Here is a 72,089-nt window from a genome sequence, read left to right on the forward strand (position 1 = left end):
GGATACACCGGGTCCCGTCAGATCACCGAAGTTAAGCGCTGCCCGGCGTAGCCGGCAGTTGGATGGGTGACCATCCGGGCCGCCATTCGCTGTTGTTATTTTTCGGGGTGCACTCAGCCTCGTGATGCCAATTGAGAAGCTACTGGATCGAATAGTAGCGGCTCCTCTCAAAGAAAACCATCACAACGACTGGGAGAGCGGTGTGCTGACCCCACACCCCTCCTATCCGCATCCTCTGCTAAGAATGACACGGCGGTCGGATGGTCCCGATGGGCCACTTGTGGCCTGAAGACGGAGTGCTGAGTGCTTACCAAAATATAGAAATCGGTCAGCATCTTGTAGTACCTTTAGTTGCACTATAATTTCAGTAGCTTCATTTCCAATTTCTATGCACATCGTGTTTCCCTTATCACCATTTATTTTAAGCTCTACAGACCTGGCCACTCCATCCAGCTTGGTAGTCATTGGTTGTAAGGTTTGTGGTGTTTCTAGCAGAAGAACGACGCCGTCAGCAAAATCCAGAACCTGGGTTTATCATTCCAACGCGTTCCCATGCTGGAGTTATACATAATTTTTCTCACTCAGAAATCTATGAAAAAGAGAAAACTCATTCTTGTTTGACATCTAACAGAATTGTAAAGGAAGGAGTGTTCCATATTTTTTTCTTATACAAAAACTCGAGTGTAGATACAAACAACAATGAGATGGTCGGGAAGTCCATACAAACTTACAATATTCCACGTTGTGCTTGTAAATGGTCAAAATCTTTTTTAAAATCAACGAAGTTTACGTGCAGTAGGCAGTTGAATTCTATGCGTTTTCTAGAACGTGTTTCAGAAAAATATTTGTTCAGAGCAGGATATCCCACTTCGAAAGCCAGCCTTTTGTTCTCCTAATCGACAAACTGCTGCTTCTTGTTTCCTTTTTAGAAGAACGATGCGGGAGGCTTTCCTTGTCACCAAGAGAAACTTGCTACCTCTCCAATTTGTACACTCAGTTATATTTTCTTTCTTCACAGTTTAACAATGATACCATGCGTCCAGTCTTCTGGAATTTGTCTTTCTTGTCGACAGGTATTACACAGTTTAATAAGATGATATACGAAGTCTGGACCTCTATGTTTCAGAATTTCAGCTGAGACTTCATCCAAGCCGGCAGCTTTTTTAGATGTTTCAATTGCTGCACACAATCCTGTTTCTGTGACATCACCTGTTTTCAACATTATCTTTTGCATTTTTGTTTAATTTCCGAAGTTGTAAGCATTATGTGGGTTGGGCTAGCTTAATTTTTCGTTGATGTACTGAACACATCTGGCAGATTGTTCATTTTTTGTGGACAGAAGATTGGCATTTTTAACCTTTATGAGGACTTTTTAAAAATTAATTGCTCTTGTAAGCTCTCGAATGATACGGTATAATGTTCTGTTATTTCGATAGAGAGCAGTTTTGGAATTTCCAATTTCCTGTTCAAACCATTCTTTTTTTGTCGGCTGTAATGCAGCGATCTAACTTGGCTTATTTTCTTCTAGCTCCTTGAAACTCTTCAAGAACTTTAGCTTGTTCATGCAGTACGATTAGAATATCAGTAAACTGAGCACTAAGAAAATTTATGATAAGGTACAATTATGTGTAACGACAAAATTGAATTAACATCTTTATCACAGGGGAGAGTTGTCTATATTATACCATGTCTTAATTTGTACCATTAATACGAAATTCTGATCTCTTGTACCATCCGAGGTTTAGTGAGGCCAGAGTGAACTATGTACTTCTTGGAGCCATACTGTCAGCTATGAGCTCTGTGTGCTGAGAGACAGATCGTCTGAAGACAGTATTGATTTTGTTGTTTTCACCTAATGTCATGTGTGCTGGCTAAGAGAATTACTGTTATAAGGTCAGTGGTAACGTGATGTTTTATTTATGGGTGAATGGACGTGAAATACGTTATTTTTAGGCAGCCATGAATCTGTATTTATTATGTTCATTTGCAGGAAACTGACGAAGAAAAAGTGGGGACGTTGCCTTTAACGTACCGTTATAGGTTTACAATATTGTATCGGTGTTAGTAGGCTCTAAAAATGCATTTGGATTAATACTGTTACATATTTAGCAGTAAAATTGAAAATTTTCTAATGCGTTATTTATCCTAAGTTATTAGTTAAACATTATTTTGTATTACAGTATAGCAACAGGAAGATGTTATCAGAAATGAAGTACAGATAAATTTCATTTAGCTGTAACAGCATGTGCAAATGGTAGCCATAACAAAATGTATGTACCTAAGGCAAGAATTACCAAGGCATCATACCACTTTACCTATTTTTCTTAGCTACAGTTCACGATGTCTGCAGTACAAGTAAAAATAAAAACTAAAATGCAACTGGGACACAAAATTTCTTTGTCGCACTAAAGTGGTTTCCAACGAAGTTGAAAACGAATTAAAAGAGCATATTGTTATATCTGAAAAGAAGATTTTCAGTTTAAGTCTGTCGGACGTCAGAACACTTGTGATGACCACTGGAATCAATGCAGTGCTGCAATCTTCTTATCATGGATTGAGTGGTATCCTCAGCGTACGCATCCTACACGCCGTACATTTCAATAAGTGTATGATAAGTTGAGAACAACTTCATTTTTAACGCATCGGAAACATATCCGGCAAAAGAAAGTTACTAACGAGGAGACGGAAATTGGTACTCTTGCCACAGTGGTCCGAGATCCTTGTGCTAATTCGCGTTCGCGTCAAAGCGCAAGGGAATAGGGCATGAGCCAGAGTAGTGTTGTTCGTGTTCGGCATCGCCATAAATATCATCCTTACTATATCAATCTCCACCAAGAATTAACTGGTACGGATTGCATGCGTCGCATTGAATTCTGCCGATGGGCTCAACCTCAGATTCACATGGATGACACATTTATTAATTTGATTTTATTTACTGACGAGGCTACATTCACGAACCATGGAAATATTAATTTGCATAACATGAATTATTGGGAAACTGAAAACCCATGTTGGCTGCGGCAAGTTGCACACCATAAACCGTGGTCGGTGAATGTATGGTGTGGAATTCTGGGGGACAGAATGATAGGCCCCTATTTCATCGAAGGAAATCATAATGGTTTGAAGTACACCACATTCCTGCAAGAAACATTAGGTCCGTTATTGGAAGAAATACCTTTAGGAACATGTAACAGAATGTGGTATCAACACGATGGGTGTCCGGCACATTTTTCGCTGATGGCTAGAAATGAGTTGCGGAGGCAACCCCCAAATCGTTGGATTTGGCGCGGAGGAGATGGGCCGTGGCCGGGTCGTTCGCCGGACTTGACGCCTCTGGATTTTTTATTGTGGGGATTCGTAAAAGACATTGTTTATAAAGACGTTCCAACTACACATGAAGATATACGAGAGAGAATTGTCAGAGCATGTGCTTCGATAAGTGCTGATGTGATAAGGAATACCAATCAGTCCATGATAAGAAGATTGCAGCACTGCAATGATACCAATGGTCATCATTTCGAACACCTTCTTTAAATGGACGTTCATGTCACCTTTGTGACCTTCGTTGACCTTCAAAGACCTTACTGTTACAGATCACTGGATTCGTCTCGATAGCCGCTATCAGAAAATAAGTACCAAACTATAGCATCCTATTAAAAAAAAAAAACAATTTGACCTTCATATCTCTGAAACAACTCCATGTAGCAACAAAAACCAACGTCTAATTATGGCCCACATTGTCCAATGCAACTTCCGTCCCACAAACTTTTCAGCTCTTACCATACTTTCGGAGCTATTCTTGATAACAATAGTTAGTGACTCACACAGTACAGTCGAATACCTACCCAACGAGGCTGTGAACTTCGGAGCAGCTCGTGAAAAAAACTAACAGAAGTAATTGGGGAAAATCAAGAGTACAGTTCCTTCTCTGAGAAGAAAGTGTATTGGAGGTTCTGTGGTTCTTTCGTAAAACAGGAGGCGAGAGAGATCCAATGGAAAAGATGATGAAACACATAGCGTGGATCATGTAAATTATGCAGATTCGGCGGAAAGGGGGGTAAGGAATGAAAACGTTATATTGTAATGCCTGCAAACAGTAATATAAGAACAAAAGTGAGGAAGTTCCTTAAACTTAGGCGTGTACATAACTTTAAACTTAGAGGCATATTTTATAAGGATCGTGCAATTAATACAGCTACTGGTACAGATCAGGAAACCATATTTCTAATGTGTACCACAAGCAGATGCTTGGAAAATTAAGCGTGGTATGTTCATTTTTCTCAGGAGTTCAATTGTTTAAATCAGATACCAAGGACAAAACCCTGAAGTTGAGGACTGCTTTGTTTAAACAACCTATTGTTGAGACTGTAATAAACGAAATTTAGAAAGTGAAACAATGTAGGCAACGCGCCCCTACAATTTCAATACAACATTACTAAGATTTCCATCACTTTGAGTACGTTGCGCAAACATCTCGGAACTGTTTCTGAAATATGAAAAAGATTTAAAACATGGGCAGAAACGAGTTATAACTTCACTACCAGTTACCATGGCATGATACCACTGTGCATATTCTTCTTATCTGCAGTTTACATAGCCTGAAGTACAAATGACGTCGCCAAGCCTACATCAAAAGCGAGCTTTTCCCAATCTTTATTGCAAGTGAGTTCACCACGTCCCTCTTGGAAGCTTGAGCAAATCGTGGGCTAATGACATCTTTTGCTCGGCGAGCATTTCTTCAGAAGCATCATGCAACCACAGAGTGGTCATCCCCCCACGCTCCCTTCTTTTGATATTACTTCTCGGAATATCCTTATTCCTGTTTTCTTCTCTCCGAATTTGGCGTGCACTCTTGGATAGCCACTCTGGCAAACACTGTTAGATGTATTTGCTAGATGTTTGTGCCCACCGGTGCCAGTATTCAGGACTCCGAGAATATGTAACGTGGCTTTGACTAGTAAACGCCTCACTACCACGTATCTTGCGCCCTGCACAGAGCACAGAGAATCCCCCAACCCACAGAACTCGAGTTCCTAGAATTCTTAGTTTGGTTTAAATACCTACACTGGAGGATTGAATAGTTGCGTAGGACACGTACCGACAGCGTTTTCAAAAAAAAGTACACTGGTGCATTCAGTCTTGCGGTAAGAATGCGTGGACCGAGATCAGGCTCTTCCAAAGAAAGCACTGGCGCGCAAGAGCAACTGTCAGTTCGCCCGTAAGTAGGCGCAGGTAGTGTATGCTACCCGCCAAACGGTACTGTTGCATGAGTCCTGCGCCTGAGCGAGCCATTTGGGCGCTATTGCCCGCGAGCACTCGGGCAGCGGAATACTATTGTGCTGATTAAGGCTCGATTGATTAACTGCCTGTTCCTGCCCACCAGTGCCTGCGGAGACCCAGCTGCATGTGAACTGACACTCGAGCCGGAACAACCTGGATAACATGCTTCTAAACGATACCAAACCTAAAAAATCACATTAGGGGTGTATTTGTGTTAGACAAAACTGATAACTACTAAGATTGTACTTAAAAGGTGAACAACATTTAGTTTACAAAAAAAAATTATTCAAATGTCTCTAGCCACTATGGGACTTAACATCTGAGGTCATCAGTCCCCTAGACTTAGAATTACTTACACCTAACTAACCTAAGGACATCACACACACCCATGTTCGAGGCGGGATTCGAACTTGCGACCGTAGCAGCAGCGCAGTTCCGGACTGAAGCGCCTAGAACCGCTCGGCCACCGCGGCCGGCTACTTAGTTTACATTTGCATCTGCTATTCCGGGTCTCTTTCCTATGGGTCGTCAGGCGCATATTCTCTGGTATTTCGGCAGATACTGCAATTTCACTTTTGCAACGTGTACCTGCTGTCACCTCAAACAAATACTATTCACCACGTCTTTCATGCGTCGCCCAGCGTCGAGAAAAAGCGTCGGTTTGTTTCCCAATACAAGCAAAATGATTTTTAAAGTGGAATTTAGTGTGCCCATTCGACAGAGGGCTGCTAGATTAGTCTAGTGCGCTATGTATTAACAGGAAGAGTAAACAAGAAGCATAATAGCACTCCAGCAGTGACTGAGCAGCGCGCTTCCGCATGGCGGGTGCAGTCAGGACGGCGCTGTTGCTGCTAGAGTCCTCGTCATTCCTCGCGTTTTACTGTCCTTGTTAATACATACCGCACTAGGCCAATCTAGCAGCGCTCTGTCGAATGGGCAGACAAAATTCCACTTTAAAAATAATTTTGCTTGTAACCGAAAACAAACTGACTCTTTCAATCTGCGTTGGGCGTCGCATGAAAGACGTGATGAGCAGCATTTGTTTGGGCTGATTCCAGCAACACGTCGCAAAAACAAAGTTGCAAATTTTTGGCGAAATACCAGAGAAAATGCGTCTGACGACCCTTAGGAGAGATATGCTGTACATTCGATATTTGAATTATTCTCGCTACTTGTTGGGCAGAAAACACATGTTTATTTTAATAGAATGGTATAAAGTAATTAACCAAAAGCAATGTCTTTGTGCACCTACAACCTTACCCTACTTTTGGGCAATGTATGGAATCTTCGATATAGAAATTCAGGCTTTTTCGAGGTGATCCAGTTTTCGAGGTCGTAAAAATTTGTGTTGTTCAAACTTGGCGGTTGGGGTAACACATCGCGTCAAAGCCACTTCAAGATTTTCTTAACTCGGTTTGCAACATGTGGTTTGGCACTGTCATAAAGCAGAATGATTTCCTCATATGTCTCAGCATATTGCGGACGTTTTTCTTTACGTGCGCGATTCAGATTGAGTAATTGCGCTTCGTAGCACTCAGCATTCACCGTCCGACGCGATTGCAGCAACTCATGGTACACCACGAGTGTTCCATACGCTTCCACCACCAAACGATGTCTTTCCACAAATTTCTTGAGATGTAAGAACGAAGGGAATACTGCTTTGTAGGTGCAACACCTGCATGTGCAAGGAAGTAAATAAGAATGTTTATAGGTCTCGTGTCGCTATCCACTCGGCTGGCTTCACTGTTCACTATGATGGAAACAAGGTGAATGCCTCTGTACATCCCCCCTCCCTCCACGATCATGCTCATGAGATCTATTCAAGATTTATGGTGGTGGCAGCATAACAAACTGACCCAACAGTGTTTCTTGAGAACTTCAATGATATTATTCCAAAGACTGTCTTAAAGTTCCGTGCGCATTTCTACTGCCTCTCTCGTGATCGCCACGCTTGATGCAGTACCTACTATCGATCTTCGCACTACATCTCTACCGACCGGTGTACTGGCGACAGCTTACGCCAGCACATTCCTCCCCCCTGAAATGCCGCGCCGTTGCCGTGTAGGGAAGATGTGAACGCCAACGGGGAGGGAGCCAGGACGCTGGACGTAGAGATGGGCTGAGAGCCATGACTGTGGAGGACGGCGTACTCCCGACCGAACTCCACCATCTGGCTTGTGAGGAAAAAGGAATATCCTCCAGAAAACTGCTGCCAGAGCACATGTCTAGGCCTCAGGGCGTGTGCCGGGGCAATGAGGCCGGAGGCGACGACGAGTCCATGTCCATCGGGTAGGCAAGCTGGGACGGCGGGGGAGAGGGTGTATCGTCCATTCGTTCCTCCTAGTTCGCGAGTTCACCGCTAGAAGGCACCGTGATAGGTTCAGTCCATAGGAGCACAGCATCATGATTACGTCACGTGTTTTTCTCATCTGCATGTGTGCCCCAGCCTCCTCATCCCTCCGCCCCAGTGGTCTGGTGGACGGGGAATCGTGGGAAAAAGGAATCAGCCTGTTCTAGGCTGCTGGAGAGAGGAAGGAGTGTAATTTATTTATTTTTGCAACAATTTATTTAGTGACGGATTTCACATAGTTTATTTATTACGCTGGTACAAAACACCAACCCTGGTGTGCTTGAGATCATTATATACAGTTTGCAGACGTGGAAACTACTCGTAAATAATTCAATACACCGATGTACAGAGACGCAGACAACTCGTAAATAACCAAAAAAATCCAATACACCGATGTGCAGGGACGCAGACAACTCGTAAATAACCAAAAAATCCAGTACACAGAACACAGACATGCAAACTTCTCTTAGATCACCGAAATAATGCATGCAAACATGCTCACAATGCTTAAATACCCGAAAATAATGCAACGCACAAATACTCAGTTCACATAAAAAACGCCACGTATCAGCGATTTGAACCTTGATTCTATTGGATGGAGAGCCTAAGTGTACCGTCTAATACATGGAAACTGTGCAGATGCTGGAGAGAAAGATTAGCTTAGTGTACTTTATTTATTTTTGTCGGCAAAATGACTCAAATATCGATCCTAATTACGTAATTAATCACAATGGTCGGTCCTAATAACACAACTATTTGCACAGCGCTGCACAAGGATGGCCTAAACTCGCAATATAGCGCAAAAACTAACGATACCATATAACTGGTGTTCTCCTGTTGGGAAAAAAATCTCCCAATACCACTCTAAACCAGCGACAGAAACACTCAAACTCTACCCTACACCTACCAGCTAGGGGGAAAAAGGCTGGGGTGTAAGGTACAATCTTTATTCTTTTTTGTGGGAAATATGTTCAACTGACTAGATGCTGGTGTTGGACAGAGAGGAGTTTAGAAATAGTATATTACCTGCAAGCATATAGCATCTTTCGCTGTTTGACTTCAGAGTGCACTACACACGCCTACTAAAAATCACCCTACAGCCCAGCTAACACAAAAGCAGGTGTAGTTAACTAGGAAATAAACGGCGGCTTTTCCCAAATACATCTTGGTCATCTAAAGTATAGTGGTGCAGCCACCCCCCATGGCTAGGAAGCGCCACTATCACAGACTAGACAGGTCCCCAACGCCTCTCGTTCTGGGATGGAAAACACTTATCTTTCACGTCACGTAGGACACTCAGCAAGGACCGGAGGAGAGCCACAGTACTGTAGAGAACTCACCCATCGTTCTGCGAGGGATTACTTAACATCAACTCGACACTTATACTAAAGCAACTATTAACAAAGGGGGAAAAAATTCGTTGTTCTGTCAGGATGCATCGGTGACGTGGCATAGCGTGCAATCGACTTGTATACAACCACGTGTTCTGTATGTGATTTAGAGCACTCTCTACTTGCGATCATTAACGGTAAAGGACTTCCATCTGATGTGTGATGAAACGTGACACATTCCTCTAAATAAACTATGATTTATGCATTGTTCAAAAATGGTTCAAATGGCTCTGAGCACTATGGGACTTAACATCTATGGTCATCAGTCCCCTAGAACGTAGAACTACTTAAACCTAACTAACCTAAGGACATCACACACATCCATGCCCGAGGCAGGATTCGAACCTGCGACCGTAGCAGTCACGCGGCTCCGGACTGAGCGCCTAGAACCGCTAGACCACCGCGGCCGGCTTATGCAATGTACTCCATCCCCGTGTCACATCTTGGGTTTAAAATCGAGACTTCAGCTTCATAACTAAGATGATTCTAAGTTAGCGTTAGGTGTTTGTGAGGCACTACAATTCCAGTGTATACATTTGCCTGACAGATGTGCTGTTTACAGAGTTATTGGTGGAATGACTTGTAATTTCACATGCCAAATGCTACTGCTATCTGTCTATCTGTTTCCTTTTAAGAGCTATTCTCCGTTACTAACGATCACCTTATACAGGACTGATGCAGGCATAGTATAATTTGAGAACCATGATCGGATGTAAACAGTGGATGCAATACATCTCTGGAAAGCTATATTGTGCTCATATAACACAGAGCCGATGATTTAAGGAAGTAGTTTTTTCGTTTTATGGTTCGATAACATAGTCAATCGTAGGGAAACCGGGAAGAAGGATGTATGTCACGCACTTACCAATACCTTCTAGGTACTGATACTAGACTCTAGAACAATACTTTAAAATCGATAGCATGGTTGTTTTACGTAAAAATGCTTCGAACTCCATCTGCTTGGAGCTCCATCAGGCTTAAAAATCACCCATTTCTTGTTCTTTTCAACAGTCTGATATTACATCACAACACTTTCAAATTTGTTACTACACATCGATAAGGAGTGCTAACCTCCTCGACATGGCCACATCTCGAGAAATCTTGTGCACTTGGATGGATGAGGGCTCGGCAAGCTCCAGTCATTCACGAAATGTGGAATGTAGCGGTCTACTTCTGGTCGGTTGCAGATTAAATTGGTAACGGTGCTGCAGCGCGGGTTTGTCAATGACTGTGTAAGGGGGTCTTTCCGTCTCTAATTTTATCCAAAGACTGCAAGAATGCTCTGTGACTCCCATCAGCATAGAGATTGTTCGTAAATTAAGCGCTATGCTCGAGGTGTTAGAGACAGGTAGAGTGCTGTCTGGTATACTTTGATGATATATGTGTTCGAGAATTAACAATGAATGGATTTACTGCACAGTCATCTATCTACATTTGCAATGATACTGGCAAAGTGGAGAAGAGGTTGTTTAACTATGATACTGAAATTGCGAAACATGCTGTCGCATGATTAGTCTGTGTCGAAATTACTGTAAAACTGCCAAGCTATCAATTGTGATTGTTATTATTTCAGTGCATCGATGGTGTCTTGTCCATCCCATCCGTACACTGGCACGCTGTTGGTTACCACATAATGATTGACTGACAATGCTTGTTTGAGTTGGAGAAAGAGTTTGGTGGAGGGGCAACACCTTCTGGGGGTGGCTAGCACCAAAACAGTGATCCTGTACATGACTGCAATATGAGGAATCAGTCGAAATGGAATGCAGAGCCAAGAGTTATTCCGTCACTATGACATATGGGCTTAAATGTGGAGCACATCAGTCACCTTCGGACTGTAATTGGTTCAAAAATGGCTCTGAGCACTATGGGACTCAACTGCTGAGGTCATTAGTCCCCTAGAACTTAGAACTAGTTAAACCTAACTAACCTAAGGACATCACAAACATCCATGCCCGAGGCAGGATTCGAACCTGCGACCGTAGCGGTCTTGCGGTTCCAGACTGCAGCGCCTTTAACCGCACGGCCACTTCGGCTGGCGACTGTAACTGGGAAACTCTCCTCAACGCCTCAAAACTCTTCCAGTTTCCTTATGTTGCATTTGACTTTTATTTCAAATCATCCCGTGTGTGTGGTGTGTTATGGTAGCAGCAGTAACAACATGAGTTTACACTGTGCAAAGTCTAGTTTTCTGTGAGAGGCCATGGATCAGAATGTGTTAATGGTAGTTTAGAACCTGGCACAGACCTCGAAGTTGTGGCAGAAAAAACAAAATGTATGGCAGTGTACAAAGCGTGTTACAGCATAAAAAAACAATGTTTGAATCAAGGAGGCAGGGTCACAGGGAGTGTCTCTTGCGACTTACAATATAGTCCACGGGATACGATCATCTTCCTACAGTACAGTTAATGAAACTTTAAACTGGTCTGTGAGTTGATCAATACCTGTATATTTAATAGGATCGTCACATGTGCTCGATGCCAAAGCACATGCATGCGGCATTTGTTTTCGATGAATAGGAGGAGAGAGATGTGGTAAAAATCTCATCGAGTTCTCTATCGGATGAAGTTAGTGTAGGTTTTATAGTTCATAATTTTTCTCTGTTGGGTGGTACAGAATAAAAAAAGATAGCATCTTGGGGTGATAGATGTGAATGGGCCCTGAGAGACACGGGTCTGTAGAACTTGTATGAGTTTGGGGATGCACCACAGTTCAGTAGCAAAAATCCTCGTCCTTTTCCCAGTTCCCTCTCCATCGAATAGTCAAAATACAGTCCTGTCACAGTAACACAGTTTAGCCTGTTTCTACATGGGTTGCAGAAGGTGGTATATATAGTTTTTCCGACTTCTACTCAGTTCAGACTTAACTTGGAACGATCACATGTGTAAAGCTGCAGAAATGGCAGCAGTTGTAAAATTCAAAACGAGGTTGGAATTTTACAGTAGCAGATAGGTTCGGGAAAGGTGACTCATTTCGAGAGTGCCAGAAATATGATTCACTACCAGCTGTAATCATTAAAGGACTTCTCCATATGATCCAATGCAGATATGTTCTTGAATGGGGAGACTTGATCCAAATCCCAGACAGCATTTCTAGCAGATAGCGTAGCACTACAGATCTGAAAACCTAGTGTACATTTCTTACGACCTCAGTCAGCACACCATCTACTGTTTGTGATCCTTTTCAATCAACCATCGCCTGTAACACAGTCGATATATCACCGAACCTCTGACATGGGATCGAGACAGAATGTGTTACAAATACTGGAGAAATATCTAGCGTCGGCGGTGTGAAGGAGTTGCAAATACTGGTTTCATACCACATTCCTTAGCCAATTCACTTTCTAAATTGGCTAATTCTATTACAAGATTGCACCATCTGTGACGTGTAAGTGCACTGTTCGTCTGATGCTATATATTCCGGCGATCACCGTCTGTATTCAGTGTCACGGTATTTGTCTGGACAAAATACCACCTCATTCAGAGGTAATGTCGTACCTCGATTTATAAAACCAGTATAGCTTTTAACATCGATACTTGTATGCACCTGTAGAACCAAGACCGCTTGCGATGGTAATATGGTTGTGTTTTTTAACATCTGATGGTTTGTAAGACGTTTACACACCTCTTTCTAAGGCACGGTAGTACCACTCACAAGAGGAACTTATAAGACATGTCCAGCAATCGTTGATTTTCGGTCAGTATTATTTCATATCTCTGGCAATCAGTTATTGACGACGTATTATACTTAGTAGTAGGGGATGTGTAATAGGTTCGCCCTAAGCATCATGTTTATAAAGAATGTGTTTGTGTTCAAACATGTGCAAAGGAGATGACTCTGTCCAGTCGTAAGGAAGGTATGGATTTGACATGGAATACTGTGATAGCAAAGGGAAGAGTATGTCAAGTCATAAGAATGGTAGAGATATTTCTATTTCAGGGCCATCAGCAGGGTGTATTCCGGATACTTCACTCATTGTCGAATGTCATTCAACTGAAACCACAATCATAACATTTAATTGTAAGTATAGTGATCAAATAAATATGTGACCGATTTCGTACTATGATTCTGTCTATGCGTGGCCTGTGGCGCGAATGATTCACGTTTCCCGTTTCCGAACTAATACTTAGTATGTGTTGGACAGCTTTCGTGATCAAGTCGAAATTTGAGAAGATTAAATACAAATGTGAGTTTGCACTGGGCCATTATTGCCTCCCATGTAAATTGTTCCGTTAACTGCTTCTTCGCATTTCACGTGTGTATTTAGTTGAGAGAAGATCAATTGTGGTGTGTGCATCTAGCAGTGGAAGACACGTTTGCTGGTTCTCTAGGTATTATGGGGATGATTTGGAATCTGTTACATCAGTGACATCGGCATTCGCGAGTGTAAGTATCGGTTTCTTTTATTTCCTTTTTCGAGTTTCCACGTAAATGTCTTCACAGACGTGGTAAGTTTTTCAGTCGAACATAAAAAACTACACCGTCTCTGCTCATGAAACTAAATGACACTGGACTTTGTCTATTTTCGTGGAAGATGAGATTTATTGTCGTCGTGAATGTTTTTTCCCCTTTTGTTAATAGTTTCTTCATTATAGGAGTCGAGGTGATGTTACCTAATCCCTCGCAGAACGGCTGGTGAGTTCTCAACAATACTGTGGCTGTCATCCGGTTCCTGCTGGAGTGTCCTACATGACATTAAACAAAAGTGTTTTCCATACCAGAATGAGAGGCGTTTGGGACCTGTCTAGTCTGTGACAGCGGCTCCTCCTAGACATTAGGGGCGGCTGCACCACTATACATTAGACGACCAAGGTGGGGAAAGCTGCCTTTTATCTTCTAGTTAACTATACCTGCTTATGTGTTGGCGGAGTGCAACTGTATCAAGGCGGGCGGCAGCCAGCACGAGCCACAAGGCTGTCGGAGGAGTAGCTCCATCCCATAGGTTGATTTTCGGTAGTTTGTGATAGTACATGGAGGGGAACGCACAGGCAACTGCAGTCTTTTAGGACGTCGATTTTCCCCAGTACATGTGACGCATTATGACACGCTCAATACGAGTGCTGGTTTTTTTCGCGACGTTTTCGAAGTGTAATTATGACTGTGACGTATTTTTTCCATCAGCTGCGATAGCGTGTATTGATTTCGGTTAGCTGCGCTGTAGGGTGATTTTTAGTAGGCGTGTGTAGTGAACTCTGACAAATAGTTCAAATGGCTCTGAACACTATGGGACTTAACATCTGAGATCATCAGTCCCCTAGAACTTAGAACTGTTTAAACCTAACTAACCTAAGGACATCACACACATCCATGCCCGAGACAGGATTCGAACCTGCGACCGTAGCGGACGCGCGGTTTCAGACTGAAGCGCCTAAAACCGCTCGGTCACCACGGCCGGCCGAACTCTGACATTAAACATCGAAATACGCTATATGCTTGCAGGTTATACAGTTTTTTTAAAGTCCTCTCTGTCCAACACTAGCATCTAGTCAGTTGAACATATTTCCCACCAAAAAGAATAAGGATTGTACCTTACACATCCAGCCTCTTTCCCCCTAGCTTGTAGGTGTAGGGTAGAGTGTTTCAGGGTACTGTGTTTCTGTCGCTGGTTTCAAGTGGTATTGGGAGATTTTTTCCCCAGAAGGAGGACACCAGTTGTATGGTATCGTCAGTTTTTGCGGAGCATTGCCGTCCTTGTGAAACGTCTCCTTTGAACAATTCTACACGTGACTGGGCTTAACCTGACACACAATATTTTTTAGCGCAACGCAATCTGACTTTCAAAAAATCCCTATGAAAGAATGGCCCTGACTAACATTAACCTATACGTTTCACAAATCACTTACCTCACAAAAATCTTCGCTGCTCAAGCTACTGCAATACAGCGAGCGCCACTACTGCCAGCTAAATAAAAGATTCAAACTACTGAAGGCACTAACTACTGATAGGGATAGTTAGCAAATGAAAGATATTAATAGAGAACAAACAATGTATTTACCTTGATATCATCATATATAAATATAGCAGTTCATGACAAATTTCAAAACTCCGCCATCTCTCTCCCCACATCCACCACTGCTGGCGGCTCACCTCCAACTGCGCAACGCTACGCGCTGTTCACAGCCAGCTGCCTAACACTACAATGGCGAGTATTACAACAATGCAAAGCAGCCACAGACTCCACACAGCACAGCCAGTGATTTTCATATTGAGCGCTACGTAACGTTGCCAATAAGAAAACATAAACAGCCTACTTACATAGAGAAAACATAAACAGCCTACTTACATAGCCCCCATGCTCCCCACAAAAAATTTTACAAAATATTTTTGGGCAGTGGCCAATAATGATTTGATAAAATTTTTCATAATTACAATAACAAAGAAATCAAATGCACACACTTATTGATACAATGTTGGTCAAAAGCTAAAATTTTCTCACAGTCCATAAAGGTAGTCCTGATCATTCATCATAACAGTAATTACAGGTTTTTTTTCACAAAGTCTCATTAGTAAAAGAAATTGCACACAGAAGTAGTGGATTTCCATGCAGTCTTGAAGAAGTAGTGTTGTCCTTCCAACGGAAAGACAGTGCTGACTCTTGACATGCATACAGGTAATGGGCCACAACAGAGCAAACCCACAGCAGAGTCATTCGAAGTTTGGAAGAATATTGGTAGGTAGGTCATCACAGAGCAGACCCACTGTAGTCCTGGTAGAGATTACGGTATTGTTGGGCCACCAGAGGTGCAGACCCACTGTAGTCCTTGTAGAGATAATGGTAATGGTGGACCATCAAAGATGCAGACCCACTGTAGTCCTTGTAGAGATAATGGTAATGGTGGGCCATCAAAGATGCAGACCCACTGTAGTCCTTGTAGAGATGGCCAGCAGCCATCTGTTGCGATTGTGCAGGTGCACACTCGCCATCAAAGAGTCTTGCGGAGAATATAGCAAGTCCATAAACCACCACTTGTGCACTCACAAAGTTTTTGGAATTGTCCTTAGAACCAGCAATGCTGTTATCCAGTCCCTTGCTGAATTATTAACACATGTGCAAACACTAACAGTCCCTACTTCTCACATATTGTCCATATACTATGACCAACAGAAACGTGTGCAGTGAAATGTAACTTAATTGGAAGAACTGGTGTCTGTACAATTATAAATTTACAACATGAAAATACAATTACAAAGGTACAAAATACATCATTAAAGAACATAACAATACAGATAACATTTGTAGTAACACAGGCTTTACAAAAGAATAGAAATAAACATATACATCAGTGGAATTATGACATGAGTACATACATAAAGGATCACAATAACTTTTGAAACATCAACTTCACACATGAGCATTGAACAGAACAGAATTAATAATGTCTAACATCTTTACAAAGTAAATAACATATTATTAATGCAAATTATATTCGAGGACAACAGTATTCCTCATCATAGTGAATGTAGCTTAATATTAAAAGAAGAAAAAATTCTATGAAACTACACAGAGACAGGAAGAAAACAAATACACAAGGGTACACAAACACATAGTGGGATAACACCAATAGGAAAGGACAGGGTTCGTTTTCAGTGTCACATTTGGTACTGCAGTCCAACCCAAAACTTCATATATCTTTCCTCTTATTTCATTCTTTGTTTCCACCAAAAAAATTCTATCTAAGCATGCTTTCTGTATTTATATGTTCACACATTTCTCACCTCAACATTTATTTCCAAGAAAATCCTACCTAAACCTGTTTTCTGTATTCTAACCATATTTCTTTCAAAAGAAATATGGCTCATTGTGCAATACTCATTTAGGCCCAAATCGTTTTCATATAACTTTCAAAGCATTCTTTCCCTATTCTCCATAGTTAGGTTCTTATATAGTCTACCCCCTCTTAAGCTAACTTAAATCTACTGAGCTCAGATACTAAACTAAGGAACGAGGCAATGCAGCAGCACATAAAACAATTAATATAAACAGCAATAAAAAAATGGAAAATCGCAAAGCAAGCTACAGTAAATCTAAATTACCAAGCAATTCAACATTACAACTAATATGAGGCAATGCAGCAAACAAAAAATAAATCTGGCTTAGCAGAGTAACACAAATTAAAGTTCAGTAGCACTATGCCTGGCAAACAGCAGCTTATATCTAAACATGACATAGCTCAAGCAGAAAAAATAGTACACTAATGATAACAATGCAGATAAGGCAAATGTATAATCACATCTTAATGTCTAAGTAATTAAAGTGGTGCACCACAACAACTGATTGTAAAAGAAATATTACCATGTACTTGAAAAGAAAATTATGTGTTACTGTTACTAGTTCCTTCTTATTGCTCTTTCCTTTCCAAGTGCTCCTTTTTTAAAGAATGTGGATTATAAAATAATTATTTAATAGATCTGTTGACAGAAAGTGTTCACATTAGCAAATGCATTTCATTTTATAAAAGCAATGCTGCAACACAGCTGGAAACCAGATATCAAATGAAATAAGCAACTATGAAAAGCAAAGCATAAAAATATCATTCAGTAGTCATGTGACATTTCATAAGTTAGTAGAAATTCTCTCAACTCTCATAGAAAGACGCTTGTCATAATCAGGTGTGCAGATGTAAAAATATTTCTTGTCATTTTATTAGGCATTTCAGTAAATATCAGAAAGTACGATATGTTTCCAAGTAATCAGCGTGTCGGATTTGCGATGCTTTCTCTAAAGGAATGGCAATGGCCAGGATAATGGCCTCCCTTTTTTTTTTGTTCTACCTGTGCCGCTAAAAAGGGCTCGCAATAATGGCTTTGTCTCCAGGCGTCTGACACAGCTGGGTGCCCGCGACGCATTACGTGCAGGTGGTCACTTAACTTTCGTACGGAAATATTTACGACAGCAGTTTCTGCTACCGTTGCAGTCTCATATAAAAATATTTCACAGGTCAAGAATTAGCGTTGCAAATCTGTAGAAACAAAATCCTATAAATATAAGTGTCCAAAAAAAATATTCGTCAGCATTGTGATACAGTCACACATTTCATAACTCTTAAAGTACGTTTCTTGGTTTCCAACATCCTTTTCATAAATCAGAGTCCCTAAACACTACTCATTATTCCTTACCTCATTATACATATACATATTCGTCGACACTTCTTCAATATTTCATCGTGAGAAATACGTAGCATAATAAACATTCCTCAACAACATAATACACATCGTCGTCGTAATAATAACATCATAAAACTTCAGTCAAATCTCAAAATCGTCGTAACTTCCTCCAATAATTTCTAAGCCTAAAAAGAATTCTCTGCTCATTTAAATAGTGTCATCTACCTCAAACGTACTTTAAAAATCATGATCTCATACCAAATACATCATTCAAAGCTCTCATAGTATCACAATGGTTCCGAAAAATATGAACAGTTTACAAAGTACAGACAAAATACAGTTTCATAAGTGTGAAGTTATCCAACTGTGTAATTGCGTAAACATCTGTCACTGATGTAATAAAAAAGTTTATCTCTCTCAGTTAAATGATCAGATAGCTGTGTAATTTGTGTGTTAGAGAAATATGGTACTGATGTGTGAAGTTGTATAAGCAAATACCATATTAGCTAGGGTTCCTTGTGCTTGCCAAACACATGGTACACAAAGTAGGTGTGTACCCCCCCTGAGGATTAATGTAATTATACCCTCAGGTGTTACAGATTACAGCAATGGAGTGAAATGCATCACGGAAAACCTTTGTATTATTGTACTTCAAATATCTTTAAAAATAAATGTTTTAACTACAAAATTAATCACTCAAATACGTGTACTGTAGCGCTAAATGTGCGTCTTGTTGCGACATAATCTGTGTGGAAGTGTCGTAGTTATCGTCCTCCGAAAGCTAAGTTCTGCAGAAGTCAATGTACTTACCTCATAATACACAAAAGTGAAATGCTTTGCGTATAAATGTCTTAGTTATTACGCTTATTGCCGTGATGAGGAAAGTACTGTGCTATAACGTATTGTTGTGCTACGGAAATGGCAGTCTCATTGTAGCTATACCACAAAAGTTACTACTAAAACCTGTTTTACTTTCCAGAATAAAACAGAAAACTGTGCAGATATAAAACAGAAACAATGCAAAAGCAACATTGTAAATTGTCACTCATTAGTAGCGTCGTGATATAGTCGTGTAGCTGTCAAATAAACTAACCACTGTGCCATCTGGTATCTCACTGAAAGTACTTTAAATCCAGAATATATTTTTAAGTAAACCAAAATGTTGCATTAAAATCTCATTAGCAGTACTGGTAAATGTTCTAAGTATGTGAGCCTTATAGTCGTTACGTAATCGTGCAACTAACAAGCAAGAATGTACAAATACAACACTGTGTCGTCTGTTCACTATATCAATGCATTCGTAATTTCTGTTTAAAAATGTTCCCTAGGTTCTAGACTGGATATTTAACTTCAAACATAGTTGTATGTTAACAGTTTCTTAAGTCTGACAAAGCATACTAGAAATGTGAAGTGAAAAGTTTTATGGCAAAGACGAAGTTAAAAAGCAGATTATCTTTCAATAAACGGTTTTACATGTGAAATGTGGTGTAAACCTTTATCCTTTCTAGCACGCAGAGTTTCAACTTCAACGCAATTATCATGTGGTACACGTCGGTAAAGAATACTGGAATTTTGTTCAAGGTTAGCGTCTATGTTATTTTTCTGTGAGCCAGCCGGCGCACGTGGGTGCCTGCGGTGCGAGTCATTGTCTGTCCCTTTGTTGGCGCGCGTCGTTATTGGGATTAGGAGACCTAACTTCTACAAATTCGCCTTGCCGAGAGGGCCAAGCCGTGTTAGAATCCCGCCAGTTCTGATGAAATTGACGTCTGTCGTTTTGTCGGTAGTTTACATAGTTTCTTGTTTGTCGGTCATGTGGTGGAGAATTTCTCCCTGAATCATAACTCTGCGCCGAACTGTTGCGTCTGAAGTTATTCTGCCTCCCTTGATAATACTTGTTTTGGTTCCCATATTGTCTGTTTCTCTGATTGTCTCTGTGATAGTCATTACTACAGAAATGCGATCTTTCTCTGTAACTATTATTACTCTGCCAACGGTTGTCGTACGGGTGGTGTCTATTTTGGTCACGATTTGCGTTGTAAGAATAGACCAGTCGTGTCCGGTTATTGTTTCTGTCGTCACGGAATTGTGACGGATGTGACCTGTAATTGTTGTGTCCTTGTTTTCGCGTTCCGCGATTGTCAGTGTCACTTTCCAGTTCTTGTAACAGTCCCTGAAAAGCTTCAATGTCGTCTTTGCAACGTCCTGCCAAAATAATATGTCGTAAATGTTCAGGTAATTTGATTAAGCAAATGCGGATGAGTTCTGAGGGGCTGTATGGGTTTGTCAGGTACTGATTCTTGTGCAACATGTCTTCAAAATATTTCACAAGACTGGAAAATTCAGATTGTTCGAAATGTTTCATCATTATGATGCCATGTTTTACTCGGTCTTGTGTGGCTTGAGACCAATATGCTGAGAGGAAGGCATGGTAAAACTCTCCTTCACTGTGGCAATCGTGAATGACCGATCGCATTCTTACAGCTGGTTCATTCTCTAAATAGCCACACATAAATTCTAACCTGTGCTCCAATGACCAGTTGGGAGGAAAACAATGAGAGAATTGATGGAGCCACGCTTGTGGATGAATGTCGTTGCCAGAATTCTTAAATGTTTTGAATTTACGTGTAGTAATGAACAGCTTATAGTCAAAATCATCATGTCGGCGAGTCGCATATCGGTCATTGTTAGGTCGTGTCGGCGGTTCCATCTCAAAATTCGGTGCACATTGCCAGTTTTTTTTTCATAACTTCCGAAATGCCCTGTGTTATTATTTTGTGGCTGTTCCGTATTTCTGTGTCCCTCTTCCCGTATTGGGGTGCGAGTGTCCTCTGAAATACGTAATTCTTGTACTACTTGTGCCAACTGATCTTGCACTTCCCGGATTTCTCTTTTGTACTGTGTATTGATTTGATTTTGATTTTGTTTGAATTTTCTAATTTGTTCATACTCTTCTGTGTCAGTGAAGGCTACAGGTCTTGTGTCATTCAGATCATCATCTACCTTTGTAGATAGATTAGTGACCTGATCCGAAAGTTCGGCTACTTTCTCCGATAGTGAACACATTTCCTCAGTGTGTTTTTCTGAACCAAGTTTCAGAGTGTCCATTTGTGTTGAAATCGAATCTACTGTGTCCTTTAAGTAGATGCAACTGAGTCAATTTTAGCCCACAAGGTCTCATGATTTTCATGAACAATGGTTTGCAGTCCTTTTGTGGCTGCTTCGTGATTCTGTAATGCATTTTCATGCCGCGAAAAAATAGGTTGAAAATGCTCACAAATTTGTGTTTTTACGTCATTACAGACTTTTTGACATTTCGATTCAATGTTATGTAACTCAGTAGTTAAATCTTCACGTGTTTGTTCAAGTGTGGTGTCTAACTTTTGAAGATTTTGTTCCATTGTGTCTAACTGTTGCTGTGTTTGTCTCTGGTGTTGTTCCATTGTGTCTAACTTTTTAAGATTTTGTTCCACTGTGTCTAACTTTTGAAGCTTTTGCTGTGTTTGTCCCATTTGTTGTATTAATTGTAATAACAATGCATTGGTGTCTGAAACATGTTCCTCAGTGCTTTTCGGCAGTGAATTGACACCGGAAACATTCACATTTTGACAAGCAGAAAATGTGTCTTGACTTATTTGAGAAAACGGTGAGGATCCAAAACCTGAATCTACAGTATTTGCGAGATCGTGTCGTGTCATTTCGGCTTCCTGAGGCGAGCTATTGCCGACCGATCGATCGATAATGCTTCCCTCTTCACTAATTGTTTCACTGTCCACGCCATTGTTTGACGCCCGCTCCATTTCCCTGTGCACAGTTACCGAATTACTACTTTGAACATTAGTAAATTCATTACTCTGCGGCGCTGATAAGCTACGCTCGTCGTCACTATTATTTCTCAGTTTAGTTTGGAGCCTAGTGTTACGTTTTTCACACGCCATTATTGTCACAATATTTCACACGACAACATAGAAAAGCACAATTTGAAGAGCAAAAATAAGAGAACACATTAACATAGCATTGAAAATAATATCTAGTTAATTGCAAGCGTAGCTGCGAAATACTTGGTGCAAATCTACATGCATGCCACAACTGTTTTACTGTACAACAATGAAAGACTGCAACTACGAAGGAGATTTTCTCTACAATTACGCACTAGCAATAAACAAAATCTACACTAATTACACAAACTACAAGAAAAAATCAGAAGATTCCAGTGAGGTATCCTAGGCTAAGGGTCGACATATGAAACGTCCCCTTTGAACAATTCTACACGTGACTGGGCTTAACCTGACACACAATATTTTTTAGCGCAACGCAATCTGACTTTCAAAAAATCCCTACGAAAGAATGGCCCTGACTAACATTAACCTATACGTTTCACAAATCACTTACCTCACAAAAATCTTCGCTGCTCAAGCTACTGCAATACAGCGAGCGCCACTACTGCCAGCTAAATAAAAGATTCAAACTACTGAAGGCACTAACTACTGATAGGGATAGTTAGCAAATGAAAGATATTAATAGAGAACAAACAATGTATTTACCTTGATATCATCATATATAAATATAGCAGTTCATGACAAATTTCAAAACTCCGCCATCTCTCTCGCCACATCCACCACTGCTGGCGGCTCACCTCCAACTGCGCAACGCTACGCGCTGTTCACAGCCAGCTGCCTAACACTACAATGGCGAGTATTACAACAATGCAAAGCAGCCACAGACTCCACACAGCACAGCCAGTGATTTTCATATTGAGCGCTACGTAACGTTGCCAATAAGAAAACATAAACAGCCTACTTACATAGAGAAAACATAAACAGCCTACTTACACTTGTACAGTACTATACATATAGTCGTGTAATTAGGACCGATCTTTGTGATTAATTACGTAATTAGCATCGATTTTTGAGTCACTTTCCTGACCAAAATAAATAAAGTACACTAAGCCAACCTTTCTCTCCAGCAATTGGGCAGTTTCCATGTGTTAGGCTGTACACTTAGGCTTTCCATCCAGTAGAATCAAGGTTCGAGTCGCTGATACGTTGCGTTTTTTAGGTGCACTGAGTGTTTGAGCATTGCATTATTTTCGGGTATTTAAGCATTGTGAGCATGTTTGCATGCATTATTTCGGTGATCTACGAGAAGTTTCCACGTCTGTATGCTGTGTACTAGATTATTTTGGTTATTTATGAGTTGACTGTGTCTCTGTAGATCAGTGTACTGAATTATTTACGAGTAGTTTCCACGTCTACAAACTGTGTATAATGATCTGAAGCACGTCAGGGTCGGTGTTTTGTGCCAGCGTAATAAATAAACTACGTGAAATCCATCGCTAAATAAATTGTTGCAAAAATAAATAAAGTACACTCCTTCCTCTCTCCAGCAGCCCAGAACGAGCTGCTTCCTGTTCCAGCCAATTTGCCCCTCCAGACCATCGGGTGAGAGGGGAATGAGGGGACTGGGGCACACGTGCAGTTGAGAAAAACATGTGCTCCTATAGACTGAACTGCATGATCACGTGACATATCGCGGCGCATTCTAGTAGTGAACTGGCGAACTAGGTTAGTTCTTTGGTCTGATGGATTGGATGCAGTTGTCTCTTGAGTGGTGGGAGCTTATACGTAGGTTTTAGAAATGACAGACAATTCCAGCAGAGACAGATGTTTCCATACGTTGTGTAATGCATCTTTAATGCAAAGCATTTATTTGCAGGACCATATTTTTCCTCTTCATATGTTCAAGCATTAATGGTCACTTCCATTCTTCATGCAGTCAGCTGTGGAAGCACTCCTCGGCTGAATGAGTGCATGTAATACAGCTATTAAAACTCCCCCTGTCTGGCACCAACATCCGCTAATTGAACACCGAAAGCTCAACAAGCACTGATATCTCAGCCTCTCGTGGTGGTAACACCGAACTAAGCCGCTAATGCTGTAGGTAGAAAATTTCAACAAATTTTTTAAAAATTGTACAAATTTAAACAAATTTATAAAAATTTAGCAAATTTAAAGAAATTATATTCGAACTGAAAGAAATCATGAGCAGCCTCTAGTGGGGCAATACTCGGCTGCAGGAGTAAGCTTCCCTCCAAAATTCGAAATTCCCGCTCATTTTCCAAGAGGATGACGCACCATCCTGCAAAAAGTCAGAAAGGGGGGCCTGTAGAAGCACATAATTCAATTTCCCGCAAAAAATCGAAGTTAACAGCTATAATTGAAACTTCCAGCCAGCTTTTAACAAGCTAGCGACACTGTCTTTTGGTTCAAAAGCAGAGACTGAAAGTACATTGTCTTGGATGCTAAGTCCAAACAAGTCAAAGGCATCTAAACCGAATATGTTCTAACTGTCTCTTGATTTCAACACAGTAAAATTCACTGTCCTAGTGTGAGATTGGTAGGTGGCAGGCAAACTACACTGTTCAAACACTGGGATTTCCTATCCATTGTAAGCAGAAAGGTGCTTGGTAAGTTTAGAAAGGCATGGTGAGCCTGTCTGTTCGTACGTGACACGATTAAGCAAAGTTACTGAGGCACCTGTGTCTAACTGAAAATTCACATGACGGCCAGCAATTCGTAATGAGACAAATACTTTCTTAGAACGTCGTTGCACAGCGAAAGGGCTAGAAGGAGACACAACCTTAATCTTACTTTTTTACAATCTGTTGTAGATTGTGGAAACACAGCGTTCACTGCATGCGCACGAACCTGTTTATTTTATTTATTTATTTATTTTTGGTACAAATGCATGCTTTCACGACGATGACCGTTAATAAAACATTCTCGGGTTTCAAGCCGCGTCAAGTGGTTTACTGCCCACGAGCTTTCGGCAGAGATCTCCTCTGCCATTGTCAAGTGGATGACTGTCGTGTGGTTGTCATTGCCGTGCTTACATAGCCGCGCCGTCGCTCGTGACGTCACTGGTGCTCGGTCCCGCACCATATATGGTAATGTTTTGGCCGCGCGACCGCCGGGCCCGCTTCAACTCCCTCAACACCGGATCCCACGCTGTACTCAGCTGCAATCCACCGTCTCTATTGAAGGTGTTGTTAGAAATTCTAATCTCTATGACTTCGTTTATCACACTATCCCAGAAGCCATTAGTCCGTTTAATAATAGACGTCTCATCGAATGCAATTCGGTGTCCGTTTACCAGAGGATGTTCTGCTACAGCTGACTTTTCGGGATAGCGCAGACGGTAACACCTTTCTTGTTCTATGCGGCGCTGTTCAATAGTGCGAACGGTCTGGCCGACATTCAACTGCCCACATCCACACGGTATCTTGTAAAGGGGATATTATGGTTAGCTTCGATGTGGTTTCTTTAATCACGTGTGTCCCCATCACAGACTCGATTGACTTGCTGTCCCAGCTCTTTGACATCATTATATTTCTTATATGATGGAGAATATTTTAACTAAACTGACGTCGTGGCGATGGGAAGTCCATTAGCTCCAGTAGTAGCCTACCTCTTTATGGAGCATTTCGAAGACATCGCCTTGGACACGGCCCCTCCAAAGCCGAGCTGTTTTTATCGCTACGTCGACGATACCTTCATCATTTGGCCACATGGACAAGAAAAGTTATAAGAGTTCCTGGAGCACCTCAACAGCATCTACGACCACATCAACTTCACAATGGAAGTAGAGAAGGAGGGTTCCCTGGTCTCTAGGTCATAGCGTTTACCGCAAGCCCACCCACACGGATCGGTATCTGCACGCCACCAGCTTCCATCACCCAGCACAGAAACATTCAGTTCTGAGGACCTCAGTACATCGAGCTGAAACCGTCTCAGACGCTGAAAACTTGCCGAGAGAATTGAGCCACTTACGCAAAGTTTTTGAGGAAAACGGTTACAACAACAAACAGATCTCACAAGCAGTGTCATCCAAGCCTCAAAGGAAGAAGACCTCTGAAGAAGACACCAAGCACGTTGCATTCTTACCGTTTTGTGGCTCGACAACAGGGAAGATTAGTCGGCTCCTGAAGAGGCATAAAATAGACACAATCTTCAGGCCTCCGGTAAAGTCCGGCAAAGTCCGGCAACTAATGAAATCTGTGAAAGACGATGTAGGCCTCAGAACGCCAGGAATTTACAAGATACCGTGTGGATGTGGGCAGTTCTATGTCGGCCAGACTGTTGGCACCATTGAACAGCGCCGCATAGAACATGAAAGGTGTTACCGTCTGCGCTATCCCGAAAAGTCAGCTGTAGCAGAACATGCTCTTGAAAACGGACACCGATTTGCATTCGATGAGACATCTTTTATTAAACGGAGTAAAGGCTTCTGGGATAGCGTGATAAACGAGGCCATAGTGATTAGAATTTCTGACAACACCTCGGCTCATCAGTCATAGTCCTCTTGCAGACAATATCAGTAATCTTGCTATAGTCATAATTCTGACGCTATGTACTGTCGTAGCCAATGACTTGAACTGAACCCGCATTGCAACTATCTGACACATGCCAAACTGGAGTGTGACTTAGTGAAGCCTATCGGTCAGCGTCGGCTGCGTAGATACTTGCGGTCGAGATGGCGTTGCGGCGTGTTGCTTGTCAGTGCGTCTCTGATCTTATGCTTTGTTAGAAGTGCCCACTCAAGACCCAAGGTACACACAGGAATGTATTTTAGTACAGGAAAGCAATACATATGACACTGAATGGACTACCAGTAATACTGACCTCATGCTCCTCAAACGACTCTGTCCTTGTGAGGCGGATAGTTACTCTGCTGAGGGGTGCAGTTAAGCGGGAGGCGAGAAAACCTGGATTTCGTGGTCGAGCGGCTGCTCATAGCCACACATCACGCCGGTAAATGTCAAACGACGGCTCGCTTGGTGTAAGGAACGTAATCATTGGACGATTGAACAGTGGAAAAACTTTCTATGGAGTGACGAACCACGGTACACAATGTGGCGATCCTATGGCAAATTGTGGGTATGATGAATGCCCGGTGAACGACATCTACCAGTGTGTGTAGTACCAACAGTAAAATTCGGAGGCGCTGGTGTTAAGGTGTGATCTTGTTTTCCGTGGAGGGGTTTTGCAGCCCTTGTTGTTTTGCGTGGCATTATCACAGCACAGTTTTACAGTGACGTTTTAAGCACTTTCTTGCTTACTACTGTTGAAGATCAATTCGGAGATGGCGACTGCATCTTTAAACACGATCGAGCACCTGTTCATAATGCACGGCCTGTGGCGGACTGGTTACACGACAATAACATCCCTGTAATGGACTGGGCTGCGCAATGTCCTGACCTGAATCCTATAGAACACCTTTGGGATGTTTTGGAACGCCGACCTCGCCCCAGCCCTCATCGACCGATATCAATACCTCTCCTCAGTGCAGCACTCCGTGAAGAATAGGCTGCCATTCCCCAAGAAACCTTCCACCACATTATTGAACGTATGCCTGCGAGAGTGGAAGCTGTCATCAAGGCTAAGGTTGGGTCAACACCGTATTGAATTCCAGCATTACCAATGGAGGTCGCCACGAACTTCTAAGTCATTTTCAGCCAGGTGCCAGGACACTTTTGATCACATAGTGTATATCTCCATATTTCCCCATATGAGCTTCGTATCGTCACTACACTGATTCCCCATTCGTCTCTGCTGCACTTGTTTACTTTACTTACCACGTCATGTGGCTGAAACGTCATTAAACAGCATTCAGTCCGACGGTGAGCGGTGGTGACAATGATCTGGCCAGCTGGCCCACGACCGTTGTAACTGCTCCTTTACACCCAGGATACTGGGACTGTGACGGAGTTGACGTGCCAGCCGGTCCCGGACATACACAAAAATCATGGGATACCTCCTAATATCATGTCGGATCTCGTTTTACCCCACGTGATGCAACAAATCGACGTAGCATGGCCTCAAACTGTCATTGCAGTCCCCTGCAGAAACGCTTGCCATGCTGTCGCCAAGCCGGTGCAGGATTCTGTGCACGAACTTAGCTATAGCTTATGTCCCGTAAATGTTTTATGGAATTCATGTAGGGCCATGTGGGTGCTCAAATCGTTTGCTCGAACCATCCAGGATGTTTCTGAAACCAGCCGCGAACAACTTTGGCTTCGTGACATAGTTCATTGTCATCCATAAAAATTCCATCGTTGTTTGGAAACATTAAAGTGACTTGCTGCCAATGGTCTCCAAGCAGCGGAACATGATAATTTCCAGTCAATGATCGGTTCAGCTGAACCTACACCATCATGGAGCACCACCAGCTTGTACAGTGCCTTGTTGACAAATTGGGTCCCTAGCTTGGTGGGGTCTGCGCCACACTCGAACCCTATCATCAGTTCAGTGCTAACTGATATCGGGATTCATCTGACCAGGCTATGGTTTCTCAGTCGTATAGGGTCCAACTGATATGGTCACGAGCCCAGGAGAAGAGCTGCAGGCAATGTGTTTTGTTAGCAGAGGCGCCTGCGTCGGTCGTCTGCTGCCATAGCTCATTACCCCCAAATTTCGGCCCATTATCCTACCGGATACGTTCGTCATACAGGCACGTTAATTTCTGCCGTTATTTCATGCATTGCTGCTTGTCTGTTAGCACTGACGACGCTGCTACACTCGGTCGTTAAGCAACGACCGTCAGCCACTGCTTTGTCCGGGTGAGAGGCAATGCCTGAAATGTGGTATTCTCGGCATGCCCTTGACGTTGTAGTTCTGGGAATACTGAAATCCCTAACGATTTCCGAAATGGAATGTTCCGAGTTCAAAGTCTTTTAATTCCCGTCGTGTGGCCATAATCACGTCGGAAATCTTTTCACATGACTCACCTCAGTACAAATGACAGCTCCACCAATACGCTATCCTTTTATACCTTGTGTACGCGATGCTACCACCATCTGAATATGTGTATAGCGCTATCACATGATTTTTGTCATCTCAGCGTATTCTTTCGACGAAGATCTGGATGCCTTTCTGGCCGTGGGAGTACCTCAACATAATGCAGACAGTTCATTGAGATACGTTACACGTTTGGAAGAGGACTGTCCTGCCGAGAAATGGTGTCATGATACAGTCGCACGTAGGGTAACACATGAGAATGGAGGATGTCCGCGACGTACCGCTGTGCCACTAGAGTTCGCTCTGTCAATACCAGCTGTGGCGTGAAGTCATAGCCGAAAGCTCCCAACGCCATGGCGCTATGGGTAACAGCGCTGGGCCTCTTTAAAACTTTGGAAGAATCGTACCTCTCCCTAGGACAACGCCACACTCGCCGACACTGACTATCTGGTGCAGTAGAAACCCGCGATTCATAGTTGAACGCAGTGTGTCTCCATCCATCAGCAGTCCACGCTTCTCGGACACTGCACGACTAGAAACGCTGGCGTTTGTGTAGTGGTGTTAACGGCATCCTACGCATGGGACGGTAAATGGCTAATCCCGCTGCTGCCGGTCTCCGACAAGTGGTGCGGAAGAATACAAAATGTTGCAGGGAGTCCATTAATTATTCTCTGGTGGGAGGCTTAGATATGAATGGGTTGGTGCACATTACGGCAAACCTCTCTTGTGATGGTCAGACGTGGCCGCCCGGAACCTTGGCGACGAGTATTCCTGCCCTCACTTTCCCACGCAGTCCAACGTCACTTCGTTAACTATTCAGCGTATAAACTTTGACACCTTCTTCTAAAAAATAAAATGCCATGTTTCGGGAACTGCTCCGAATGAATGCGAAACGTGATCAACTAAAAAGCCAGAAATAAAGAAGCAATTGCACAAGGCTAGAATAAACAAAATACCTTACCAGAGTGGTACGGCTTACATAGACCAGACGACGCGCAACATGCAAGAACGCTGCACCGAATATCGACGTTTCGAGAGCCTTAAAGAACGTCTCAGGTCCATTATTGGTGAACATTGTATCTCCGTCGGCCATTCAATGGAGTGTGATGAAACGATAATTCTCGCTACAGAACCATCTTTATGGGATTCCATTATTAAAGAGTGCGTGAATATAGGTACGGTGCCATTTAGATAATGTTCACGATTTGCCGCAAACCAAGACAACAAAGTTTCCCAATAGCAACTGTGAGCGGTAGCGTTGAGGAGAACTGAGCTACCAACGAGAGTGCTGCCCGCCCGGCAGTGTGATCACTGTTATCACGGTCTTAACGCATGTAGGGAATACACACAGAAAGCCTCCGTCAGTCTTCGATGCCTCGCCCGAAGATGATTGTCAGGTGCCCGCAATTTCGTGGAATATAGTAAACGACGACCGGATGCAAAATGGAAACTTGTTTAAATGGAAATAAAACGATTAGATCCCTATGGAATTTAGTTTTACTGGGAACGCTGACGATCAAACGGGTTGAGAAAGTAAAGAATGAAAACACCCTGCACCGAGTCAACGACAAGAAATATCCAATGAAGAACATAATGAAATGAATAGATTGTAAGGTTGGACACGTACGAGATTTGTTCAGAAAGTAAGTGTACAAGATTTTTATATACTTTTAGAAAAAGTGTATTGAAATAATTACAGTGTATTATTGACATACTTGTTGACTATTTTTCCTCATAATCGGTATCTCTTTCAGTGCGTCCGCAGTTCGTGGTCGTGCAGTAGCGTTCTCGCTTCCCGCGCCCGGGTTCCCGGGTTCGATTCCCGGCGGGGTTAGGGATTTTCTCTGCCTCGTGATGACTGGATGTTGTGTGCTGTCCTTAGGTTAGTTAGGTTTAAGTAGTTCTAAGTTCTAGGGGACTGATGACCATAGATGTTAAGTCCCATAGTGCTCAGAGCCATTTGAACCATCTTTCAGTGTCTGTGGTGAGCCGTGGGACAAGCTTCCTTATGCCCTCCTCAAAGAACTCACGCCAGCCGACTTCAGAGCCTCTTTCTGCCCCTGCTCGTCAGTTGAAAATTTAATTCCACTCATTTGTACCTTCAGCTAGCTGAAAAGGTCATAACCTGAAGGCGCACAGAGCGAGGTGGTGCAGTGATTAGCACATTGGACTCGCATTCGGGAGGATGACGGTTAAAAACCCGCGTGCGGCCATCCTGATTTGCTTTCCCGTGATTTCCCTAAATCGCTTTAGGCAAATTTAGAGATGGTTCCTTTGAAAGGGTACGCCCGACTCCCTTCACCGTCCTTCCCTAATCCGATGGGACTGATCACCTCGCTGTTTTGCCCGTCCCCCCTACTAACCAATTAACCAACTAGTCTGAAGGTGCCAAGTCAGGGGAATACGAGGGAGGTTTAAAATGTCCCAACAAAAGGAGTCCATGAGGGCCGTGGTGTCTAAGGCTGTGTGAGAATGGGCGTTGTCGCGCAACAAGAACACCCCTTGTATCAGCTTTCCCCTTCTTTTGTTCGGTATGCCTCTTTTGAGATTTTTTAGGCTCTCACAATATTATTGGGCATTCATGGACTCCCCTGAGGTAGAAATTCAACCAAAATGATACCTTTTCGGTTCCAACATTGAGGTCATGATTTTTTGCCTGAAATTGGATTTTGAATTTGTTGGCAGTTGGGTAATTGGTGTGACGCCACGGTGACAACTGTCTTTTTGTTTCAGGCGAGTAATAATCTATCGAAATTTCATCTCTAGTCACAACAGAGCTCAGAAAATCCTTACCTTCCAGCTCAACTCGCTCAATAATCCTGCGGGCGCTACTGCTCCCTGAGCTGCTTTGGGATCCATCTTACACACAGTTCCGGTATTCTAAAGCTTCTGCCAGTGTCTCGTATGAGCGAGTTATGGAAACCGCAGAAGTTTCATACACTGCCAGTCAGTGGTCTTCATGAACAGTTTCTTCGACTTGTTTGCACCAACTCATCTGTCAGAATGGAAGGTTTACCACTCCTCTGTTTGTCAAGAACATTTGTTGTGTCTCCACTAAGCTCCCTACACAATTTAAACACACACTTTCTGTTCGTAATATCTTCGTCGTAAATCGTTTTGATTCGCGAAAAAATTTCGGTACATGTTATTTCCTTCCACGAGTACTAAGCGAATCACAGCACGTGGCTCGCGCTTGACGGGATTTCTTACCGACATCTTTGATGCAAATTGACACCACAACGTGCATTTACGTGCTACAATGTTCCTGTAATGCTCACTCTGTTCGGGCGGGGGGAAATCCCCGTCTACAATTCATTGTTACCAAGCATGAAAAAGCCAAAAAACCCATACCGTTAAGGTCACAGTACACATATTTTCTGAACGTGCTTTTTATTACTAAATGAGTCGTTGCTGAAAACTGTTGTTGAATATTTTGAAGAAGGAAATAATTGTAGAGACGTGTCCAGGCATTGATATGAGTAATATGACTACGTAAGGAAGGTCGTCGGTAATGTGGGACTCAGCGTTTCTACTGAAATAAAAAACACAGGAATGGAGAGCTGAGTAAAACCAGCTCCAGGATTGATCGCCAAAACAACTATCGTCTCCGATTACATGACTTCTGACGTTTATAGTCACGGCGTGAGGTGAGTGCTCCTAACAACTCGATAACTTTTTTCCATGATTTTTGACAGTAAAACAGACGACATGACTTCTTTTGTTTCTGCGACTGACAGGGCCGCGGGGGCTAAATATTCGCTTTTGTTGCCCCACCAGTTTTTAAAACGTGCAATGAAATCTCGTTTCTCATGCGCAGTTACCGTATCGCGCAGAGATCGTAGAGCGTAATTTCTATTGCAGTTGGGGACGGAGGCGACAGAGGTAAACGCAGCGGAAATCAGAAAGCGTGTTTATGTTGATTTTATCGGTCGCTGGTAACAGTGGAAATTATTTTTCCCAGTCACGCCACGGTTCATTAATCGCACGCGTGAACACTGTTTTATTACGTCTCTTGAACACACGGCCATCAGTTATAACGAGCATGATGAACGTTGAAATGTGGAGATAGCTTGATAAAAAAAATGTAGTCGTGAAAATGTGTTTTGCTTTCACGTGTATGCAGTTGGCTAGAGTCGTATGTTACGTGTCATTTTGCGTACTCCTACCTGTGGGTGATCGCGCAGGTCTGCTATTACTCGACAGCAGTTTGCGACACGCCTCGTAATACAAAATCGTACTGAAATTTCTCTTTCTAACTTTTGGGGAATGCACAGAGCGGAAATATGGAGGTTTAAATAGGATCCTGTGTCCGCAGACGTACCATTTTTATGATACAGGAATAAATATATAAATACACAGGATGTTCGAAAATTCCCGCTAAAGTTTTCTAGGACTTGTAGAGGGGAGTAAGTACATAATATTTTGAAAAGGAACTCGTGTCCTGAAACTTACTGTTTCCGTTCTACGACGATTTCAATTCAGATGTGTAATGCGTCCACGTCTGCAAAATGGAAAAGAAAAGACCGAGTTGCTTGTCCTGGTATGGTATATGATAGACAGAATGACATGTACTACATCAGACTGTCATCTGATGTCACTTAATCTCTGTCTTGCTGCGAGAGCTATTCCATGCCAGCGCGTCTCCGATACAGTAAACATGATTCGGTACAGGTTTCGGAATACACAGACATGCTTCTTGTGTTTGGTGAAGCTGGAGGAAACGGAAGAGCTACTAGCCGGCTGTATTGCGAACGTTTTCCGCAACGTAGCCCGCCATTCCACAAACTTTTTGCCCAAGTTTAGCAGCGGCTCCGAGAAATAGGTACATTCACATTGAGGAGGCAAGACTGTGGTGCTCCATGACGACGACGCACTACCGAATTTAAAGATGATGTACAGCATCGTATTCAAGAGATCCCGTCAAGCGGCACTCGAACAGTTGCACGTGCAGTGGGTGTTAGTCACAGTATCGTCCGGGACGTTCTGCGTGGGTAACAATTACATCCGTACCACTTACGAAGTGTACACACACTGGGTCCACCCGATTTTCCACAAGGCATTGCCTACTTCTAGTGTTACCTGCATCGCTGCATCGATACACCCATGTTTCTACGTCGAGTTCTGTTCACAGATAAATGTAAGTACACTGGAGACTGTGTTCTGAATTCGCAAAGCAGTCATGTCTGGGCAGATGAAAACCCTCCTGTCACAGATTTGTGGGGATTTCAGCACCGGTTTGCTATTAATGTGTGGGCAGGTATTCTATATGAAGGTCTGGTGTTTCCTGTGGAAGATTCAAGTGGCATCCTGAAGACATTTTTGCTGGTGACTCGGAAGTCCGATGCGAGAGCCGACTTGGCTCCCACAAGCGAGGCAACTATGAGTCGCTACAGCAGCAGGGTTAGTCATAAGCTCATGTATTCGCGGTCGTTTTGCAGCGAAGTTGTTTATCCATACTTGGCCACGCATCTTGCTTCCATCTGCAGTCCGTTTCCTCCATTTGCTGCGATCGTCAGCGAGTTGCCCCCACTTGTCACTGTCAATATTAAATGCGCACACATCGCGCTTGACGCAATTCCTAAAGCGTAGTGAAGGTCTTCCACGATGTCTCTTTGCTCTTGCTATTTCACTGAGTCATGTGCGCCGGGGCAGACTGGGAGTGGTCCATACGATGCAGGTGTCCTAACCATCGCTGGTGACGTTGCTTGAGCGTGGCTGTGATACTCTGTTCTTCTATAGTTTTCAAAACCATATCATTTGTCACATGATCCTTCCATGATATTCCCAAGATGCAGAAGCACCGCAGATGAAAGGCGATGAGCTTTCGTTCCTGTTTGGCATACGACGTCCAAGTCTCAGCTCCATACAGGAGAGTACTCAGCACGATTGATACACAAGTATTTTTGTCGAAGCCGTCTAGTTTGATGACTGACGGATCTGTGTATCCTTGTGCCATGACAACCGTCTTCTTTACGTTTATAGACATGGAGAAGAGCTTGCATGCAGTAGAGAATTTATCCACAAGCTCTTGCAGATCGTCTTGAGTATGCACTACAAATGCAGCATCGTCAGCAAGTAAAAGACTATTTACAATCAAGTCTTCTCGGAAGCGCTTGGATCTGAGTAGAGAAATGTTGTAGAGCTTCCCATCAGCTTTGGTATCAGATGAATTCCCAGGTTAGTTTCACCAAAAGTGACTTTGAGGAGTGCTGAGAAAAAAATATTGAACAGAATGGGAGCCAATACGCAGCCTTGACGAACCCCTCTTTTTCACAGCAAACGGGTCAGATGTGATTCCGTCGAAGACCACAGCACCTTCCATATCTACGTGGAAAGCCTTGATCACCTTTAAGAGCTTTGGAGGACACCCTATCTTCAAAAGTACTCCATTTCTCCATTTAGTCCTTCTCTGCTACTGTGTCTAAAGCCTTGTTTAGGTCGATAAAGGCAATGAACACAGGGGTTTTCTGCTCGCGGCACTTTTCCTGAATTTGTCGGAGTGTGAAAATCATGTCAACTGTAGATCGTTGGGGACGAAACCCACATTGTTCCTCGGGGTATATGCGCTCGGCAAGCTTCTGAAGTCTGCCCAATACCACACGGGCAAATGTTTTTCCAGGTATACTGAGAAGTGAGATTCCACAGTGACAGCTGCAACCGGTGCGATCACCTTTACCTTTGCATAAAGTAACAATATTGGCATTGCACATGTCTTGAAACACTGTTCCCTCAGCCCAACATTTCGGTAAGGGGTTGAAAAGCAGCGGAAAAACTGGCTTAAGTTTTACAGTTTCTGTGGAGCTGTTGCCTTTGCCAGCGAACTTCCCACATTTGAGCTCTGCAATTCCTCTTTGAAACTTCTCCGTGGTGGGCGTGGCATCCAAGTCATGGTAAGGTGTCATATGAGGAATTTCATCCATTGCGTTTGGACTAATGTAGATGGGATGTGAGTAGAGGCGGGAGTAACGCTCTACCCAACGGTGCAATTGACGATTTCGATCTGTGATGACTTTTCCATCCATTTCCTTGAGTGGTACGCTCTTCTTTGGAATGCGTCTAATGGCCCGTTTGATGCCGGAGTACACACCACCAGTGTTGCCAGCATTGAAACACTCCTGTATGCTAGTGCAAAGTTGGCAGGTATTCTAGACGGTCAAGTAATTGGAGAACACCTCCTTCCAGTCAAGCTAACTGGTCCTGCAAACTTGACCTTCCTACAAAGCGTAATGGACCCATTCTGAGAAGCTGTGCTAATGAATGTACGTCAGGAAATGTGGCTTCAGCATGATGGTGCGCAATCTCGCTTCTTACGTGCGGTTCGCAGATATCTCAACAGACTGTATAGTGAAAGACGGATAGATGGAGGTGGTCCAACTGCATGGCCGCGAAGATCGCCAGATTTAGCTAGTATGTATTACTTCGTGTGGGGTCGTATGCAAAGTTTACTTGACGAGACTGCTGAAAACGCAGAGGAAGATACGCTGGCACGAGTTCTGGACGCTGCACTAGAAATTGATGAGATACCAAGTGGGATGGAGAGTGTGAACCAAAACATGCTCAGTAGGTACAATCTCTGTAACAATGTAGATACAATGTCTGTAACAACAATGTCTGTACCTTCGAGCCGATGATGTAAAGCATCAGTATGGTTCTGTGCGTGCAGTACGCTGGGCTGTTTTTTGTTCTCGAATAATGCAAACACATAACGCGTAAGACCTAATGCAAACAAATGTGTTTACGTAATATATGGATGTTTTGTTATGTTTCCTTTCGAACGGTTGCCTAATAATGTACTGCGCCATGCCTAATTCAATTCCTCTAGCACAAGTGGACAAGTTAAAAACCTGAACTGAAACCGTCCTAGAACGGAAACGATACGTTTCCGGAGATGGTTTCTTAGTCAAAATATCGTCTCCTCACTCCCCTCCACAAGTCCTAGAACTTTGTAAGGGGAATTTCTGAAGACAATTTACTAAGAGTTTTTAGTTTATTTTATTCTACTTTTTACTTATTTCACGAACTGGTGTCTAGTATTCTTACAGGAGAAACTATTTTTCAAAACGAATTACAAGCAAACAAACATATGTGTGGTCACAAAAAATTGGTTTATGGAATATTCTGTGTTGTAATAGCGATCCGTCTGTTTGTACTACAAAAGATATTCATTGCCAATCATTCTTACACATCCTTTAGTAATTCTTCTCAAAGAATACCGGCTCATGAGAATACACCCGGCTGCACTCGCATGTGGTCACATACGTAGAATCCAAGCTCTTGTAATGTGTGTACGTCGTTGTTTCTTGAGGAGTACACCAATGGTTTTAAATGCCATTGCGATCGCAGATTAACAGTAGGAGCACTGTGGTCATATAGAATCGCCATCCACAACACTCTGGCCCCTCTTTCTTTAACTAACGGAAATTTGCGGTCTACCGCATAATAACTTTTGGATGTCCACCATACATATTTATTCCCCTAGATGTTTTCGTGACATTATGTGAACGAAAATCTGATAGTACAACAGTATTACATACCACATATACACTGAAGAGCCAAAGAAAATGGTACACCTGCCTAATATCGTGTACGGCCCCAGTGAGCACACAGAAGTGCTGCAGCACGACGTGGCATGGACTCGACTAATGTCTGAAGTAGAGGGAGAGGGTACTGACACCATGAATTCTGCAGGGCTGGCCAAAAATCCGTAAGGGTACGAGGGGGTGGAGATTTCTTCTGAACAGCATGTTGCAAGGCATCCCAGATATCCTCAGTAATGTTCACGTCTGGAGAGTTTGATGGCCAGTAGAAGTGTTTAAACTCAGAAGAGTGTCCCTGTAGCCACTCTGTAGCAATTATATACGTGTGGGGTGTCGCAGTGTCATTCTGGAATTACCAAAGTCCGTCGAAATGTACAATGGACGTGAATGGACGCAGGTGATCAGACAGGATGCTTACTTACTTACGTGTCACCTGTCAGAGTCGTAACTAGACGTATCAGACCTACCACTCCAACTGCACACTCCCCGCACCGTTACAGAGCCTCCACCAGCTTGAACAATCCTTGCTGACATGCAGAGCCCATGGATTCATGAGGTTGTCTCAATATCCGTACACGTCGATGCGCTGGATACAATTTGAAACGAGACTCGCAGGCCACATGTTTCCAGTCGTCAACAGTCTAATGTCGGTGTTGACGAAGCCAGGCGAGGCGTAAAGCTATGTGTCGTGGAGTCATCAATGGTATACGAGTGGGCTTTCGGCTCCGAAAGCCCATATCGATGGTGCTTTTCGAATTGTTCGCACGCTAGCACTTGTTGATGGCCCAGCACTGGAATTTGCAGCAATATGCGGAAGGGTTGCACTTCCGTCCCGTTGAACGATTCTCTTCAGTCGTCGTTGATCCCGTTTTTGCAGGATATTTTTCCGGCCACACCTATGTCGGAGATTTGATGTTTTACCGGATTCCTGATATTCTAGGTGCACTTGCAAAATGGTCGTACTGGAAAATCGCCACTTCATCGCTACTTCGGACATGCTGGGTCCCGTCGCTCGCGCGCCGACTATAACACCACGTTCAAACTCGCTTAAATATTGATAACCTCTCATTGTGGCAGCAGTAACCGATCTAACAACTGCGCCAGACATATGTTGTCTTATATAGGCGATGCCGACCGCAGCGCCATATTTTTCCTGTTTACATGACTCTGTGTTTGAATACCCACGTCTGTACCATTTTCTTTGACGCTTGAGAGTACAACACGTCATAAAAAGTATCCGGAAATCGATTAGTGGACATTATCGCCACATTATTATTGAGTGTGTCCACCCATCGCCTTTACGACGGTTTGATCTCTGCTAGGGACAATTTCATTCAGGTGTCTGAATGCCTGCGGAGGAGTGGTAACCCATTCTTCCTCAAGAACCGAATCCATAGTGGGTAGGATTTGGACGTTGGGGTCTGGAGCGAAGTCAAAGTTCTAAATCCTTTGCAAAGGTGTTCCGTTGGATTCAGGTCGAGACTATGGGCAGTTCGGCGCGTTTCTGGAATGTTATTCTCCACAATCCATTGCCTCACAGATTCTGCATAATGACAAGGTGCATTATTAAGCTAATACAATCACCGTCTCCGTATTGTTCCTCTACTGTACTCAGTACACAACGCTGTGAAATGAGTTCATATCCCTCCATATTTAGAATTTTCTTCAGGGCAATAACGGGACCATATCCCAAACATGGAAAACACCCCAACACCACCTCCTGCGCACTTCGCTGCTGGCACTATACATGATGGGAGGTAACATTCTCAAGGCATTCACGAAACCCAATGATCGTTTCAGTTTGACCATTTCAGCCAGTGATCGTTTCAGTTGGACCAGAGGCCACAGTCCATTCCATGGAAACACAGCCCACACCGTTATCGAGCTACCACCAGTTTGCACAGTGCCTTGACGACAACTTGGGTTCATAGCTTCGTGAGATCTGCGCTACACTTTAACGCTACGAACGGTTCTTACATCTGAAATCGGGACTCATCTGATCATGGCACGGTTTTCCAGTCGTCTACTGTCGAACTGACCTGCTAGCGAAGGTACTCACGTCGGTCGCCTGCTGCCATAGCCCATTAACTCCAGATTTTGCCCTACAGTCCTAACGGATACCTTCGTCGTACGTCCCACATTGATTTCTGCCGTTATTTCACGCAGTGTTGATTGTCTGTTAACGCTAACGATTATACGCAAACGCCGCTGCTCTTGATCGTTAAGTGAAGGCCGTCGGCCAGTGTGTTATACGTCGTGAGACGTAATGCCCGAAATTTAGTATCCTCGACACACTCTTGACACTCTGGATCTCGGAATATGGAATTCATTAACGATTTCCGAAATGGAATGTTCTGTGCGTCTAGCTCTAACTACCATTTCGCGTTCAAAGTCTGATAATTCCCCTTGTGCGGCCACAATCAAGTAGGAAACCTTTTCACATGAATCCTGATGTGTATGTGCATATCGCTGTCCCATGATTCCTGTCACCTCAGTGCATGCTATACTGTACGTATGGTCACCTATCCTTCATACGAGAACCCAAATCCAACAGTCGGATTGAGAAAATGTTATTTTCTGTGCTATAAAAGAGAAAAAGATTGAAATTTCACGATGCAAAAGATGTCCTCTCCAGAATGTTGATCATTCTCGATCTCTACTTGCATAGGCTGCAGCATACCGCGACGTGAAGTCAGAGTGATGAATTCTTCAGTTCAGTTGGCATGCTACTTGTAGCATCAAACTGTAGAGACGAAGACCATCTAGATTCAGTCCTTGAAGATCTGGAGGCTAGTTTCGGAGGTTTACTACGTCTAACGTTGGGTCTAGGATGCACTTTACACAAAAATATAGACAATATTAACGTACAAAACATACGTGGTTAAAAAAATGGTTCAAATGGCTCTGAGCACTATGGGACTTAACATCTGAGGTCACCAGTCCCCTAAAACTTAGAACTACTTAAACCTAACTAAACTAAGGACATCACACACATCCATGCCCGAAGCAGGATTCGAACCTGGGACCGTAGCGGTCACGTGGTTCCAGAATGAAGCGCCGAAAACCGCTCGGCCACAGTGGCCGGCATACCTGGTTAGACTACTGTCATACTAACCGACATTAACAGATCGAAGTCATGAATGTAATGCAATAAATTCGTTAACATTACAAGGGATGAAATTCTGTAAACAAATAAAGTGACCAGATTTGAAAAAAGTCCTTTTTTTTTTGGAGTTAATTTCATGTTTTTCCACTCTGGGATCTATGAATCAATGGTAACTTTTCCTACTTCTGTCTGCTGACTCCAACAGGATTTCCCGAGTCGTTTTCACATATTTCTTTTTCATATTTTCAACTTTCAATGTCGGTAGTAATTTATAGGGAAACGAACTAAAATACTTTCTAGCCTTATTTCCTCATTCGGTGCATGTAATACTTCAGGATGTAAGTTAGGATAATAAATGCAATAAGTTATCACCCTTAATCGTATTAATAACCTAAAAATATCCAATGTGCTTACCCTAAGGAAACATCGTTACGGGTTAGGCATCAAAAACCCATTGAGTGAACAAGTTTCTCTGCTTTGAGATAGAATGCATTTTATGTTTCTCCTAATGAATCTGATTTTTCGGGGCACGTGAGATCTTCAGCATCGCTGGATACTGTTGAGCCAAAACGTTATGACTATTGCGACATTGGATGCCGCCTGGTGGAGTTGTGTGCACGTGACGCGGTAAGAAATATATGTAAGCGGAGCAGACACGGACGGCGATCGCCCTAGCGAAGATACGGGCTGCAAATGATGAAATTCACTGAGATGAGCGACTTTGACAAAGCGAACATTATTATTACACAGAGCCTGTGAACGAGTATTTCGGAAACGGCGAAGCTGGTCGACTGTTCACGTGCTGCTCTAATGAGCGTCTACGGAAAGAGTTAGAATGACAGTGAAACTACCACTAGGCGCTAAATGCTTGGACGTCCACGACTCTTCACAGAACATGGGGTTCAGAGGCTTGTCTACTTTGTAAAGTAGGATATACGGTGATCTGCGGCATCTCTGCCGAAAGAGCACAATGTTGGCGTACACCGTTCACATTGTTGAACATGGAGCTCCGTAACAGACCACGGTATTCATATTTTGGCCCAACGACATCGTCAGTTACGATTGCACTGGGCACGGGATCGTCGGGATTGGACAGTCGATCAATGGAAACGTGTCTGCTCTTCGGGCAAATAACATTTTTTGCTACAAAAGGTCGGTGGTCGTCTTCACAGACGCCGTCATCGAAATGAACGGCGGCTAGAAACGTGTGGCGCGCTCCAGACGCAGGCTGGTGGGAGCAGTGTTATGCTGTGAGAGACATTGTCCTGCGCTTGCATGGGACCTGTGGTAGTAATCGAAGACACGCTGACAGCTGGAAATCGCCTGCATCCCCTCATGCATGATGTCTTCCCCGACGGCGATGTCGTCTTCCGGCAGTATAACTGTCCATGTCCCAGGGCCAGAACCATGCTACCATGGTTTGAGGAGCGTTTAGTAAATTCACGTTGAAGTCTCGGCGACCAGATTCTCCTGATGTAAATGCTACGGAACTCATCTGGGTGGCTATCGGGTGCCATCACTGCGTACGCAAATCAGTGGCCCGTTATTTACACGAATTACATGATCTGTGCGTAGACATACCTCCGCAAACCTACCAACAAACTTTCGGATCCCTCATCGCTGAGTCAGTGATTATATTTCGTTTCAAAGACCGACAAACAAGCTATTAAGCAAGTGGTCATCATGTTTTGACTCATCAGAGTAAATAATGGTAATTTTTTACTCTTGTCCCCTCCTTGATAAACTTCTGTGAATGCCTATGCCCGTTTCTATTTAGCTGACAGTCGACCAGATGAGTGTCCATTGCCAACAATTCTGCAGCGTCGGTTCGCTGCCTAGTGACAGTCAGGTAACCGCTTGAAGAATGAGCAGGAGACGGGTTATCGCGGTTAAAACAAATACCGGTCAGCAGTGAACGTAGCAGCGTTTCTTGTGTGTGATTGATGCACTAGTTTGACTCTGTAATATTAATGTTTATTTAGTTCCGTTTCTTCTCAAAATATGACATGTACAGCGATGGTGCAAATCCTACACTTGCATTGTAAAAGAACGTTAAGTATGTAGTGAGGCAAGGCCGCAATTTCCTACTTTCGGTGAATGAATAATTTCAAGAGGAAAAGAACGCCAAACCCTTCCTTACTTCCTGTTGTTGAGGTTGTGGAGAGAACGACAAATAAATTTTTAGAAGAAGTAAATCTGCTGTTTTGTCAATAAGGAAACAAGAATGCCGCGAGGATTGTGACACACACGCTGAAACTACAGACACGAGAAAGAATCGACGGTGATGTAAGCAAGAGATAGCTCTGGAGAGTTGCCATTAATCGTCCTACACACGGTGAGTCATCTACGTTATTAAACTCAAGAATTTTTGGAAGCGTTCGATATTCATTTAAACGAACGACAAGAAAATCCTCGCTCGATGACATATATCCATTTATTAGCATCACACTAATTAGATGAATAATGGTTTGAATGTCCTTTTTTAAAAAGTAACTGCAGCTACAAGACGAAGAAATAAAATCTTGTAAGGTTTGTCGATGGCACTACAATTCTGCCAGAGTTGCCAAGGAAGTTCGAAGCCCAGTTGAAGTGAATAAATGGTTTTCTTAATTTGTGTGACCATAATGAACGTGGTTACGTTACACTTATTAAAGGTGTTTAAATTCTATCCGAGCAGCTAGAAGAAATTGCACCTTTATAACGAACACACTTCCTAACAACGGCCAATACACAACCATGCTCATATCAACAGTTACATCTAGTAGTTTCACTTTCACGATGAGGCTTGCCATTACTGTATTGCTTTTCCAAGTTAATCAATCGTGCTATAATAGTTCGCTTTAACTTTAGTAATTATTCGAAGAATTTAGTCCGCCAGTGGATGCTACTGGTTAAGAATAACGAAAGTGATTTGTCCGCTGATGTGTCTAATTCGCGCATACTCACAATAATCCCTCATTATTGCCCTACCAATCGACGGAATTCTTCGAAACTGATATTTTATTAGCGGCTGCAAATTGATCATATATTTCTGATGCGACTCGACTGCAGACGAGCTTTCCATGCGTAACTAGAACCAAGACTGTCCTCGTTTCGCACAAGAAAGCGTGAACGGTAGCGCTTGGGCACTGTGGAGATAAACAACCGAAAATGGTGCCGACAGCTTCGAATGTTCCGCGAACCAACGACGTGTAACGGGTACGACAGGTTACATCCAACCACTTTCGATAGTAGTAACTCTTACAATCCCTAATGGCTTCGACCTCACCTGTGCAATAAGCCCTAAATTTAATCATCATTTGTAGTGACTTTTCAGCTGTTTTCGCGTGTAAAGCGCGGTAACAGCTCTGAACCTACTCTGTTCCGACAGTCTTGGTTCTCGTATGAAGCACATTCAAAGGCTGTTTTTGTGGTACATTAGTCGCAGCATGATATACCTGTTACCAAATTCTTAAAAATTATTCAAATGTCTCTGAGCAATATGGGACTTAACATCTGAGGTAATCAGTCCCCTAGTCTTAGAACTACTTAAACCTAACTAACCTAAGTACATCACACACATCCATGTCTGAGGCAGGATTCGAACGTGCGACGGTAGCAGCAGCGCGGTTCCGGACCGCTCGTCCACAACGGCCGGTACAAAATTCTTAGACGAAACTGCTTATATGGTTCTCGGTGGACATTGGCTGCCAGTTTTATTACTACTGACCATTCAAAGACGCTCGTCGTTGATATTCTTTCACGTATAGCGGTGTAATGTATGCAATAGATTTTTGACTGATTTCTAGAGGTGGTTAGTGGTTCGCCATAGATACGTCTACCGACGTACTGTCGATGACCAACGGACGAGGGTCTGTAAAGAAGTAGAATAGAAGTTTCATAGGAAGGGCAATAGCACTTATCATAAATGTTATTACTGAACCTTGAACCGTTAAGAGAATAATATAGGTGAAACATTATGTGGGATCCTCTGTGTAATGCCACCAAATGGCTCCCAAAACAGTAATTCTCTGCTGTATGTAAAAAGGTCTTAAATTCTTGCCTTGCTTCGCTGGTTTTCAGCGATCTTTTGCCAGCATTAACGTATATTGCACTGATAGTCATTTTTAAGTACACTGAAGAGCGAAAGAAACTGGTACACCTGCCTAATGTCGTGTAGGGCGCCCCCGCGAGCACGAAGTGCCGCAACAGGACACGGCATGGACTCAACTAGTGTCTGAAGTAGTGCTGGATGGAACTGACACCATGAATCCTGCATGGCTGTCCATAAATCCGCAAGAGTATGAGGGGGTGGAGATCTCTTCTAAACAGCACTTGCAAGGCATCCCAGATATGCTCAACAATGTTCATGTCTGGGGAGTTTGGTGGCCAGCGGAAGTGGTTAAACTCAGAAGAGTGTTCCTGGAGCCTCTCTGTTGCAATTCTGGACGTGTGGGGTGCTTCACTGCCTTGTGGAATTGTCCAAGTCCGTCGGAATGTACAATGGGCATGAATGGATGTAGTTATCAGACAGGATGCTTACGTACGTGTCACCTGTCATAGAGTCGTATATAAGCGTATCAGGGTTCCCACATCACTCCAACTGTTATAGCACACACCATTACAGATCCTCCGGCAGCTTGAACAGTCCGCTGCTGGCATGCAGGGCCCGTGGAACCATGAGGTTGTCTCCACACCCGTACACGTCCATTTCATCGATACAATTTCAAACGAGACTCATCCCACCAGTCAACAACTTTCCAGTTATCAAAAGTCCAATGTCGGGGTTGATGGGCCCAGGTGACGTGTAAAGCTTTGTGTCGTGCAGTGATCAAAGGTACACGAGTGGGCCTTCGGCTTCGAAAGCCCATATCGATGTTTCGGTGAATGGTTCGCAAGGTGGCACTTGTTGATGGCCGAGCATTGGAATCTGCAGCAATTTGCGGAATGGTTGCACTTCTGTCACATTGAACGATTCTCTTCAGTCGCCATTGATCCCGTTTTTTCAGTATATCTTTCCCGCCACAGCTCTGTCGGAGATTTGATGTTTTACCGGATTCCTGATATTCAGAGTGCACTCGCAAAATGGTCGCACGGGAAAATCGCCACGTCATCGGTACCTGGGGCATGCTGTGTCCCATCGCTCGTGCGCCGACTGTAACACCACGTTCAAACTCACTCATATCTCGATAACCTTCCATTGTAGCAGCAGTAACTGATCTAACAGCTGCGCCAGACACTTGTCTTGTATAGGCGTTGCCGATCGCAGCGCCGTATTCTGCCTGTTTATATGTATTTGTATTTATATACACTTGCCTATACCAGTTTCTTTGGCGCTTCATTGTAGTAAGTCTTTCTACTAGCATGATGTTGCCATCTGATTCATCCTGTTTTGTATTTACACTGTTTTTCTTTGCTGATGAACATCACTCATGGTCCACGACAAATCGTGCTACGTATTCCTGTCTATATCTGCCCACACAATTTTTCTCTACGCTCCTTTTTCCCAGTCCCACGCAAACAGTTTCTAAATGTCATAGCAGACGTTTCGCTGATCTTTTCATTCTTTAAGCAAGGTTTTCCCAGAGACCTCTCTCTCTCTCTCTCTCTCTCTCTCTTTCTATTCATCAACAGAAAAAACATTTTTGTAGCCGTTATTGTGCAGCCTGGCGAGACACAGCATAGCGCTTCTTTAATTCAGCGTCGCAGTTCGTTCTGACGTTGACTAGGGGCAGTCCAACGTCCGAAGGGACCATGGCTGGTGGAGATAGTATCGCTACCTAATGGGAAGCTGGTGTGCTGGCAGACAGTGTAAGCCATAAACTACTCAGAATTTCGACAAGGTCGTTCCAGCGATATAACCCTCGTCGTGCTGTTTGAGCAGATTACTTGCTGTCGCGTGTACAGGCTGAACACGAGCTCCATCGATGGAATTTTCGGCTTTGTCTAAGTGTAAAAGATCCAAGGTAAACAATGCGAGCAATTTTCATTATTTAAATTTTACAAAGCGCTGCCTTTTCGTCCGTCGCCCTCCAGCTGATGTGACAACAGTCGACCAATTCACGCCGGAACAGGCTGAAGCGTCGTGAACAAAGCCGCTTTGTCAATCATATCCCATCGCAGCGTCACCTGATTTGTAAAAGTAGGGGTTCTCGGAGCCGCTACCAAACAACTTCGCGCTCTTATATTCCGAGCCACCGTCTAGAGGGGACACTACATGGCTTAGTATCTTTATCTTAGCAATTTCCTTTCCCCTTGGAAATGGATTTGGGGAGTTATCGTCTCTCGTTCTCCTAGCAATCCTCACCGTGTAAGTGTCCCCCTCCCCCCCCCCCCCCCCCCCCACATGAGTAAATAAACCGATATGGTTTCTTTTTCTAAACTTGAGTATACTGATGACAATAACACGTCGTTCTCCAATCCTAACTACACCTCCCAGGGGCTGTACACAGTGCGCAAGACTTGCTCCCACCAGGTCTATATGGTAGTTTCTCGGTGTCGTCGCGGTCCATCCGTTGTACTGCAGAATGGCACCAACGCTAATCTCGATCTATTCTCACGACGTGACATAGCAATGCCGTACACTGCTTCATTTACATCAAAAGGCTGAAGAATTGTCTGCAATTTCTATGAAGTAATAAAAGAGAAAGGACATTATGGTAATAGTTCAAATGGCTCTGAGCACTATGGGACTTAACATCTGAGGTCATCAGTCCCCTATAACTTAGAACTACTTAAGCCTAACTAACGTAAGGACATCACACACATCCATGCCCGAGACAGGATTCAAACCTGCGACCGTAGCAGTCGCGCGATTCCAGACTGAAGCGCCTAGAACGGCTCGGCCACAGTGACCGGCATGGTAATAGTAATAGATTAAAAAGTTTACAACAATTCATTCACAGTAAACAACAAAAATAGAAAGTAGATGATCAACTGCCTTGTTTCTACATAACATGTCTGTATCTGCATGTAGACCTTGAAAATAGACAAATTAACACGAAAAAAAAAAAGAGTTCTACAACCTGAATTTTCATCCTTTATCACATTAGTCATATTGCCCAAATAGTGGCGTCGTCCCCGATTACTAAACTATAACTGAGGGCAGTTTCAAAAAATTAGAATCAATAAGAAAATATTGGTAATTTTTTTCTAATATTCAACTAGCTATCACTTTTCGAGAAAAGCACCGAACAGTGGTCGGACTAAGTTGCCTTTTATGTGACTGTTTAACGTAATATTTTGATACTCTGTATCTTCAAACCGCGTGAGTAAAAATTTTTAAATTTCTACGAATATTACGGGAAATAACAGGAATAGAAAACCGCAAATCGTTTATTTCAGAAACCGGCTAATTTTAGCGGTTTTAACCGGCTCGTTGAACTGGTGTTGGAAAAAAACGACATAACCGGAAACCGGTTGTATCAGCGATAACCGCCATTCCTATAAAAGATCCATGGTCACCAGTGCCTCGTAATTCCATTTCGTCATTTTGTATCTGTACTGCGCTGAAAAATCTGTACAAGTTGAGCTGGTTATCTTTTCTTTTACATTAAAAATAACTTGTTCCATTCACTCACTGACAACAATAATGCCCACTTCACTCTCCATCCTTAAGATTACATTCAGTTCTCAGTCCTGTCTTGCTGTTTTGTTTTGTTTTTTTTCCCTACATTGTTACTTTATGTTATCAATGACGCACAGCAGCAGCAATAGATTTGATGGGAAGAGCTGTCCAATATGCACCTCATGTACTGAATGAGAGCGGCACGACAACGCCATGCTGACCTGCTCCCGTAGCAATGGGAACATCATCATCGTACTTTTGCTTGTGTGCCTAGGCGCTTAGGAAAAAAACTGTATTTTGCATTGTACATGGTCATTTCATGTTACGGGCTGTTGTGAAACTATTTTCACATAAACACTAATAACCGAGTAAATAACGGAACACATCATAAATACACACGGTTTTTTAAAAAGTGTCATATCCCCACAGGAGCAAGTCAGAACTAAAAAAAAATCCTGTCATAATATATGCGGAAACCAGAACCTGCTGAGATATGGGCCAGTCTGTCTTCTCATTCCGATTTGTCCTATACGTCTATGCTGTAGGTACACTATTGGCGGTCCTATATGTTGTTATCACGCATTCTGACACATCCTTCAGCCATTTTTCGCAGCTAATCACGCAGTCTTTCAAATACACATCGCTCCATTCGGACTGCGTCACCTGTATTGGTCACACACTCCTGTAATGACTGGACAACGTCGATGGGTTGGTCATACGCCAATGTTTTCAAAAATCTAGGCCTCAAAATTAAATTTCAAAAGACCGAAGTCAAGAGCTCTGTCGATATAGTGGTCTCCATCGAAAACCGTGTTTTGGTTATAGTGAATGAATGCATTTGTGTGTTCTGCTGTTTTTGTTGTGGCCTTCACTCCGAAAACTGATTTTATGCAGCTTTCAGATGGTTCAAATGGCTCTGAGCACTACGGGACTCAACTGCTGTGGTCATCAGTCCCCTATAACTTAGAACTACTTAAACCTAACTAACCTAAGGACATCACACACATCCATGCCCGAGGCAGGATTCGAACCTGCGACCGTAGCAGTCGCACGGTTCCGGACTGCGCGCCTAGAACCGCGAGACCACCGCGGCCGGCTATGCAGCTTTCCATTCTACTCTATCGTGTGTAAGCCTCTTCATCCCCGAAGGGAAGGCTGTAAGGAAGATTGGGTTTAACGTTCCGTTGACATCGAGGCCATTAGAGACAGAGCAAAAGCTCGATTTGTGTCAAGAATGAGGAAGGACATCGGCTGTGCTCTTTCAAAGGAACCCTCCAAATGGTTCAAATGGCTCTGAGCACTATGGGACTTAACATCTTAGGTCATCAGTCCCCTAGAACTTAGAACTACTTAAACCTAACTAACCTAAGGACATCACACACATCCATGCCCGAGGCAGGATTCGAACCTGCGACCGTAGCAGTCCCGCGGTTCCGGACTGCAGCGCCTAGGGAACCCTCCCGGCATTGGTCTGTAGCAATTTAGGGAAATCAGGAAAAACCTAAATCTAGGCAATCGAACACGGGTTTGAGCCGTCGTCCTCCTGAATGCGAGTCCAGTGTGCTAACGACAGCGCCACCTCGCTCGGTCTTCATCTCCGAATAACTACTGCAACTTACATCCCTCTGAATCGGCTTACAGTCTTCATCTCTTGGTCTCCCTGTATGATATTTATATGGTATTTACACCCCGCAGTTCCTTCCCATACTAAGCTGATGATCCCTTCATGTCCGAAAAATTTCTGCTATCAACCGATCCCTTCTTCTGGTCATTTTGTGCCACAAATTTCTATTCTCCCCAATTCTGTTCAGTATTTCCTCATTAGTTACGTGATTTACCTATCTAATCTTCATCACTCTTCAGTAACACTGCATTCCAAAAGCTTCTATTCTCTTCTTGTCTAAACTGTTTATCGTCCGTGTTTCACTTCCATACAATGCTACACTCCATTCAAATACTTTCAGAAAAAACTTCCTAATACTTAAAATCTTTATTCGATATTAATAAATTTCTCTTCTTCAAAAACGCTTTTCTTGCCACAAATACTTTTATCTGGGACATAAAACTCAACTCGGGAAAGATAACCAAGCAGCAGAGATCACAGGGCGAATTGGCCTCTCCTGGGTGACATTCCGAAAACTTGGTTAAATTCTCCGTAAACCGACAACCCGTGTAAATTTAAAAAAGACGTTTTGCGACACATGCATCCTGCCAGTAAGAACATACGGGGTCGAGACAATGACGCTTCCAAAATGCAGTGCAAATTGACTCTGGGTCTATCAAAGCGCAGCCTGGGATGAACCTGAGAGAAAGGTTCATGAACAAAGAGCTAAGCAGAAGAATGAGGCTCTAAGATTGAAACGTCCCCTTAGAAAAATTTATGAATTACTGTGCTGATAAACCTCTTACGTTGTTTGATTTTCAAACAGCTGAGCAGAACTGAAAGTACTCAGACATTTCTCTCTTTACTTATTCTGATCAACACTAAACTGACACACAATATTTTTAGCGCAACGCAATCTGACTCTCAATAATTCCTACAAAAGAATGGCCCTAACTAACATTGACCTATAGCTTTCGTGAATCACTTACCTCACAAAAATCTTCGTTACTCGAACTTCTGCAATACAGCGAGCGCCAATACTGCCAGCTGAATAAAAGATTCTGACTACTGAAGGCACTAACTACTGATAGGCACAGTTAGCAAATGAAAGATTTTGATAGAGAACAAACAATGCATTTACCTTAATAATATTCAAAAGTCATATATATATATATATATATATCAGTTCCTGATATACAGTATTACAAATTTACTCTTTCTGATGGACACACGACCAGATCGTCCGCTCTCAAAATTCTGCCATCTCTCCCCCCACGTCCACCACTGCTGGCGGCTCACCTCCAACTGCGCAACGCTACGCGCTGTTAACAGCCAACTGCCCAACACTACAATAGCAAAATTCCAACAATGCAAACCAGACTGCACACAGCACAGTCAGTGATTTTCATATAGAGCGCTACGTGGCGTTACCAATATAAAAACCTAAACAGCCTACTTACATAGCCCCCATGCTCCCCACAAAAAATTTTACAAATTTTTTTGGGCAGTGGCCAACACAGATTTGAAAAAAATTTCATAATTACAATAACAAAGATATCAAATGTACACACTTATTGATACACTGTTGGTCAAAAGCAAAAATTGTTCTCATAAAGACAGTCCTGATCATTTATCACAATAGTAATTACAGTTTTTTTTCACAAAGTCTCATTAGTAAAAGAAAATGCACACGGAAGTAGTGGATTTCCATGCAGTCTTGAAGAAGTAGTGTTGCCTTTCCAACGGAAAGACAGTGCTGACTCTTGACATGCGGACAGGTAATGCGCCACAACAGAGCAAACCCACAGCAGAGTCAGTCGACGTTTTGAACGTAAGTAGGCTGTTTAGGTTTTTATATTGGTAACGCCACGTAGCGCTCTATATGAAAATGACTGACTGTGCTGTGACTGTGCTGTGTGCAGTCTGTGGCTGGTCTGCATTGTTGGAATTTGCTATTGTAGTGTTGGGCAGTTGGCTGTTAACAGCGCGTTGCGTTGCGCAGTTGGAGGTGAGCCGCCAGCAGTGGTGGATGTGGGGAGAGAGATGGCAGAATTTTGAGAGCGGACGATCTGGACGTGTGTCCATCAGAAAGAGTAAATTTGTTAACAGCCAACTGCCCAACACTACAATAGAAAATTCCAACAATGCAAACCAGCTACAGACTGCACACAGCACAGTCAGTGATATTCATATAGAGCGCTACGTGGGGTTACCAATATAAAAACCTAAACAGCCTACTTACAAGATGATGTCGAGCGGATAGCGAAACTGGAGTGGCGTTGGGCACAACACGTGTCCAGGAACAACATCAAATGGACCACAAGGACGTCCACTTACGAAATGAAGAAACGGTATCCAACGACATACGGGGAAAAACTGGATCCAGACTGCCCAGCAAAGCTCGACTAGGAAGCCGCAGGAAGAGGCCTTTGTCCAGGAGTGGATATCTAGATGATGAAGAAGAAGAAAAAGAAGAAGAAGAAAGAGGAGGAGGAGAACGAGAGCGATTTGCTGCAGTACTGTGGTGAAGTGGTTTCTTAAATATCTTCAACATTTCGCGGCCCTGTCAGCAACTGTATAAATATTAATTTTAATTTTAATAATCAACAGCCTCAGTTGCACCGTTGACCTGGAATTTACCTAGGTTTCAGTCGGGATAACCCAACCTTCTTCTGAATAACAGTAACTACCGTTTGTCGATAGTGGATATCGTCAAGCTGAAACTACAAATCCATAAATTATCGTCAGACTATAAAACTTATCTGGAACTGCCTCGGCCCCACTTCGCGACCGCGATGCGGCAGCCACGAGTGCTGTACTGGAACAAAGTGATTTCTGCCTGAATCAGGATTGTAGACCTGTACCTGCTTATGAGCGAGACACTAATTACGTAACGTTATTTTTTCGATATCATAATTAAAACTTTATGACTATCCCTCGTATACTCCTGCAACAACTGAAATTGTAACAATTTAGTTAAAAAAATCAGGCTATTATCAGGTGTGCTCGCGAAAATCAAATATTTTTGTGGCAATAAGGAAGGAACGAACCGACGTTTTCGACTTTCTTTCCTCCTCGATCATTAGCGTCTACCTTCCTCACGGATTCGTAACGGATGAAATGGGAAAGAGCCCGCATTCGTAGGAGGAAGATACACTGCAGGCGGGAACGGAAGGAAGCAGAACTCTCATTACGTATTCCGAGAGGAGGATGTGTGTGTGTGTCTCGTGAGCACATCCATCCCGCTTTCGTTATTGCCGAACCTATTTGCGAGGCGGCGCGCGCCGCTATGCATCTGTCTTGGTGTCCTTCCTCTTGTAAGAAGAGGCGATGATCGCGGAAGGCTTGAGTGCTGCTTTCAGGGAAATAAGCAGAAGGAGAGGGCGAAAGCTGCGAGGTTGAGCCGAGCTGCTGCAGCAGCAGAGATATTGGCGCCGCTGCCAAGTGCGGTTTATTCCGCAAGAACTCGTTCGACCAGACTACTCTTCCTGCCCGTTCCACTGGCTTTTAAAATGATTCCGCCTCGTGACTGTTTATCATTCGCATCCCATAACTCTTCTCAAACTTTGTAATGTAGTTCACCATTTACTTGATTTTATTTAATTTTCTCTGTTTGTTACTTATTCGCGTAAAACATGGTACCGTGAAGCTCTCTCTCTAGACATACCATTCGAGTAACATTAAATGTAACGCTTGGGGTAACACAAATGATTGAAGCGATGGGGAAATTGACCTATTAGTAGATTACGAAATTCACACCATGAATGAAAGAGCGCCAGAAATACACACTAAGACAAAAAAAGAAAAAAAAAAGACGTACCACGAAGGAATTATCTAAAAGAACCAGAAATCGGAAAATGTGATCTGATCTGCATGTGCAGATAAACTAATAATTACAATTTCAGAAACGTTGGATGATTAATTCAAGAGAATACCAATAAACGTGTGTTAACCTCTGTCCATTATGCTAGCAATCAATCGGCTCGGCATTCACTGATAGAGTTGTTGGGTGTCATCCTGAGAGATATCGTGCCTAATTCTGTCCAATTGGTGAGTTGAAACATTAAAATCCTGAGATGGTTGGACGGCTCTGCCCATAATGCTCGCCGGCCGCAGTGGCCGAGCGGTTCTAGGCGCTACCGTCTGGAACCGCGCAACCGCTACGGTCGCAAGTTCGAATCCTGCCTCGGGCATGGATGTGTGTGATGCCCTTAGGTTAGTTAGGCTTAAGTAGTTCTAATTTCTAGGGGACTGATGACCTCAGAAGTTAAGTCGCATAGTGCTCAGAGCCATTTGAACCCATAATGCTCCCCACGTTCTCAGTTGGGGAGAGATCCGGATACCTTGTGGTCAAGGCAGGGCGTGGTAAGCACGAAGACAAGCAGTAGAATTTATCACCGTGTGTGAGCGGGCATTGCGTTGGTGAAATGTAAGCTCAGTGTGGCTTGACATGAAGTACAACAGAAACGGGCATAGAATATCGTCGACGTACCGCTGTGCTGTAAGGGTGCTGCGGATGGCAAACAAAGGGGTCCTGTAATGAAAAGAAATGACGCCCTGACTATCACTCTTGGTAGTCGGGCTTTATGACGAGTGACAGTTTGGCATCGCACCACTGTCCAGGGTGTCTTCTGGCACGTCTTCGCTGGTCATCTGGGCTCAGTTTGAAGCGTCACTCGTCACTGAAGACAATTCTACTCCAGTCAGTTAAACTCCAGGCCAAAGAAGTGTCTGGAGACGCCCCAGACAGCTGTGAGATAACAACCTGACTGTCGTCCGCCACACGGCCCACAACCATGAATGATGGTCTGGAGTACCATTCCTTTTCATAGCAGGACTCCTGTCATACATGGTGAGAGTCTCTACTGATTGTCTTCGTGCTTGCCAAATCCTACCTTGACCAGAAAGGTGCGAATCTCTCTCCAACTGACAACGTGTGGAGCGTTATGAGCAGGGCCCTCCAACCAGCTCGAGATTTCGATGATCTAAAGCGCCGATTGGACATGATATGGCACTATATCCCTCAGGAAGACATCCAACAATTCTGTCAATCAATGCCAATCCTAATAACTGCTTGTATGAGCCAGAGGTGGATCAACGCGTTATTGACTTGCTCAATTTGTGAAGCTCTTTCGCTTTGTCTTGACTATATCAACAAGTTTTCTTGAAACTGTAATCATTTGTCGGTCTGTAATCGATGTCTGAGTTCCAAAACATCTCAAAGGTGTTCTAGAGGATTCAGGCCAGGACTCTGTGCGGACCAGTCCTTTACAGGGATCTTATTGTCGTGTAACCACTCCGCCACAGGCCGTGCATTATGAACAGGTGCTCGATCATGTTGAAAGATGCAGTCGCTATCCCCGAAATGCTCTTCAACAGTGGGAAGCAAGAAGGTGCTTAAGGCATCAATGTAGGCCTGTGCTGTGATTGTACCACGCAAAACAACAAGGGATGCAAGCCCTCTCCATGAAAACCACGACCACACCATAACACCACCGCCTCCGAATTTTACTGTTGGCACTACACACGCTGGCAGATGACATTCACCGGGCATTCGCTATACCCACACCCTGCCATCGGATCGCCACATTGTGTACCGTGATTCGTCACTCCACACACTCCACGTGGAAATCTCTCGTACAGACGAATGACACAAGTGACACCCAATCACATGACCACGTTCAAAGTCCGTGAGTTCCGCAGAGCGCCCCATTTTGCCCTCTCACGATGTCTAATGACTACTGAGGTCGCTAGTATGGAGTACCTGGCAGTAGGTGGCAGCAAAATGCACCTAATATGAAATACGTACGTTTTTGGGGGTGTCCAGATACTTTTGATCACATAGTGTTTATTGTGTGTGTGTGTGTGTGTGTGTGTGTGTGTGTAGTACGTTTCACATATCCTCTTAAACCGCTGGACCAATTTCAACGAAACTTGATACAGATATCACTTACTGTGTGAAAAGAATCGCTGCAGTGATACGAACCAGCTACCTTTCGAGGGGGTGGAGGTGGCGATGAAAAAACAGTGTAGTCTATAAAGCACAAATACCCTAGATTTATTGAAGGATTCGAGGATTGGAACGCTTAGTGATTTGCAATAAACTTTACACATAATTTCGAACCTTTCCGAAACTTTTTCTCTCTGACATCTCCCACAAAATGATGAAAGAAAAAAAAATTATGAGTTATTACAATTTCGCTGTTCATGAAGAAAACTGCTGCATGAAGCTTGACATCGTAATTTAATATTTCTTTACTATAGACTATATTCATGACAAATTTTGCAGACAGTATTCACACATACCACTCAATATACCAGAAAAATTATACTACAAATAGTTCAGGTCATATAACGTCAAATATTGAGATGGGTAAAAAACTTGTCGTATCATGTTTTAATTTATTACTTCCTTACTGCTGACTCCGTTCACAACACATTCTGCAGACAGTATCCACATATGTCACTTAAATGTACCTACAAAAATATATCATTGTAGAACACATATTTCGGGAGATACGACATCATAAACACTGAGGTATTTGAAAAACTGTCGCGTCATGCATAACGTTTTAATTTATTACTTCCTTGCTCCTAATATTGTTCACAACAAATTTCGCAAACAGTAGCGACATTTAGCATCCGATATATGTGCAAAATTATATCACTGGACAGCTCATAGTTCAGGACGTCATATACGTTAACTGCGTGAAAATGAAACTGCAGGGCGAAATTCGCTAAATTACAGGTGAAATAGGTGTAAAAATCCGTTAAATAAATGTGAAATGTATTTTGCTTGTGTGTACACAGGTAAAGCGACGGGTAAACAGCTCATCCTATACCCATAGAACGATTTCAAGCAAAATGGGTACACAAAATCCTATTAATTACGATAAGGGAAGAAATTCTGTGGGGGTAAGAATCACCAGCCTTCTGCTGGGATGTGGGTGATAACGTGGAGAGAGAAAGGAGGAGGAAGAGATGAATAGGAAGAAAGGGGTAAGAGGAGATGGATACACACAGGGAGGAGGATATGGACAGAGAGAGGGGAGAATGGACAGAGACAAATGATAGGAGGAGATGGACAGAGAAGGTAAAGAGGACGAAATGTACAAAGATATGGGAAGTAAGAGATGGGCAGAGAGAGCGGAGGAGGAGTGGACAGAGATAGAGGAGAGGAAGAAGTGGACAGAGAAAGGGAAAATGAGGAGATGCATAAAGAGCGGGAAGAGAAAAAGGTAGACAGACAAAGGGAAGAGAAGTTTATGGATGCAGAGAGAAGGAAAAGGCGATGGAGAGCGAGGGGGGCAGAGATGATGGATTTTAGGGGGAAGAAGAGATAGACAAAAGAAGAAGCAGGTGAACAAAGGAAGGGGTAGAAGGAGACGGACAGAGAGAGAGGCAGACAGACATGGATAGAAAGGACTAGTGGAGGAGGTGGACAGAGGGAGAGAGAGTATGGGATGGGCAGAGAGGTGGGAAAGAGGGGATGGACAAAGAGAAGGTGAGGGAGGAGGTGGACTGATAGAAGGTTGGAATAAATACATACCGAGGCAATGCTGAGTACTCAGCTTGTATATGTATGTATAGGGTGGCAGGGGTTTAAGTGCACATACTCTTGATGGTGACTGAGGACAGCCTACTGAACAACATCAGTATTTACTTCATCTGCAGACTAATAATTATAGCTATTAGGAGTAGTAGGATTTTATGTTAGTTCTTCCAACTACATGTAGCAAGACTAAGCCATTGATGATTACTTTCCCCTGTGCAGCAGATCAGTTGTTGATACGTGGACGTGTTACTTTATATTGGCAGGTGTTGTCCACATAGTGGTGCAGTTACGGCGGTGCAGAAAACAGATAGCAAATTAAGTGACTTGTTTGTGGGAGGACTGTTAGACGCAGTATATTTTGATTTCTTTAAAAATATTCTTCCTTAATTTGGCACTGGTAAACCCCTATCCTTATTCTTACTGCTCGTTTTTGAATTTGAGATTGCTTCAGAAAACTTTCATTTCCTCAAAATGTCAGACAACACCAGAGCAGGCTATGCACGAATGCATAGTATGCACATTGTGCTGTTTCTATGTTGGATCATTCCTTAAGCGTTGTTAAGACTGATATTGGAAGAAGTGTTAGAGAACTGTGTCGTTTCTCACAAATTCTTTTCAACATTTTCTGAGAAACAACTGATACAGAATTTGAAAAACTGAGAGAGATACTATTGATAGAAGAAAGAATAATCACAATTCAGTATGAAAATTATCAATTAGTTTCGGATGAAACAGAAGAAGGGCTGCAATTTTGCTGGAGAGGGTCATGAAAGTGGAGTAAGAGTGAGTAACAAAGTAAATATATGAACAGTTCGTCATGCTGAACTTGTTTAAGATTTTACTGCCATCTAACACTTGATAGTCTTCGTTAAGAAAACCGAGAATCCTGAACACATATGCCAACTGATAAAATTATGCGAGTATTTGTTTTCTATTCCCGCGCACAATGCCAGAAAAAAGTATTTTTGGTGATGTCGGGCCAGTGAACTGAAGATAGAAACCGACTGCTGCCAGGGACTGTGGAGTCAATCTTACAGTGCTAGTTTCGCAAGCTGACTTGGATGGAGTTTTATAAATACGTAAAAGGGAAAAAAGACTTACCGAAAAGGTGAAAATTTCCTAAAAATATGATGTACCAACTCCTTCTGCCGCAACAGGTTCTATGTAATTTTGATTTAAATAAAAAATTAATTATATTAAATATATTTGTTACTTCATTTCTACACACCCATCTGAGAGTGTCCCGTCGAGATCCCAGCTAGATACGGCACCCTATCCGTGCCCCGTGCCCCACGGCCTAATATCCACAAAACAAAAGCACTATGAAGCCAGTTACCGATCGTGAGGGACTGCATTGTATGACTGCGTATGTATGTATGTATATCCACAAAGAAGGGTATAGCATCTACGTAATAATAAATATAAAATACTAAAGAACTTGAACTATATCAGAGTTATTATATTTGAAAACACCCATAATCTATAAACAACGATGATTCATCTGCCCCTTCCTATGAGTTTCGTGCAACCTGCGACACTTTCAAATACAACACCCAAGATTTTCAAAAAATGGTTGAAATGGCTCTGAGCACTATGGGACTTAACATCTGAGGTCATCAGTCCCCTAGAACTTAGAACTACTTAAACTTAACTAACCTAAGGACATCACACACATCCATGCCCGAGGTAGGATTCGATCCTGCGACCGTAGCGGTCGCGCGGTTCCAGACTGAAGCGCCTGGAACCGCTTGGCCACACCGGCCGGCCAAGATTTTCATATTCTTTCGTTCGTCACATGCAACCTATGAGTTCTACACAGAAAAAAAGTCCAGAACCTTTTTTGCAGGAAATGTAATATACGAGCTAAATTTTGTGCTTGGATACGTTTTCACTAGAGGACGTAGTTTCCGAATTATTCAAGTAAAACGTACAGATATTAGCAACTAGATAACCGTGACCTCCAGTGGAAACGTGCAATGCTATTGACGTTTCATTACAAAGAGAAAGGCAAGTATGTATGTTTTTCAACTTAAGGTCAATTTATTAGACATACGTTGCTTGGGAGCCGTTCTCCTATCGAATAAAATTTCTCTGATTTGTGCTAATACTGTATCTCGCGGTCCGCCCCGGTAGCTGAGTGGCCTGGGTTCGATTCCCGCTCAGGGACTGGGTGTTGTGTTGTCCTCGTTATCGTTTCATCGTCATCATCAGTGGAAGGCAACGGGAAACCACCACTGGAATCATTTCCCTAGACGCTCATGCGGTGAACGTCTCTGACGAGGCTTCCCCCATGACAAGACCTCCCATAAGGCAGAACATAAAGTTTTGTACCTCGTGGGTCACTAAAGCTTTCCAGTTACAGACCTTGCATTCTTCGGTGTGTTAACAATTTCATTACAACGATTATTTGTTCAGAAGTGACCACAACCCGTTCACGAGTACTCTACTACACTGCAACAGACAGAAGAGTCAAGGATGAAACTTGTTCGGGAAATCCCCCTAAATCTCGAGCTAACGGTGAGCCTCTCCATATCCGAGGCCTTGATCCGCGCCTGATACTACATCACCGAAGTTTCGCAGTGCAGTGCTTTCCCCATTCGCGCCCACATCCGCATCCGCGGCCTGCGCGCTCTTTGTACTGGTGTGAGGGGTGAAGCCGGCCGGTAGGTAGGTAGGTAGGTGAGGTGAGGTGTGTGTGTGCGCGCTGGTGCGGCCAGACCTGGGCGCGCTGGCCAGTTGCCGGCCCGCGCCGCTGGCGGCGCTGAATGCTGATGCGGCGCGCACAATGACGCGTGCGCCACCGCGATTGTCCGGGATCCGCGGCGCGCCTCATTCTCCGTGCTGCTTTAAACATCACAAGTGCCCGCCACACGACCTGCAGCCGCCGCCCTGTGCCAGAATAACAATTGCGGGAATTATTCCTACTGCGAAACCGAAGCCTGGCAGTATCGACAAGCCGGTGATCTCACAGCTCTCTTCTGTTTCAGGTACAGGCTGTAACAGCAACTGCAACAGACAAGAGGTACTGCAGCAAGAAAGCCGATGCGGCGTACAATAATTACTACACTGACGGGAAAGAAAGGCAACACCAATAAGGAGATGTGTGACATAAACGATAGTTGATAGGCGTGTTTGTACATCTCAAAGAAGATGTGTATTCAAATTTCATGCCAGTCTCATAATCCTGGCGGTAATAGCGTCACTATAACTATGCAAGTCTGGTTTGCTTTTAATACGCGATGTAACGGTAGTGAGTGTTAGTTACCTTTGAGATAGGCCATGGTGAATTGTTGTTGGTCAAGAATGTCTTTCAGGCAACAAAAACGCCATTATCAACGCCTCTCTGAGTTTGAACGAGGTCGTGTAAAACGTCTACGAGAAGCTGAATGTTCCTTTTGCGATACTGCAGAAGGACTTGGCAGGAATGTAGCCATTGATCATGACTGCTGGTAGCCGTGGTCACGAGAACGTACGTTCGCAAGAAGACCGGTCTCCGGACGGCCGCGTGGAACTACCGAGAGTGATGACCATCGTGTTCTGTGCATGGTTCTGGCGCATCGTACTGCGTCTGCAGCAGCCATTTGAGCAGCAGCTGGCACCACACTGACTCATCGAAATCTTAAAAATCGGTTATTTCAGTGGGTTCTTCGAGCCAGACGCCCTGTAGCGTGCATTCCACTGACTCCAAACAAACGTCAATTGCGACTTTAGTGGTGTCAAGGGTGAGTTAGTTTGAGGGCAGGGTGAAGGTCTGTTGTCTTTTCTGATGAAAGTGGTTCTGCCTTGGTGCCAGTAATGGCCGTGTGTTGGCTACTTGAACACCTGCGCACAACCTGACTGTGTGCCAGCCACACTGAACCTCCACCTTGGATTATGATCTGTGGTACGATTTCGTATAACAGCAGGAGTGCTCTCCTGCTTATCTCGGGCACGCTGACGGCAAATTTATACGTCAATCTGGTGACTCGAGCTGTTTGCCGACATTCATGAACATCGTTACAGGGGGTGTTTTCCAAAACGATAAGAGCAGGAGTACTCCCCTGGTTATCTCGGGCACGCTGACTACAAATTTATACGCCAATCTGGTGATTTGAGCTGTTTGCCGACATTCATGAACATCGTTACAGGGGGTGTTTTCCAACACGATAACAGCAGGAGTACTCCCCTGGTTATCTCGGGCACGCTGACTGCAAATTTATACGCCAATCTGGTGACTCGAGCTGTTTGCCGACATTCATGAACATCGTTACAGGGGGTGTTTTCCAACACGATAACAGCAGGAGTACTCCCCTGGTTATCTCGGGCACGCTGACTGCAAATTTATACGCCAATCTGGTGATTCGAGCTGTTTGCCGACATTCATGAACATCGTTACAGGGGGTGTTTTCCAACACGATAACAGCAGGAGTACTCCCCTGGTTATCTCGGGCACGCTGACTACAAATTTATACGCCAATCTGGTGATTTGAGCTGTTTGCCGACATTCATGAACATCGTTACAGGGGGTGTTTTCCAACACGATAACAGCAGGAGTACTCCCCTGGTTATCTCGGGCACGCTGACTGCAAATTTATACGTCAATCTGGTGACTCGAGCTGTTTGCCGACATTCATGAACATCGTTACAGGGGGTGTTTTCCAACACGATAACAGCAGGAGTACTCCCCTGGTTATCTCGGGCACGCTGACTGCAAATTTATACGCCAATCTGGTGATTCGAGCTGTTTGCCGACATTCATGAACATCGTTACAGGGGGTGTTTTCCAACACGATAACAGCAGGAGTACTCCGCTGGTTATCTCGGGCACGCTGACTGCAAATTTATACGTCAATCTGGTGATCTGAGCTGTTTGCCGACATTCATGAACATCGTTACAGGGGGTGTTTTCCAACACGATAACAGCAGGAGTATTCCGCTGGTTATCTCGGGCACGCTGACTGCAAATTTATACGTCAACCTGGTGATTCGAGCTGTTTGCCGACATTCATGAATATCGTTACAGGGGGTGTTTTCCAACACGATAACAGCAAGAGTACTCCCCTGGTTATCTCGGGAACGTTGACTGCAAATTTATACGCCAATCTGGTGATTCGAGCTGTTTGCCGACATTCATGAACATCGTTAAAGGGGGTGTTTTCCAACACGATAACGCTCGCCCTGTGTAACCCATCATGTTTTGCAGAGTGTCGAATATTGCCTTGGCCTTGTCGATTATGAGATCTGTCTCCAATCGAGCACATCTAGGACATCATCGGACGACAACTCCAGCTTCATCCACAGTCAGCATTAACCGTCCCTGTATTGACCTACCAAGTACAACAGGCATGGCATTCCATCCCACAAACTGATATCTGGCACACGTACAACACAATACATGCGCGTTTTCATAGTTATATACAACATTCTGGCAGTTACAGTGGTTATTAATGTACCGGCATTTCACATTTGCAATGGCTTATCTCGCGCTTACATTAACCTGTGATTATGCTATGTTAATCACTTAAATATTTACCTGGATAAATGTATTGCCGAAATTTCATTGCTATATATGGATTATTTTTTTGGTGTTATGGCTTTTTTTCCGTCAGAGTGGAGGTGGATGTTTGGGGCGATGCGCAGTAGCAAGGACCAGTGTACCACACGGCTGTCCAGCCAGTAGCGTTATTCTGCTGCATATGACTGGAATACGTTTAGTTGGTTCAGTAAACCAAATGTAAAAGATATGTATAGGGAAATCACAATGCAAAAAAAGCCTGAACAGTGATTTAAATTTATTGCACAATATAAACTTACACATGATACATGTGGCTAAAGAATCTTATTAACTAGAGACAAAACATAAAGTAAAAAGAACTCAAAAAGAATTGGGAAGCATACATCTGGAGATTGGGAAGTTTATGCAGCCACAGATAGGAAACCGAATTTCATATACACAGGTTACAATCTAGTAGAAAAAAAAATTAAGATTTTGTATGTTTGAGGATCTTCGTGGCATAATAAGACAGGAGCGCTTATTAGACGGGACACCTTCAATAAAACAAGTTCAGCTGCGCTTCGAAGAAACTGCAGGCAAACAGCATGTGGTTGACATCTCTTTCTCATAGTCTTCATCCTTCTTTTGGCAGTTACAGAGAAGATTATCCTGCGTACCTATGCGATGTATCGTACCAAACGTTGTCAACCTCCCGCTCACTTGAAAATTTCTAAACCGGAGAATGCTTCTAATGGGCTGGTTGAATCACTGCATAGTATTGACCTTGAAAGCCTTGTAATACTTTATAATGTAAAATGTGAGCTCATAAGAGACTGTGATCTCGGTGAATATTACCCTGGTATATAGAATCTGGACCGGCAGTATGGCCCCAATTCTTTAAAGAACTGTGCAAAACAGCTTCGTACTTCAGATTACTTTACAAATGAGTTAATGTGTAAAATATTTGGCGTTAAGATTGCAAGAAATGTTTGAAATTATGTTTATAGTTTGTCGGAGTCGTTGAGTGGTCTCGTTGTGAAATAATGGATGTATATAGTCTGGGTAATATGCGACTCTGTTTGAAGCAAAAGCTGGTTTATGGCATCACGTCTCTTGAAATATGTGTCGTAAAATGAAATAGCTTTGCAGGTACTTTCAGTGGTTATCTGGTTTCCGTCTGCAAGAAGCGTTGCGGATAGATTCACTACTAAACAAGAAATACATTAAAACGTCGTGCCTGATGTGGCAGCTGTACTGCATGAACAGCCAAAATGTAGTACTGCTAAGCGACGAACTTTTCTCCTTTCATCTTTTGTGGAGGGTGTCAGCGAGAAAAGGTTTTGTAAAGGTTTAGAATCATCTGTAAAGTTTGTTTGAAGTAGGTAAGTGCTCTCATTCTCAAAAATTGCCCGAATATAATCCAGGTAGCTGCACATGGTCACACCGTAGCGTCAATACAAAGCGCAGTTTCTGTGATACTTGCTGTGTCAAACTGTTAATGTAAGATGACATCCTTCAATGAAAAAAATTATGATACGATTGTAAATTTTTAAATTTAGCCAATAATTACCTGAAATATTGAAAATCAAATTTTTGTTTTCCCTTGAAACCGTTAGATAAGCAACCTGCAACTTTAATCGGGTTTCACGTTAGTCACTTAGTAACGCAGATACGTGAATACACACAGTCTAACTAGCTTTGTCTTTAAAGTTCCTTTAGCATGAACTCTCTTATGGCGCAGCGGAGTAATTAATGGAGGTAAGGAAGCAGTAATCCTAAGAACTGATCTTATGCGGATACTCACTATATGCTTGTATGAATTACACATGACAGGTCCAGTTGGCGTGATGCAAATGTGTTTGCTCTCTGTATCTTACAACAGCCAGAAAATAGAAAAGATCTGAGCTAGTGTCATAGCAAAATTTTATCTCAAAGTTTCCATCCCGCAAGCACGCGCCTTGAAGTTCCACAGCAGGACGAACTTAACTGCGTAGCTGAAAACTTAATTTAAAATAAAACTCCATCAACAGTAAAAGCAGTTTATTCTAGCTCGGTTTTCTATGTAGTTAAAAAGAACGTAGAATGTCCGAGAAGCAGTCGTTGAGTCAATACATGTAGAGATAGGGAACACACAAAAGATTAACTTCAATCATGATCGTAAAAATCCCAAATTATATGTGTACTTAATACATTGTTCAGAATTTAAATACCAAGTCTCATGTTTCTACATCTACCTCTACATACATACTTCGCAAGCCACCGTATGGTGCGTGGCGATGGGTACTGTGTACCCGTCCCACCCACAAATAGAGCGAGAGAAAGACGAGTGTCTCTATGCCTCCGTACGCGCCCTAATTTCTCTGATCTTATCTTCGTTGTCCTTACTCGAAATTTTCATTGGCAGCAGTAATAATCGTTCTGCAGTCAGCCTCAAATACTGGTTCTCTTCTCGAAAAGAACGTCTCCTTCTCTCCACTGATTCAAATTTGAGTTGTTCGAACCTACCGGTAACAAAACTAGCAGCCCGCCTCTGAACTGATTCGGTGTCTTCCTTTAATCCGACCTGATGCCGATCCCAAACATTCGAACAGTACTCAACAATGGGTCGCACTAGAGTTGTATACGCGGTCTCCTTTGCAGGTGATCCACTGTTCCCTGAAACTTTCCCAGTAAACCGAAGTCGACCACAATCCTTACACACTCATTCCACTTCACATTGCTTTGCAACGTTAGTCCTAGATGTTTAATCGACGTGACCGTGTCGAGCAGCACACTACTAATGATGTGCTGGAAAATTATGGGTTTCTTTTTCCTACTCATTCGCAATAACTTACATTCTTCTACATTTAGAGGTAGCTGCCATTCATCACACCAACTAGAAATTTTGTCGAAATCATCTTGTGTCCTACAGCCACTCAACGGTGTCACCTTCCCACACACCACAGCGTCACCAGCAAACAGCCGTAGACTTTTGCTTACCCTATCCGCCAGATCATTTATGTATACAGAAAGCAACAGCGGTTCTATCACACTTCCTTGGTGCACCCCTGACGATATCCGTGTCTGTGATTAACACTTGTCACTTAGGACTTCATACTGGATTTTGTTACTTAAGAAGTCTTCGAGTCATTGACATATCTGGGAACCTATTTTGTATGCTTGTATTCCAGTTCTATTTAATGAACGACGTGTCTATATACGTCCACCCAGTACTACAGGCAAAGAAAATCATTGTATATTAGTATTAACGTCCAAAATAACAACTGATGAGTGGAAGAGCAAGGAAATAAACAACTTGAAAGCTTTGATGACTGAATAAAAATTGAATATTAATTTCCACGTGATCTAAGGAAGTTAAAAACTCGAACAAAGACCCAATGTTACGTTAAATACTATTGTAAAGTGTTTCATGTAAAGAAATCTTACTCTTTATCAAAACTACATAACATACAGTTACGCAAATGCAACACAAGCAAGCAAGCCAGCAACCATCTCACTATAATTCAGAACGATGTCACTTCAATTTGCACATTTAATCATCACGAGACAAAGGGTCTAAGCGTCTATACTAAATGGTTTGAAATGTCCTCATAATACCAAGCGAAAGGAGCGAGCGTCCAGACGAGAGTGTCCATTTGTCTGCCGATCGCACAGCCGTCACTAACCGATTGTGCCACCAAAGCTTTCCTATTGGGTGTCACGTGAACGTAAACACCATTTACTAAGACGTGCCTTACAGTTTAATGTATCGTACAGAAATCGCGTTGTAACACCAAAGTTGGCAACGCGAATCGATACCACAAACATTAGCGAGGGCTAGCCGCAATCCGAAACAACGTATGGGAGGCGCTCCCGAACACCACGTCTCGCCTATATGCTATGCAGCGCCCTCTCGTTAAGGTCAATGTAGTGTTGAGCAAGCCAGAGCTCACCCCAGTTTGAGACTTCAGCTACAGCAGTCAGCATCACTGTCTAATACCTATGAGTAGTTTAAGTTTCAGATGAACTTGTAGTGCTATGAATGTTGCATTTTATACTGCAAGAGAACAGTTAGTTAATCTGTGGATCCAGTGATGATTAGCTAGTTCATGAAAGTTCTAAATTATCCAGTACACCTGTGGCGAAGAAGTGTGTCAAGCTTAACTAAATCTTTTATTCATTTATGTAACGAAGTGAAGTAATATTTTATGTGTTTTAGTATAATAAGCCTTTTCCTAGAGCAGTCATAGAACCCCCAATTGTATCCAGATGAAAGTAGTTTCGCCTGGGTATAATACACCTTTTACCCAGCGATATACTATCTCAGCCAACAGTTAGGTGGCTACAGGTCCTTTGAGACAGACTAGTGCCTACCGATGTGTCCATTAATATATAGCATGAAATGTATCTGACAGCACACGTCTTTCGACCTTTATAGCAGATTGAAAGGTGTCAATCCTGTGTCCATTCTTCTTCGCCCATTTGCAGCATCCATAACCAGACGTCGGAGGGTGGTAGACTGACGTTGATTACAGTCCCAGAAACACTGGCCTTCTTCGTCCTCTGGTCGGCCATATCATTCTAGACCATTCCTACATGAACTGGGGCCCATGGAAAGGAGATTATCATACCTCTTAGTTTGTTTAGCAACGATTCACGTATGATATCTACTGTACCAGTAGTGTTGATTTTCATGGTAGTCAGGTATGGGAAAGATGATTATCCACTGAAGTGTTCATTATGGGTGGCAGGAAGCAAATACGATAATCACTGCGATAAGAAGCGATAGTTTTCCGATCACATAAATGTATCTAGGGTAGAACCGCCCACGTCGTGACAAACTTCACGCGAGTCACATGTGCGGGCCAAGGTTCGGCCTGTCTCGATTTATTCGTTCCCTCTCGGAAGTACTATGTACAGCATATCGTTTCATTTAGTATTGTGCGACATTTCATTTAGTATTGGTGTGTGGTATTTTTCAGTCGGAACAACTCTCTTAAGTTCGGCAGCATCATGGTGTCAACGCTGTTTACCCTTCGGTATTTGTTCGTGGTATGAAGGGCGTTCACAGGTCCAGCGGCTGTTTGCAAGAAAAGAGAGAGTCCAGCAATCTATGAATGGGAATGGCAGAACAAGAGGATAAGAATTCTCTATGTGTATTATCCAGTCGCATAAATGACTGGTGCTGCAAGTTTCCTATAAAACGATATTTAAAGATTTCGTTGCCAATGAAAGAGCAAAAAATTACAACGATCGAGAGACAGGATTCATTGTTTGGACATCAAGAAGCACTTTGTTCTAAATTTGCTGGCATGGAGCACGTGAAAAAAATTGGTAGTTTGAAAAGAAAAATTTCTGAAGTCCCAAGCAGTATTCCGCTGTCAGATGCCACAGTTTTCGATAGAACTGAACGACGCATATGGAGACTTAATAAATTGCTGAAAAGTGCGTTGGTTAAGTCAAGGGCCATGTCCGGAAGGATTTTTTTCTTTAAAATTCGCTATTGTCGAATTTATGAAGGAAAAAGGAATGCAGAACGAAAATTAGATCATCTGGAATGGATTGGAGACCTCGCATTTTAAGTGGACGTGACTGCCCACAGTAAGACATTGCAAGATGAAATACAACTTATTTCTGATTTGATGGGTGTGCATTTAAAGAAAAATCACCTTGTAGAAGGGATGCATTCTGATAATCATAGTCCAGTTCCCTAAACCAACTGCTGTTAAAGAAAACACGAGGTTTGAACAATTCACTGTGCTCTCGAAAGAATTACGAGGATAGTTTCCTAAATGTTTAGAAGTCACTGCCCATCTTAGATCTGTTTTCGAACCGTTTTCGAGACTGTTTCTCGTTTCATTTGAAATCACTTCTATGCATATGTTGACTTAAATGATTGGCCTGCAAGGCAATTTTCGTTTTAATGGCAAATCCTTTTATGTTAAAACTGTCCGGGACGTCTACACTGCTTTCGTCAGGTAGAGTTTCCAGTCTCTATAATGAGGTTGCAAAAGCGCTAGAATATTTCGATCGACGTATTTGTGGGAGACCTTTTCTCGATTATGAAACTAAATAAGGCATGGCTACGTGGCATAAACATGAAATTGTCCGCATCTGTCCGTATCCCGATAATTTGTGCCACATAAAAATTATGTTATGCTGTCAACGCGCCAAAAATAATGAAACAGTACTGAAAATTGGAAAGAGTGTGTCACTTGGGGCACAGCACGGCCCTTCTCAAACCGAGTTCCTGGTTGACACTGATCTTAGGGAGAGTCAGGAGCAGAAACAGTTGGCGAGTGTGGCATCTGCCTAGCGTTGCCAGTTATCACAGTAGCCAACATATCGAGCGTGTGGCACATCGACAAGCTAGAGAGGACACTGCCGACGCCGTGAAGTATTCTCCATCTCTCTCTGGGAAGAATGTATCACACACCCGTCTTGTTACTTGCACGCCACAGTAGCAAGGGCATACCCAGAGAGATTCAAGGTAGTTTACAGATGCACACACACTAACCCTGTAAAAATATGTCGTGATTTCTGTGTAAGAGCGTTTCGTGAGTGGAATAACAACTACCTTAATGCGTACGGTTACGAACATAAATAAATGCAATGTTTTGCACATAAATAAATAAAGAAACATACTATTTTTTTGTTTACACTATCAGCGAAAATCACTGGAAGCAGTAACTAATGTGAGGTACATGGGAGTAACGAACCATCTGTAGAGACTTAAAGAAGGATGATCACATTAAAAAAATTGTAAGAAATGCTAATGTCAGGTTCAGATTCATTGGGAGAATCTTAAGGCAATGTAAACCACCCACGAAAAGAAGTAGTTTACAGGACACTTGTTCAATTGATTCTTCAATATTGTTCATTAATTTGCTACCCTTACCAAGTTCGATTTACTGAAACGACTGAGACGATCGAACAAACAGCGGTGCGTTCCGTCACGCTATCGCTTAGTCGGCGCAAGAGCATTGCGAAGATGTTCGACAAACTCCAGTGACAGAAGGAAGCTACACGAGGAACGTCATCCATTGCGGAGAGGTTTGCTACAGGGTATGTTCCAAGAAGACTCACTCGACACATTACTTCCTACCTCGTTCGTTTCGCGAAATGACTTCGACAAGAAAATGGGCGAGATTAGACCAAATACGGGGGCTTCCCAACAATCATTCTTCCAGTGCTCCTTTGTGAATGGAAAGCGGAGATGTTAAGACGTTAGAGTAAAACGTATGTGTTGCTCTCCAACCGCTTGCATGAAATGCGCTTCTGCTGAGGAAAATAATGAACACGAAACACGATATTTACTTAGTAACAGACTTTATGAGTAAAATTAAATATGTTACTAAAAAAAATACAAAAATGCACAAGATTGTTGAAGTAAGGAAAACAAACCAATATGTCTAGCAAGATTATTATACTATAAATAAATTGGTAAGGCTCGCGACTGCTTCACACACACACACACACGCACACACACACACACACACACACACACACACACACACACACACTGTCGTGTCGTTCTGTAAACGGTATTGAAGTTAACTAGAAAACAATATCGAGAGTAAGGACAGAACTGGTCATAGCAGTACAAGCACACGCAGACAGGACACGAGGGATCAGACGATCGAGGTCAGTGGGTGCGGACTAGAAAATCCTCTTGAAATAAGTTAGGAGACACACTTAACGAAGTAAAGAGTAGACAATAACGAAAGAACTTATGTGACAGAATTTATGATGGGAATTCTTAGACGTTAACGGAGTAGGTAAGGAAACAGACTAATGAACCCAGTCTTTACACTCTAAGAAATAAGTTACGTAACACAGGGCAGGGCAATAGAAACAAGGCGTAAGAATTGGGAGAAAGAGAGAGAGGGGGAGGGAGGGAGAGCTTGTGGTGGGAGAGGCGCAGCGTCATAAGAATATAATGAAAGGCTTAGGACGCATTTGATTGTGTTACAGTGAGCAACTTCTAACCCCACCACTGAGCCTCTGAAAGGTATCTGTAGAACAACGAACCACGTAGCCAATAAGTTTCTGCGAAGCCTTCGACGTACATCATGTCTGCCAATGGCAGGGGCGAAGGGGAAGGCGGACAAAACGAGAGGACTAGAGACCAAAGAGGAATTAAAAAAATTTAGTCAATCGTCACGGTTGCAAAGTTTGACGTGAGTTGTACAGAATTGCAGTTACGGTTGCAGCACTTGTTAGACACGGTAAACAGTGACGGACGGAGGCAGTCAAACAGTCAAAGTGTTAGCCTGTATTCGCTGGAAAGAAGATAGACAGCTATACGGCACTGCTGGTCTTAGAATTGATATATGAGGGATTCAGTATGCAGACAAGACGGTGATAAACAGTTATAAGAACTTGGAGGCACCTCAGCTGCGGAAATCAGTTATGTAAACGACATTCGGAAAGAAATATAGAAATTACTTGCATCTTCTGATTTTCTTGTTCTCCTCGTTAACCTGCAATCCTACACGTTCACCTCTGAAATTTTCGTCAGACTATCAAGTCGGTCAACTGAATGAATTCCATTTAGCGGGAACCTCTGTCGCTCAGGCCCTTGCAAAACCTACTTTCGGGACGCGACAAGACACACACACACACACACACACACACACACACACACACACAGAGAGAGAGAGAGAGAGACACGTACACACATTCGACCTTCTTCGTTCTGGCTAAAAATTTATTCAAAGGAAAAAATTAAAAACAATTCCACTACCCTTATTCTAGTAACGGTTCTCCTGAGTTTCCCTAGGGTCTGAAGGCTGAGAATGTGTAGGTTGGTATTGTCAACGGTCGTGTGATGGAAGCTTACGGACTCCTCAATAAACTAAAAGGAGTTAAGTAAAAGAAGAAAATAATCCGTTCGAGAACATTGAATATATGCCACTGAGAATTCGTCAGTTTATGTTGTTTCATGCCGGTGCACTTCACACTCGACGTTCGGAACCACATTGCTGTATAGTTTGGGCAACAATGGTTTGTATCAGTGATTCTGCACTAATGCCAGCTCGTTCATCAGACAATGACATCAGCCTCTGGGAGAATATAAAGAGCTTAGTTTGTGTGACTCGTGATTCTAGAACGTGCAGGACAGCGGGTGGTGCGTTGCTGTACACTTTGGTGTGATCATGTTGGTCGACGTTTTGAGCAATACCGGTAAAGGAACAGTTCTGCATTCGTTATGTACTGTACTGTACACAGGCACAACTGATTAAATACGCTTTGATAAAAGGGTACGTATTCCATCTGTGGGTTCTTGTATTCCTCCGTGTTCTGTGTTGTACGCTTTGTTGGTTACTTATTACACTGTCTTTCACTACTGCGGAGGTATTTTTACAGAA

The sequence above is a fragment of the Schistocerca serialis genome, chromosome 4 (genome assembly GCF_023864345.2).
Source record: "Schistocerca serialis cubense isolate TAMUIC-IGC-003099 chromosome 4, iqSchSeri2.2, whole genome shotgun sequence".
NCBI lineage: Eukaryota > Metazoa > Arthropoda > Insecta > Orthoptera > Acrididae > Schistocerca > Schistocerca serialis.